Source organism: Nuphar pumila, chromosome 16, assembly GCF_984573655.1.
Source record: "Nuphar pumila chromosome 16, dmNupPumi1.hap1.1, whole genome shotgun sequence".
NCBI lineage: Eukaryota > Viridiplantae > Streptophyta > Magnoliopsida > Nymphaeales > Nymphaeaceae > Nuphar > Nuphar pumila.
The window spans coordinates 23,321,358-23,393,446 of NC_143264.1; the positions used below are offsets into that span (position 1 = coordinate 23,321,358).

Here is a 72,089-nt window from a genome sequence, read left to right on the forward strand (position 1 = left end):
TGCGCCACGTTCCCTCGAAGGCTAGTTCTTTCAGATTCAACAGTAAGCAGCAAAAGACAGTCATCCAATGCCGAGCTCTGATCGAGAAGCTGCATCAGGAGGAGATCACCTGGGATTTCTTTGACAGAAGAGAGACTGTTCCTCGATACACTTATGCTCGTGACAAGCACTACAAGTTGATGGGCCCTTTCTTTTGTGTTGATTATCAGCCGGAACGATGTCTGAGGCAGTTTTCACAGCGGCAAGTTCGTGCCAACACCCGTTTCCTGACAGGCAACGTGCCAGAATTCAATCTGCAATCGGATCAGTGGTCTGGGGCATATCATGTCGCCAAATATACCTGGGATTCCTTTATTTCTCTGTCTATATTTCCTGGGCCAAATGTATCATCTGAATATCGAGAGTGGTGGCAAACTGTCTGCCCACCCTCTCTTTGTCTTTGAAAGTTAAAAATATCAATAAAAATTTACTTTTTCGGCCAAAAACGTTGTTTTCTGTATTTTTTATAGCACAAATAAAAGTCGCAAATTTTGGGTGACGACCTAATCCTGGGTAAAAGGGATATTCCTTCCACATTTCTTTCAATATATTTTATCATGGTTGACGACCTCGCCTAGGTAACAAGGCATATCTCTCTGTTATCATCAAAATGGTAACACAATTATCACGAATCATGTGATGACCCAATCCCGGGTAATGGGATAATCTTTTGAAATTGTCTACCAAATCCCTTCATTTCTTGCTTTTTCTCAAAGAAATTGTGATTTTTCAAAAATTTCTCCATACTCTAACCATTCCCATATTCTACAGGAAAGCTTAGGCATCTGAAAATGGTTCAGACAAGGGCTGCTCAACAACACAGTGACAGCGAGTCAGAGGAGATAAATTCTCCTAGATTTTTCAAGAAGAATGAATCCGGGGATGAAAGCGACGTTGATCCGGCCATGTACCGGATCTTTCAAAAAATGATGACCAAGATGATGGCCGAACAGACCAAAGCTGCTCCCGAGAAGGCAGCTTCTAAGACCAAGGCTAAGAAGAAGCCCATAAAGAAGCCAGTCAAGATCAACAAGCAGAAGAAACAGCGTGACAGTACTTCTGAGGATTCCGGGTCAGCAGGAGAAGTCTCTGAAGAAGAAGAGCAGTTGATCTACATTCCGAAGCACCTGCGGCAGTCCAAGAGGCCAGTAGAAGAGTCAGTGTCAGTAAACAAGCCCAAGTATGGGCCCCCCGCAGAGGATTCAATTCAGGCCTTGACCAAGATAGTAAAGGACCTGCAAATCCGTGACAAAGGAAAGAGGTCATACACCAGGCAGGATTTCTATCTCGGTTTAGAAGGGGACAAGGATCTGGAGAACCTCCCCCAGAAGTTCATCAAGTTTGATGGAACCGGCGACCCGAAAGCACATTTGGCAATGTTCTTCGTAGAATGCGCCCAGTTCAGTGAAGATAACCGTGCCCTTTTTCTCTATTTTCCCCGCAGCTTGGACGGGATAGCAGCCAAGTGGTACGCTGAACATGTCAATCCCATCGAATTGAGGGATTTTGATAAAGTTGTTAATATGTTTGTTGAACGTTTCCTGTTCAACACGGAAGCCCTACCTACCCTAAACCACTTGTGCAACCTCAAGCAAGAGCCCAATGAGAAGGCCAGGGATTTCATCCATAAGTGGAGAAGCATTTGCAATAAGATGAGGAATCCCATTTCTGAGGAGCATGCCCTCCAGGTCATCCTAAACAATTTCTGTCAACCCCTGAAAAGCCTCCTCTTCCCATATCCCTCCAAGTCCTTCATCGAACTAACAGAGCGAGCCGAATGACTCGAAATGGGCGTAGAGAATGGGATGTACGAAGGTGTCTCTTCGACAAAGAACATCTTGGACCCAAAGAAAAAGGCTCATTTTACCTACTCAGCTGATATCCCCGAAGACCATCCGGGCAGTAGCAACAGGAATGACAGTGGCAGCGGGTCGAAACCTGAGCAGAACAGGGGAAGAAAGGGCAAATTCTTCAAGAGCAATGACAAATCTCTCCCAACTGGTCCTCAACAAAAAGGGGACTTTCAAGAAAAACCAAAACACATCAATTGGAGCAAGGATAGAAAATTCACTCCTTTAGACCAGCCTCTGAAAAAAGTGCTGGAATATCTGCTGTCCCACGGGATGGTGAAATTGCCCAAAATTGCAGATCCTCCAGTATTCATGGGGAAGTACAGAGAGCAGTACTGCAAATTTCATAGAGCCATGGGGCATGATACAGAGCACTGCTTCGTCTTGAAGCATTTGGTCTAGGACTGTATTGATAAAAGCATCCTCGTAGAAGATGAAGAGGAGGGCAAAATGGAAATTTTATCTGCTCCATTTCCAAAGCATTCAGCATCAACCATCTCCGAACACTCTTTCCTTCCACAGAGTCATATCCACCCATGCTCTAGTGAAGAGCTAAAACTCCAGCATCAGGTAATGGTCCTACACCAGGATCAGCCTAGGCCTCAGAAAATGGATATCTTCTCACTTCTTGACCAAGTAAGTGTACCAGTCAAGAATGAAAAAATTCAAATTTTCCCAAGAAGTTTCCTCAAAAAGAGGCCTGCACAAAGAAGGCAGAAACCTCTAAAGCAGCAGAGGAACAGGCTGATGATTTTCAGAAACCAATTACAGCACTCTCCAACATCTCCATTTTTGAATTAACTCATGATTTTCCCAAGCATCGGGAAAAGTTGGATGATCTGTTAAGAAAAATCAAAGTGAAGCCGGGCACCACGCCCGAAGACATGGCACAAATAGTAAATCAGGCAATGACAAATGCGCCTATTACTTTCTCTGATGAGGACCTGCCAAAGCCTCATTCATTCCACAACAACGCGCTGTACATCGTGGTCAGGACCAGGGGCATGACTGTCCCGCACGTACTTGTTGATGGGGGCAGCAGTCTAAACATTTGCCCAGAAATGACAACAAAAGCCTTGGGATTGAAGGAAGAAGAGTACGTGCCTGATCCCATCACCATCTACGGTTTTGACAATCACGGACAAACTGCCAAGGGCAAGATCTTCCTGGAAATTTTTATCAACTACTCAGTGCACACGGTATTATTCCATGTTGTCAATGTGCCGCCAACTTACAATCTTCTGTTGGGACGAACATGGATCCACAATGCAATGCCGTTCCATCAACTCTCCACCAGTGCATCAAGTGGTCCAAGGGCGGTATGATTACTACTATCTTGGGCGAAGACGCTGAAGAAAGGCTGCCACAACCCATGATTCCTCGTCCAACATTCACAACTGATATTCCAAGCATCCGAGAAGCGGATGAGATCAACCTCAGTGACAGTCTAGAGATGCTGAAACTGAAAGATGTCATGGAAGAGGAAAATGTTGCAGCTACGGTCCAATGGCAGGGACCTTGTTTCTTCAAGTTAGGAGGACGCATTGATTACGCCTCCTTCAAAGATCACCCTTTATTCCCTCAATTCTCCAAAGCCAGAAAGGGATTTGATCTGCTGATAAAACATGGATATCTGTCATTCCGAGGCATGGGGAAAGATGAAGACGGCATGATAGAGCCCATCATTCCAGTTCGGCATGCGGACAGTTCAGGGTTGGGGTTCACTGGCCAGGATTCCAGCAACAAGATAGTTTTTTTCAGAGGAAGCCAATGAAGAGATGATGCCCTAGTTTTCATGCTTTCTTTTCTTCTCTTTTTGTAGGGACAATACAGTCCCATCTTTCGTTAAAGTCCTATAAATACTTTACTTCAATCAATGAAAGATCAAATCTTCTCTTCAAGCATCTGTCATTTCCTTCTTATGCTTTGCCTGCGTCATTGTTCTTTGCTTTATACAATTTTTTTTTTGATTTGGCTCATATTTTCTCTAAAAAACAACCTTTTTTTGGCATTTTCAGGACCTTTAACTCCTGAATCAATGACAAGATTTGTTATCAATCCCAAATATCTGAAATTGGCAAGGTTTCCTGAGATGAAAGACAGAGCAGAAGTCAGTCAGGCAGCAGAACAGACTGAAGAGCCAACCGAATTTGATTCAACCATTCAGGATTTGCCAGAATTTGCCCACATTCAGAAGCAGGATGAACCCTCATCTTTGGTTCAAGATCCAACTGAGGATATCAACATTGGGTCGAAAAATGATCCGAAAATTCTCAAAATCGGGTCAAGTCTAAGCGAAATTGAAAAAGCTAGACTCATCCAATTCCTCAAAAGGCATCAGGAAGTATTCGCCTGGACTTATGAAGATATGCCAGGATTGGATATCAAGCTGGTTGAGCATCGACTCAAGTTGAAACCAGAAGCCAGACCAATCAAACAGAAACTGAGGAAGTTAGACCCTCGAATTGAGCAGCAAGTCAAAGAAGGGCTTGAAGATTTATTAAAAGCAGGCTTCATCCGGGCCATTGATTATCCAGATTGGCTAGCAAATATCGTGGCAGTCCCTAAAAAGAACGGAAAAGTTCGGATCTGCATTGATTTCAGGGATCTCAATAAGGCCACCCCGAAAGATGATTATCCACTTCCCAATATTGACTTGTTGATCGATAGCACAACAGGTCATGCCATGTTTTCTTTCATGGACGGATATTCAGGTTATAATCAGATCAAGCTGGCCGTTCGTGATCAGTCCAAGACTTCGTTTACTACCCCATGGGGAACCTTCTGCTATACAGTAATGCCATTTGGGCTCAAAAATGCCGGGGCAACCTATCAAAGGGCGATGGCCGTTATTTTCCACGATCAAATGCACAAGAATATGGATGCATATGTGGATGACATTTTGGTTAAGTCTAAAGAAGAAGAGGATCACCTCGATGCTCTTAGTCGAGTTTTTGAAAGAATTATTCTTTACAAATTGAGACTTAACCCTCATAAATGTGTTTTTGGAGTAGAGTCCGGCAAACTGCTCGGCTTCATTATCAGCAAGAAAGGGGTCGAGGTGGATCCGGCCAAGGCAAAAGCTATTATTGACATGTCGCCTCCAACTAATCTCAGGGAACTGCGAAGCCTTCAAGGGCGTATTCAGTCTATTCGCAGGTTCATCTCCAATTTGGCTATGAGATGTGAGCCTTTTAACCATTTGCTAAGAAAAGGAGTTAAATTCGAATGGGGATCAGAATGCCAACTCTCGTTTGAGCGCATCAAGCAGTATCTCCTTAATCCACCCGTTTTGAAGCCGCCAAAGCTGGGAAAACCTCTCCTACTATACATTTCTGTCAATAAGAACGCTTGTGGTGGATTCCTCGCGCAGTATGAAGAGGGCAGCCTGATAGAGCACGTCATCTACTATGTGAGCAAAACATTCATTGATTATGAAAAGAAGTATTCTCAGATGGAGAAAACTTGTCTAGCTCTGGTTTGGATGTGCCAGAAATTAAGACATTATTTGTTGGCTTCTGAAATCAAGTTTCTATCAAAACTTAATCCTCTTAGATATATTTTGGAGCAACCGTTTCTCACTGGACGGATTGCGAAGTGGCAAGTCCTTCTGATGCAATATGATTTAGAGTATGTCTCTCAAAAGTCGATTAAAGGCCAAGCGATCGCAGATCAGTTGGCAGATTTTCCCCTGACATAAGAGATTAAAGCAGAGGATGATTTTCCTGATGAGCATATCTGTAATATCCAACAGCCCCCAGTTTGGAATATGTTTTTCGATGGCTCTAAAAATATGTCTGGCATCGGGATTGGTCTTGTTAATCACTCCAGAAAAAGAAATGATCCCTTATTCTCTCAAACTTGGTTTTCAATGCACTCATAACATGGCCGAGTATGAAGCTTTAATACAAGGCCTCAAAATCTTGCAAAGTTTCAATGTCAAGAGGGTGCATGCCTTTGGCGACTCTCTACTTGTTGTCAGTCAAGTTAACACTGAATGGCAAGTAAAAGATCCCAAATTAATTCCCTATCAGAAGATCGTCCTAACTCTTGTGAACAGCTTTGAAGAATTTCAGCTCAGTCACATCAGAAGAGAGCATAATCAGATAGCCGACGGTTTAGCCAGTCTGGGCTCCATTTTATCCTTCAAAGGCAGTGAATCATGTCGTTCTTTCGAAGTTGGCAGACTTGAGCAACCTGATTTCGATTCAACTATGCAAATAAACCAGGTTAATCAGAAGGAGAAACCTTGGTATCAAAATATCAAAGATTTCATCGAGACTGGTGAATTTCCACCAAAAATGTTGAAAAGAGAGCAACGCACGATTCAGCGTATGTCTACCCGTTATTTTATTCTTGCCAATGTCCTCTACCGCCGTGGTTTCAGTTCTGAGTATGCAAGATGCTTAGACAAAGAAGAAGCTATGGAAGTTATCCAAGAGGCACATGAAGAGATTTGTGGTGGCCATGTCAGTTATCAGACTCTCGTCAAGCAGATTATTCGAGCAGGGTACTATTGGAATACCATGCAGTAGGACTGTCATAGATTTGTGAAGAAGTGCGTCAAATGCCAATTACACGCACCTTATATTCATGCTCCAGCCGCATATCTACAATCAGTTGTTTCTCCTTGGCCATTTTCTATGTGGGCTTTTGACGTCGTCGGCCCAATTACCCCTTCTGCTTCCAACAGCCACAAATACTTTCTGGCTGCGACAGAGTATTTCACAAAATGGGTTGAAGCTGTTACTCTACGCACAGTAGAAGGCCGCCATGCGGTTTCTTTTATTCACAAGAACATTCTTTGCCGCTTCGGCATACCACATGATATTGTCTCAGACAATGGAACCCATTTCAAAAATGAGAGAATGAAAACCTTCTGTTCTAAATTCAGAATTTCCATCATTTCTCAGCTCCTTATTATCCTCAAGGGAATGGCCAAGCAGAGGCCACCAATAAAATTTTGATCCGTATTTTGGAAAGGACTGTGAGGACAGGTCGAGACTGGCACGAGAAAATTCATGATGCACTTTGGGCATATCGGACCACCATTCGGACTCCGACTAATGCCACTCCTTCAGAACTTGTTTACGGAACTGAAGTAGTATTGCCTCTCCATGTCCAAAAGCCCGCTCTCAAATTCGCTTCTCTCATAGAATTGCCACTCGATCAGTATCAGCAGCAGAGACTGGTGCAGCTGGATCTGCTAGATGAAAAGAAGCTCAAAGCAGCAGAGCACGCTCAAGCTTATCGGCAAAGGATAGCTCGACACTATGCCAAATCTGTCATTGAGAGAAAATTTCGAGTCAATGATTTGGTGCTCAGATCGACAGCTCATCTCAAGCATCGACCACGGGGCAAGTGGTCACCCAATTGGGAAGGCTCTTATGTGGTTAAGGAAGCTTTGCCTCGCAATTCGTATCGTCTAATCAATGCAGACGGAGTGGAAATGTCAGATCCCATCAATGCTCTGCATCTGAAAAAGTTTTACACCTGAGATGTTCATTCTAAAGCCTTTTTGTACTCTTCAAAAGAGTCATTTCAATAAAATAACGATCTTCTATTCTTACATTTTCCTCCATGATACTGGGGCATTTTATTTTGATCTATAATCATCTTCTTTCATCATATGCAGGCAGGATTAGACGAAAGCTCTTTTCCTCAAATTATGTTAATTCTCAATTGATCTTGTGGTCTTTTCATTTCATTTAGTTTACTTTTTGTTTGACCGAATTTTCATCAAGCTATTGCTCATCTCTGTCAAGTTTTAAACAAATTTTCGTCAAAATTTTCATCTACCTTTATCTTTAAAATGTACCCATTCAGGTTAAGGGATAAACCTGATGCCTCCTGTCAATGAGGTATTCTTTTTATTATTTCTCCCCGTTCAGAACAAGGGGACAAAATCATGAAAATCGACCACATGCAATTAAACTATGATGGTCCATTAATTTTTACCAAAGAAACTTTATTCTCTGAAAAATTCACTTTATTTAGCTCATCTTTTACAAACCAGTCCTCGCACTAGGGTATTTCACAAAATCTTCAATCATATATTGAGCTCATTTGGAGGATCCGATCCTCACACCAATAACTTTCTACATTCAATCTTTTGATCAAAATTCTTTCTTCTATAAAATTCAAGTTCTGATTTAAAATCTCCCAAAAGCTGATGTATTTCAAACGTCCCAGCTCTACTGGCCAGGTATTTCAAATATCCCAGCTTCTGCTGGTCAGGTATTTTAAAAGATCCAACACTCGTTGGGCATGCATTTCAAATGTTCCAGCTTCTTGCTGGTCAGGTATTTCAAACGTTCCAGCTTTTTGCTGGTCAGATCCAACACTCGTTGGTTATATATTTCAAACGTTTCAGCCTCTCGCTGGTCAGGTATTTCAAACGTCCCAGCTTTTTCTGGTCAGGTATTTCAAAAGATCCAACACTCGTTGGGCATGTATTTCAAACGTTCCAGCTTCTTGCTGGTCAGGTATTTCAAACGTTCCAGCTTTTTGCTGGTCAGATCCAACACCCGTTGGTTATATATTTCAAACGTTCCAGCCTCTCGCTGGTCAGGTATTTCAAACGTCCCAGCTTTTTCTGGTCAGGTATTTCAAAAGATCCAACACTCGTTGGGCATGTATTCCAAACGTTCCAGCATTTCGCTGGTCATGTATTTCGAACGTTCCAGCTTTCGCTGGTCAGGTATTTCCAAGAAAAGATCCAACACTCGTTGGTCATGTATTCCAAACGTTCCAGCTTTTCGCTGGTCACGCATTTCAAACGTTCCAGCTTTGCTGGTCATGCATTCCCAAAAAGGACTCAGCTTTTGGTCGTATATTTCAAAAAAATCTCAGCTCAAATTGTCAAGCTCCCAAATCAACCTATTTCCATAGATCAAACCTTCAGTGTGCGATTTCTCCATTCTCTCATTACAAAACCCGTAGTTTCAATCTCTTAAAATCGATCATTTCCAAACCTTCATATCTCCAAATCTCTCAAGATTATCAATTCTCCAACCTCTAGGTACAATATTTTCAAAAATTCACCATTTTCTCAACTCTCGGGTTATAATCTCCCAATTTCGATCATTCTCAATCTTTTATTAAAACCTAATTTTTTCATAACCATTCGCGTATTTCCCAAAAGACCCAACACTCGTTGGTCATGTATTTCCAAAATGTTCCAGCATTATTGTTGGTCATGTATTTTAAACGTTTCAGTTTTACTGATCAAGTATTTCAAAAGGTTCCAGCTTCTCGCTGGTCACGTATTTCAAAGGTTCCAGCTTTCGCTGGACAGGTATTCCAAAAAATCTCAACGTCTATTTGTCATGTATTCCAAAAGGTCCCAACTTTCGCTGGTCATGTATTTCAAACGTTCCAGCTTTTTGTTGGTCATGTATTTCAAACGTTCCAGCTTTCGCTGGTCGGGTATTTCAAAGGTTCCAGCTTTTGCTGGTCATGTATTTCCAAAATCGAAGATTACAACTCAAGTTCTCATCAAAATCTATATTGAGTGATTATTTCACAAAGAATTCATGAAAACTTTGCCAATTTGCTAAAAGCATTTGTTGATTCTAAATATTCTTACTCCACGAAAAGAATTTTCTCAGATTACCTCCTGTATTTCCTTCCAAAAGGTGAAACCTTTTGCGAAAAAGAGGTAAAATTCAAATCTTTTCCTGTTGATCAACCAAAAGGATGTAAGAAATGTCCTCGATATGATCAATGAAAGAAATCTTCAATGATGTTGAAAAGCCAGAAGCAAATTGATATTGATCTTGGCTATGGCGCATGTTTTAAAATGACTTTTTGGCAATCAGGCAGTGGAAATATCCTGAGCTACAAAGGAATCCACTCAACCCATATCTTCTTATTTTTGTTTAAGAGTTGAAATCAAATATCCGCAAAAGGGATCTCTCAATTGTCGTCAAGATGAAGGCGAATTAAGCGAGTAAACCCTCGGGGCCAAAGAAGATTTGAAACATCTCCAAGATGACGGAGTTTGTGATGGATCCTTCCAGGGAAAGTTCAGATCACCGTCAAGATGAAGGCGAGTGGGATGAGCCTACCGACAAACCCTAAAAGATATTTGATTTCAGCTATCATCTAAAGACCTTTTGAGCCAATATCATCAATAGAATCCTTGAGATAAAAGAAGGATCAAAACATCTCCAAGATGAAGGAGTTTGTGACGTACCCTTCCCTGAAAAAGAGAGAAAAGTCAGGACCCATCCAAATGAAGGATGATGTAAAAAGCCCAAATGACTCAAAAAGAGTGCAAAAGATCATCGTAGGGAAAACACCCAGATATCAAACTGCCAAAGTTGCCAGAAGTCATCTTCTCTCATGCGAAATTCTTTTATCAATATCTCTTCATTTCTTGCTTTTATGAAATTAAGAATATTTCTTCTATTCTCATATCAGGGGAATGGATAGCTTCCTTGAAGAAAATCATCAGCGCTAAAAATGTGAATCTGACTCTTAGAACTGAAGAGTTAACCTCATTTGGGGGAAATACTCTAGGTAAAAGAGGGAATATCTTTTGCACATACGTGCACATTTCTAAGCGTTGGAATCTACTACGGTTTTAGCTTATTGGCAAAACTTTCTAGTCATTCCAAGAATGAAATAAACATATGATATCTATTCTGATGCAACCTAGTGTTGTCTATATCTTCCAGAAGAGTTGTCTCATCCAGTTGAAGTATCTCTTCCTGTCCCATCGCGGTTTCTTCAGTCAAGGATTCCGTATGGTGTTCCCACTCAGGATAAGGGTCAAACCTGAACCATTTGCGAAAGATCATTTAATTTCAAAAGCTATTTCAGTCTCAGCAATGAGACGCCCAATTTCTTCCCCTTTTCAAAGCTTTAAGGGACTCTATATTTCCTTCTTTCGCAAAAACCCCTCTCGGATTTGTTCGTCCAAATTCCGAAGGTCCCATCGTGCTTTCTCCATTTTGAGAAACCCGTATGGTAGATTTCCTATCCAGATTAAGAGTCAACCCGGAACCTCGCTTCACGAGGTATCTTCCTTGCAAGTTTGGGTTAAACCTGAGTCACATTCCAATGAGATTCCTCATTTTGACGAGATGTTTCTTCCAATCCCATCATAGTTCTACCCATCAAAGAACCCATACTTCATACATTCATCCAAAGAAAGAATCATACTCGGGCTTCATTTCACAAGGCATTTTCCAAAATGTCCCATCAAGGTCCCCGTGTATCCCTTTCCTCAGTTCAAATTCATCTTGATGTATTTTCGTCCCATCCAGGTTAAGGGCTAAAACCTGAACCATTCCAAAAAGAGTATCTTGTCTCACCCATGAGACCTGATCAAAATTTCCATTTCCCACCATTTCAGAATTTCCATCTAAAAGTCCCATCACGATTTCTTCATTTTCTACTCAATCATATCATCTTCGAGGATTTCGTCTCCTCAAAACCATTCAGGATAAGGTTTCAAAGCCTGAAAAACCATATTTTTCAAAATAATTCCACACCCAGTTCAGACCTGCTGACTGGAGCATTTTCAAAATTTGGAGTGTTATCTTTGCCACTAAGCTCGGCTCTCAACCGGCTTAGTAGCAAAGAGGGGCATCTATGAACACCCCAAATTTTTCAAAGTCTTGTAAAAATGACCATTTTGCCCTAACCCCGTTTTCTGAAAAAATCAAGTTATTTCTTCAGATTTCTGGATTAGATTCCACATTGACATATTCAAATTCAACTCCGGGTCTGAACTCAGTATTTTAAATCCAAATCTGAGCCCCGTTGTCCGATTTCCAAAATAAAAGCACAAAATACCAAAAAAATGATTTTGAAAGGCTCGGGCGGCTCGGGCGGCTCATCCGGCACTCTGTTGGATCCTCGACCCTATATTTCTCAAATCGAGGTTGTAAACCTCGAATATTTCTCAAAAATTCGAACATAAACCCATTTCTGAAGAAATTTTCTCAAAATAGTTTCTAAAATTCTCAGAAAAACTCCCTTTGTAAATATTTTACAAAAACATCAAAAAAAAATTAGTTTCAATCTTTGATTTCTTGTAAAGCTTTAGGATTTTATTCTAAAAATACAAAAAATAGAAAAATAACATGAAAAACCAAAAAAATTGAAAAAAATTACAAGAAAAACGAAGGATTTTAAGCCTTGTGAAGCCATTTTGTTGAAAGCCTCATTTCCAAACCATTTTTACAAAAAATTCCAAAAGGGAGTCCTCTTATTGGAAAATGAAAAAATCTACAATGGAATCCTCCCACGCATGCTCTCTCCTAATTTATCACTGTCGATCTTCAAGACCACCATGGTTCTTCACCTTCCATCCGCAGCGCACTTCTTCTGGAACTCTCCATTCTCTCTTTAAAAGGAGGAGTCGAGTCCATCTCAGGGATCATCAATCATCTTCCTGGAGATCGACTTTTCCTTCTTTCAGATCCATCACCTTACCAATCATCGAATTCCATCGGCTGCAATCGATCAATTTCATCTACGATCGCCATTCACCCTTTTGCTAACGAGCATCGGTTAGCTCCTGTCTTCTGAGGACCCCGGTTTTCTTTTTGGACATCCATCTTGCAATCCATCTCCTTCACTTCGTCACTTTCCAGCAACTCTCAAAGGGGGGGGAGAAGCAAGACCCACCACCATTGTCGATCATCTAATCGACATCTCTCCTGAAGAAGATACCCATCGCCCACCTCCATTGGCCTTCTGCTGGAGCATCCATCCACCCAAGATCAAAATACATCTCCCAACCGGACTCCCTTTTTCTCAAAACCCCCGCAAACCAGGTAAGGATCTTTCTCTTTTATCATCTCTAAATCTGTTTTTTTTTTTTATTTTTTGTGAAATATTAATGCTGGTTTAGAATTCGATCCCTTCTATTTATTCTATAGTTCTACATTTTCCGATGTTTGTCTCTGTCCTGGATCTATGGAGACTTCCAATTTTTTTTTTTTCACTTTGACGTTTTTCCTTTCACACTGATAATCGACGATGCCTCACAATGGCATCGTCGGCTCATCTGAATTTTGAACTTTAGTTTTATCTTCGCCTTTTGCTTATGATTTTTCTTGATATTTCAACGCTATGATCATGTTTTCAAAGCCTCTTTGGTGATGTCAAAACTGCTTATGGCAATGTTGATCCACCAATGTGCTACAGTGACTGGAATGTTTCATTCCAACATGGTTCCCCTCTCAATTTTCTTCTGTTTCCTGCATTTTGTTCTTTTTTTTTTCTTTTCATTTTTTTGCAGTGGCTTGTGTTTTTAAATCCCTTTAACATCTCGATTTTCCTAATTATTCTGTTGAATAGGTATATCCTGATTCTATCTTTAGTTCATATGCTTTTAGTGTTTTCTTATTTTTTATTCACCCCAACATCCATCCGATCTGGTTGGTTTTATAGTGTCACGTTATACTAATCCCAGCATATTTTTCCTATCACCTTTTTTTTTTTTTTTTGATTCACCCGCATCATCTGCTTGATGAATCTGAACCTGTTAAGACTGCTTGTATCTTATATTACCCTGCAACATTCGCACCAGCACATCTTCATCCCACACGGTATTCCCATCTTGTTCCCCACTAATCCACTTTTATTTTATTTTTATCACTTTGTTTCCAGTAGTACGATTACTTCATCTCATTATAGGTTTTATTTGGATGTAATCATCAATATAAAAGTCAATAAGGAAGGAATCCTCAATGTTGCTGTATGTGTTTTTGGCCAAAAAATCACTCTGGAATAGGCATATCCAAAGGAAATGACACTGTGAATATCAATATCAAAACTCTGAACCCTGCATAGAGTAGGATCACAGTTATATCTGCTCTTGTCCATCCCGATACACTTGGATCAACTGCATCAAATTGCAGCTATGACTGCAACCGATGGATTAACTAGAAAAGAGAGAAACACTTGGATGAGGGCTCAAAAGGGGCTCACTGCGTGGTGTTACATAGTCTGGGTTGCTTGTTCTTTCACAGGCAATGGGGAAAACCTTTTGAAATTACAAATTTGGCAGCTGAAAGATGCCATTGAGAAACCTTTTCTTTTCTTTCAGCTTGCTAGTTTCACATAGATAGCAGTAAAGGTTTCCATTCCGGCAGTCAGAGTTTTCCTACTTTCTTCCATTTAGCATGACTCTCTATGGTTTGTCTTAGATAATTTCTCATTTAGAACTAAGACTGATGCTGAACATTGTGTTTTAGAATTACCATTTATTAAGTGGCTGGAAATATTGAAGGTATCCATTCAATTACATGCAGTGTCACCATATATACTGGATATTATAGCATTCATGGAGCAATCATTTTTTTTTAGTTAGAAGAGAGATATAGGTATATATATATATATGTAAATATATATATATATATATATATCAAACCATCCATCCCTAAACAGAGGTACCCAGTTACCCCTGTCCAGGACTGGTGTTGCTAGATCCTTGCCTCTGCGATGTTAGGTTGGAGGTATGTTCTCAATCTTGTTCTATATTCACCAACCTCCCTTGACCTTAGTATATTTTCTTTTTGCTTATGTTGGGTTTTAGTCTCCATTTTTTTTTTCGTTTTGAGAAATATGTAGCTGAAAGTGGGCAGTTTCACACGATTACCTGGTTATAGACCTATATGAAATGCTAGCCGCCCCTTCAGATTTCACATAAAAACTCTGGCTCCAGCAACATGATCTCAGGCAGGGTATTGACTTTGGAGATGCTCTATCAAAGACTTTAGGTGAAGTCAATCATAGTCAGGGGGGGGGAGGACACAGGTGATATTCACGCCGCCACAAAGCAGATGGTTAAGGGAATATAGCCCTGAAAGCTGTAATAGCCATTGCTTTTGCAGCTGTCATGAGTCATATCTGTCGCATGCTTGCTCTCCCTTCTGCAAAATACACTGTTCACCGGTATGTCTATCCTACACTGCACAGTTGTTCCATGCACTCCTTTTACTGGCCAAACACGCCTCCACTCATCATCTGTGCCTCACTCATAACATAGCACTCACTACATGTGCTGGTCATCTGTGCATAACAACCCTTTGCTTTAGCCATCACTTACAATATCTATTGAACCCTTGGCATTGCACATCATTCCTTCCCAAGCATCTCACTGCACGAATTAATGCACGTTCATTTGTTCATCTCATTGCCACCAACGCATGTTCCAGTGAATGACAGTTTTGATTGTGAATCAAAGTGTCCATTTGTTTATTATGTTCATGATGTGAGTAGCCAATACAGAATTCAGTTATGAACTAGAATTGCTCGCTATGTTCGGCAGTAATTAATCCCTGTTTTCTTGGTCTGGTATTGGAATCCCTCTCAATTACACTCGCTATACCTATGACCATCACAAAATCAGGTTGATATGCTTCATTTGGCATCAGTACACATCATCACTACTGCTATTAGCATATTTGTCACACAGCCACCCTGTGGCTATGTCCCTGCAATCTCATCACCCCCCCCCATTGGTGATAACCTGTCACATATTTACAGCAGTGCCCATGCACTGCTATGATTCATGCATCTATCATCAAGGCCCAGGCCCCTTTCCTAATGTTTGCACATCTACTGAATTTTCATATTTGCTGGATCACTGTGTGTGTATGTGATATACCATACACTACACAGTAAACAAAGCTGTGTAAAGAGACATTCTTTCATTTACTTCAAAGGCAAAATTCTGAATCCTTTTTACATGTGACTTCTCATGTGATATTCTATATTCATGTACAAACGTATATATGTGTTCTTATTCATATGTATATGTGTATATACATGTATATATATATATATGTATATACATATATCTCCATGTATACCTCTATGTATTTTCTAAATTATTAATATATATATATATATATCTACCTATACGTATATGCACCCGTGTATATATGTATGTATGTATTTACATATATGTGCCATTTTCCATCCTTTTTATCATACATATATTTTCATCATTTGATTTCCATATATATAGGATTTTCCTTCTCTTTTCATTACTAACCTAGTTGTTTTGCAGGAAATATGAAAAAGATATCATTGCTTGAAGTTGTAAATTTGATTTTATGAAGTTGTAATAGCTAGATCTGAATGAAAATTTACATTTCCTGCTTTAGGTAGAATGAATGAGCATTGTAAATGTCATGAATTACTTGTTTTTCATGCATTTTTGCCTTTATTCCTCAAATTCTCACAATGGTGAAACACGAATGGCACGTGCACCTTTTCATAAGAGGTAAGTTAATTCTAAGTTGATGATTTACACCAACGACCATAGTCGGGGTGTAAACAAAACTTAGTATTTTTATCTTTTATGAAATAACACTGGATCCATTTTCAAAATTCATCATATTTTCTTAAATACTTTCTTCTTTTATCAGAATTTAACTTAAAATTAATTCAAAATATATACCAATGGCCATAGTCAGGGTATATTGAGGGTTAATTTCATTTTAAATTCTATAAAAGCACCAAAAGGGTATTTTATCCTTCACTTGAATTTAGATATGACTATTATATAATACATTCAATGACCATAGTCAGGAGTGTATTATATCATTAGTCTTATTTAAATTCATTTGAAGAATGAAATATGATTTTTAAATCCAATTTCAAACTTATTCAAATTCATTCATCATATAGGATAAAATTGCATCATATTTTCAAAATTTCCTTTTCAAAATTCCAAGGGATTCTTCTTCACTTCTCAGATCAAATCTTATTCAAATCCAATTCTATCTCATTTCAAGATTCAAATTTGAAAGTCCAATTTGACTTTGAAATTCCAAAATCATTTTATATTCAAACTTCAAATTTCCAACTCAAATCAAAATTTAAATTCAAAGTTCAATTCAACTTTGAAGTCTCTGATTCATCTTCAAATTCAAAAATCAAGTTTTCTTATCTTCAAAATTCAAAAATTACAAGTTTGAGATTGATTTTGAATCTTGACTCTTCTTAAATTTTAAATTCAATCTGGGTTTTCAAAACCCAGATCCATCTTCAAAAGTCCCATTTGGACTTTCAAAACCCAAATCCAAAGTTAGATCAACTTGGATCCAGTTTTCTAAATACAATTCTACTTTTGGATCTTAGACTTCAGATCCAAATTGCATCATGAATTCCAGACCTTAGATCCAAATCCATCTTAGGATCCAGGATTCAATATTCATATCAGATCTCAGACTTCAGATCCAATTCCGCTTAGGATCTAGATCCCCATTCTACATCGGATCTTAGACTTCGGATCCAAATACATTCTAGGTTCCAAAACCCAATTCTATATTGGATTTCAGATTCAGATCCAAATTCCAATTCTTAGGATCCAGAATCCAAATCTACCTTTGGATCTCGGATTACAGATCCAAATTCCACTCTAAGATCCGGATCCTCATTCTACTTTGGATCTCAGATCACAGATCCAATTCCATTAAGGTCCAAAATCCGGACTTCTACTTTGGATCTCAGACTTCAGATCCAAATCCATTCTAGAACCCAGAACCCATTTCTACTTTGGATCTCAGACTTCATATCCAAATTCCATTTTAGGATCTAGAATCCAATTCTACTTTGGATCTCAGACTTCAGATCCAATTCCATCTTAGGATCCAGAGTCCAACCCTATCTCGGATCTCAGATTTCAGATCCAAATACCATCTTGGATTCCAAATCTTGAATCCAATTCCATTCAAAATTCTAAATCCAAATTCCACTTTAATTTCAATCCTTAAAAACCAATTCCATTTCATTCTAGATTTCAAATCAAGTTCTCATCCTAAATTCAAACTTCAACTTTGAATTATATTCAGAATCCAGATCTTGGATTCGGATTTCATCTTGAAATTCCAACTTTTAAATCAATTTCATTTCTCAATTCCTTTAGATTTCCCACATTTTCTTCTAATTTCAAAACTTCAAAGTTAGAATTCAATTCCATTCCAAATATTCATCCAAATTCAAATTTCCAAATTCAAAATCCATTTATGACTTCGAATTTTTTTTCTTCTTCTTTTATCTCAAAACTTCAAAATCAATTTTCAAATTCCAGATTTATTTTCCCAAGCTCTTGATTATTCTAAAAACTTAGAACTTTAATCTTAAGTTCTAAGTTAGAAATCATTTCTTCACTTTATCAGATTCATCTCAGAAACACTTGGAAATCCTTCAAAATATTTTAAAAAAGAGCATACATCTTTGCATATTGCACAAGCATGATTCATTGTGCATTTAGACTTAGGATAAATTCTTAGATAAATTCTTAGCAAAGCAAAAGGCATTAATTCGACCCTTGGTTCGATTACCCCTGGTAAAGGCGTCAGGAACGGTCGAACGTCGTACCGACGAGCGAATCCCGTCTCCCAGTTTTCCCGCAAATATTTCAAAAACGGAGGCGAGTTATTTCAAAATTCTTCAAAATTAAGGTCAAGTGAGACCCGCAAAAGAGTTCCTCTTCTCTTCTCTTCTCTCTTCTCTCTTTCTTTCCGTCTTTTATCTTCCTCCCTTCAAAAAGGAGGAAAATGAGAGGTTGGAAAGGAAAAGAAAAGGAAGAGAGAGAATATTACGAGAGGAAAAATTTTGCGATGATCACACTAATCTCTATTCGTTTATGTCACCAAGCTTAGGGACCATGACTTTATAAGCTTGTCAAGTTCAATGGGGGTAAGGTTTATCCCTAAGATGAAGGTTCTTTGAATGTAGACAACAAATAGGTCTCCTAGAGGCTTCGTAATTCATGTTTAAAATATTCATGTACGCGAAGGGTATCTCATGAACACAGACAAGACCACTTAGATGTTTATTATGTCATGTATATTAGTCTTTTTTTAGTGACTGACTGAGTCAGAACCTACTGGGAGTAGTATACGGTGGAGAGAAACTCCTTCAGTAGTAGCAAACAAGACCAATCCTAACACTTTTGCAGAAGATATAGACATACCACCTAAGATAAATATTGGTAGTCTAGACTTTCTATCACCTGTGGACTAGAGACCAAGTAGGCCGCAATACAACAATACTCTCACCAAACATATTACTTGGTCACACATGGGTTGTACAACCTACTCTCTCCAAGGTAAGCTTGAGACTTTCAATAACATATACCCTTATGAGGTATACTTCGAATATCTCAAATTAGGTTATCTTTATTAAGGTCATAGGTCAATGCAGCTTATTCACATGGATAACCCATTTCATTCAATATATTATTGGTTCCTTCTTTGAACCGTTGTTCAACCGTACTTATGAGCATACATATGGTTTTCACAGTTTCATGCACAACCACAACACATGACATACTTGTATTTGGCTTTGAAATCACATGTCAACATGCATTCATTTGTGTACACATGGTACCACATTGTTTCATTGAACCACAAATTCATTCATCAACATGTGCATGCATGCATGTATTTTTATGTCTTACAACACAACAATCATAGGCATTTGCAATATATCAAATTCATGCTCCCATATCACTAAACTGGTTGCTTGAACTATAAGTTTATTCATGAGCATTCACATATGCAAACATGCTTTTCATGTCTCATAACACATAACTACATCATATTCTATTAAGATGTATACCATGACATTATATTGTATATCATAACCACATGATATATATCATATCATCATGTTATATATCATATCATCAATCAAGCATATTAACAAAGCATGTAATTCATTTTATAAAAAAAAATACATCATATGAAACAACAAAGGTTTAGAATTAAAGGCATAACCTTATAGCCTCATTAGGTCTACGCACTGCACCCTAATAAGGTGTGTGTCCCACTAGTCCATCTCTAGGCACCAATCATGTTTAACTGATCAACTTTATGAACCATAACATGTATGCAAACAAGAGTTTCAAACTCTAAACTGTATAAACCAAATTTATCAGTCATTGTAAATTCTACCACGGTCAGTGTACTATGAATTTAAATCTAGGATTTTCACTTTAGATGCACATAAGCATTAGCTATGTACAAGCAAAAACCTAGTCTCAAACTCATTTTGGATCAGAGAATAACAATTCTCTAACTGAAACTGGTTTTCTGTTCACAGAACAAACCTGTCTGGTTCAGCTTTACCGAAGAACCATCAACCAATGAATTTACAGAATGAAATAAATTCTGTAATTTTTACTATAGTTAGCTAAGTGTGTCTGACACAAGCTCAAAAAAAAAATCAGGTCAAAACTCCATACCATTTGAGAATTAAAATTTACTTATTATAGTATGTTTCTATTCTTAGACAAACTATGTTTCAAAAATTTTAGATTCTAGAACAAATTTCTATGATTTTTAATTCCTAAACTGTGATGAATCAATGCACAAGATTTTTATCATGTATTTTTCATTATAAAAATTAACACATAAAAATATTGACCTTAAATCTTAAATAGTTTGAGAGAAGTAAAATTAACAAAAATATGTGGTCAACATAAAAATTCTTTGCTGACTTGCAGAGGTTGTATCTCCCAATCGAGATCTCAAATGAACCTAATTTTTTTTGGAATTGGTTCTACATGTCTAGAACATCTCTCTAAAGTTTGAGAATTTTTGGATTCACTATTTTGAAGAACCGTAAATTTTTTCCAAACTTGTCAGAATAGAAATAACAGCACAACATACATTTTCATTAAGCACATAATTTTTTTTTCATGATTTTGATCAAATATAAATACATCATATATATGCATATATGCATTCAAACATGTTGGAGTTACAAAAATCTAATTCATTACATAAACCATAAGAATCCAACATATTTATATAAGAATAATACATTTTTCTCTACAAGCATCAGTTTCTCATAAATAATCATATTATTGAATTTTTAAATCAGACATAAACAACTAATATCATATCTAACATAAACATAATCTAATACATGTTCATACATAAATGTCATGCTAAACAATAAATCAAAATAGCATAAATGGATTTTTCTCCAAAAGAAGGCATCCAAGAACTTCAAAATTGATTTTTACCCTTTTAAATATAAATTCAATCATTTAACATGAATCAAATTTAATACATACAGTTTATACTTAAAATAAACAAACACATAATATAAACCCAGCATACCCAAAACATTTTTCTAGAAAGATAGATTAGTTTCTCCAAAACTGATTTTTCCCAAAATCATTTTTGGAGCTTTAATATCTCCAAGATCATTATACTATCAACCTCTTCATTATGCTTGGATGACATACATATATTGATGCGCATATGTGAATCATACCACAGTCTGCCAAATTAATTTTAAATCAAAATTCAATTAAATCTAAATTCAAATTAATACCAAATTCAAATTCACGTTAGATTCAAATCCAAATTCAAATAAATACCAAATTCAAATTCATGTTAGATTCAAATCCAAATTCAAATTAGAATTAAATCCCAAATGAATTTCACTCTAAATTGAAACTAAATTTCAAACAAATTGAAATTAAATCTTAAATGAAATTCAACAACAAATTAAAATTAATTTCAAATAAAATTTAAATCAAATTGAGATCCAAAATAACTTAAGATTCAAACTCCAAATTTAAATTATAATTCAACCAAAAATTTGAATTAAATTCAACCCACAATTGAGATATAAAATTTATCTTTATTAAATAATTATAAAAAATTTGTAGGTATTACATTAGATACGTATTTCGGTTCAGCGTAAACACTTTTGGGAGGGTTTGACCAACCAACCCAGGTGATCGCTGTTGTGCCAGGGACGTCTTTGTCTTGTGTGTGGGAGCCCCGCGTCTACTCGATCGTGTGCGCACTCACCGCAACCGGTATAATGACTCTATTTCGTATCTACATTCTATGCAGTAAGGGCCCACACCCTTTTTTATTTTGCAAATTTGAAAATCTACAACATGACAAGGTCTTAAGAGTTGGTAGGGAAACTATGTACTGCGTTTGAGGTCCAGTATGTTAAAATAGATGACCAAATCACTAACTTAAGTAAGAACGTGAGTGCTCTTAGAGAAACTGTGGTAGCGCTCAATAGAAAAGTGGATGAGCGTTACCAACAGTTCCTTACTATTGTTGACGATATCCAGAACCAGTTGGGCGGATGACACGATTGACACAGAGAATCCAATTCGGGCGGCCAGTCCTCAGGTTCCTCAAATGGACCCTATCAGGCTCGGTAACCTAGGCTAGAGTCTCCTAAGTTTGTCCGTAGTGACCCTACGAGTTAGCTATTTTGGGCTAAGCAATATTTTCAGATTGCCAGGACGCCCAATGAGGACCAGGTGACCATTGCATCATTTTACCTCGAGGAAGATGTCATCTGCTGGTATCACTAGTTGATGTTCTAACTGTGGATGCCTACTTTGGAGGGCTTTTCTAGATCCCTAGTGATACAGTTTGACCTGTCTGCCTACGCCAATCATTATGTCTCGTTGTCTAAGATCTGCCAACTAGACAACGTTATCGACTATCAGCTAGAGTTTGAGAGGTTGAGTAATCTCGTCTTCAGGTGATCCCAAGAGTTGTTGACTAAGACCTTTATCATGGGCCTCAAATTGAACCTACTGATCGAGGTTCAAGCAACGAGACCTATATCCCTAATGGAAGCTTTCAAAATGACATGAGTGGTTGAGGAAAAACTGTCATGGATAAACTTGCATTGGACCTGGCATGGTGGGACATCTAGTTAGAGGAACACATCCCAAGGGAGCACAACCTCCAGTAGAACCATGTCCCGCGCCCCACAGGAAGCCCCCCAAGGTCCACCCAGTGGGCCATAGATCGCTCCCAATCGCCTAGTTGAGCATTCAAACCATGACCCAAGATGCCAGTGAAATGACTCTTAGGTGAACACATGGAGAAGCACCATAAGAATGGCCTATGTTATCACTGCGATGAGGTATGGACCTCGAATCACAAGTATAAGCTCTTGCACATGTACCTTATCAATAGTGAGGCTGAAGACGATGATCTCAATGATCTTGAGTTGACCGATACATATGATGACGCTTTGAAAGAGGTTCCAGAGATATCGTACCATGCACCAGTCGGTGTGAAGGTGCCCTAGATGTTGAGGTTACCTGGTAGAATAGGTCAGTTGGTGATATCAATGTTGATAGTTACTGGTTCAATGCACAACTTTGTGTGTGCTCAAATGGCTAAGAGGGCCAAGTGTGTGACTTCTTCTCAACAACCTTTTGAGGTAGTGGTCAGGAACAACAACAAGCTTAGATGCACCATCCTTTGCCCTGGGGTTATGCTGGAGATCCAGGGGACCATCCTGACCACATACATGTTTGTACTACCGATTAAGGGTGCAAACATGGTTTTAGGAATGCAGTGGCGCTAGTCCTTAGATTATGTCCAGTGGAACTTCAAGGACAAGATTATAGAGTTCGACTACGGAGGCCATCAAGTATCGATCCAAGCCCCTTTATGGACACCTGCTTATCTGGTTGAGTCTAAACAACTCACCAAGGTGGTTCGAGCAAGTATGTTGCAGATATTTATGATGATAGCAATGGGTAGGGTGCCACAACCCCATAAGAGATACAAAACGATTTTGAGGCCTTTTTCCAGGAGTTTGGCATGCTGTTTGATAAGCCTACGACCAAGCTGACTAATGTTCGGCCCTACAGATATGCACATGTGTAGAAGTTGAAGATTGAGTAGACAGTGAAAGGGATGCTCTTGACACATGGGAAAACTGTGTGCCTAGTGTTTGACCCTAGAGGTGACAAGGATCGGTTGCTGCAACAATTTTTCAAGAACTCTTTCCTTGAGGACAAGGTGTGTTTGAGATGGATGAATTGTTATAGAACCACACACGACCAACTGTATCTGCCCTATAGGACCTGCCCAACTGGGACTGTAGAGAGAGAGAGAGAGAGAGAGAGAGAGAGAGAATCTTTGTTTCTTTTAGAATTCTCTAAGAGACCCACCCAGCCTATAGTCCTGCCCAAGCTAGGACCCTGGTGGGACACCCCCTTGGAATCCCATCCAGGGTGAGACTGTCGATGTGTATATTATTACTCTTTTATTCCTTTTTTGTTATATAAATAGGCATGTATAATTCATTATTTTTCTTAATGAGATTTATTGAGTTCAACCTATGAGTTTCATTCTTGTGCTTGTGTGTGAGTGCTCCCTGAGAAAAATATTCTACTACCTCAATCGTCCGTCCATCTCCATCCATCACTGATTAGTCAGGAATAAATTTTAACCTTCCAATCGCACCTTCGCTTTTACCTCGATCCTCATGCTCATTAGGTGAGATCCTCATTTCTTCTTGTGTTTTCTCCTTTGTCCGTGACCCTACCTTGAGACACACCCAAGCCTTCTTTCCCCCCATGCGGTTTTCCTATGTCCCCCCATGCGGTTTTCCTATGGCCGTGTCCTACACGGAAACACGCCTGCTGAGTGTGTCTGACTTAGACATGAACACACCGCAACCTTCTGCATTACAGTTGTTGCTGATGCACCCTCGCCTTCGCTGCTGCACCCCTTGCTACTGCTACAGCTATCCTGTGACAGCCTTGTCTTAGTTGCATAGGCCCTGCTCCTTGGATCTGTGCTCCACTAGGATTTGGGTTTTATCAACTACATGCCATCCATGTGCCCGAGTTGAATGTTTGCGACATCAATATCATTCATTGTTTAGGACAATTAGATGATTTTCAAAGGATTGAACTCAATAAATGCACATTCTCTACTTTTTTTTAGCTTTGCGAGCAATTAAGTAAACATCACTACGAAATAACATCGATTTCACATCATCATCGTCCAACACATCCATTCATATATGTTGGCTATTTAGGTTCAAAGAAAAACTGTATCAGAAGATCATTGACGCTTTCACATATTCAGTTTTGCGAGACATCAAAGCCATAAATTCTTTATACCAACTATTTTTAAAGACAATTATAGATTTCAAAGTAGGGTGATCAATGCTACAGTAGTGTACTCTAATCATTTTAGAGTGCATCATTAACTACGTACATCAATCACATAACAATTCATTTATCTAATGGAAATAATATGTGAGAAAAGACCATTTTTATACACTTCATACATTCAATTAACATAACTACCTACAACAACCACTATGAAAGCCAATTACTCACAATAACCCCTATCCTTTATTCAATGATTATGCACACTAAAGCCTAACCTTATTATACCAACACAAAAACATCAAAGCAAATAAACATAAATCAGCTACAACACAAACAAATATATATATCTATAAAAAATCCTAAACAGTAAATCTGATGGTAAATATTAAATAAATTACAGAAAAATATGCAAAAACATCCACAACAACAACCAAATACAAATACGCATAGAGCTATGAAATGCTCATATCTACAAAAAAAAAAAGAAAAAAATCAGAATGAAATATAACTATATATATTGTTTGTATAAAATTCATCTTTCAACCTAACTGAGAAAGTTGATGAGAATGACAATACCACAACTTTATCAAAATGCAGGAAAAATTTCACGAGACTCGCCACAATGAGAGGAAAAATGCTTAGGATTCTAGAGAGAAGAGTTATGGTTCTTTCAAGAAACAAATGTAAAAGAAAAACAAAAATGAACAAAAATGACTTTATATATGATTCAACAAAGCATGCACAGGGTTTTTTTTTCCAATAGGCAAGCTGGGTTAGGCAGATCCCCACCGGTTAATACAACTGCACCATTGGGTTTTGAACTTGCAACGTCCCAATACAAGGTGACATGCACTAACAGCTCCTAACAAACAAGTGGAGTTTCTGAGTACGCCCACTTCCCGGGAAGATGGGATAACTTAGATCATTTTGCATGACACGTGAAGGAGGCGAGTTTATGTGATAATCAATCAGGTTGCCTTGTCTTGTGTGTTGCACCAACCCTCTTAGAGGTTGAGGCATGAGAAATGAGCAAGAACTAGTCAAGCAGGTTTTCTAAACGCAGATCAAGTAGAACATGCGTCCAGTGAAATCCTTCCACATCAGGAACTAAAAAGTTCAGGCTTGCTAGAGCAGAAATTGGAAGCTAGAAAGATGGCGCTTCCTCAGATGGGTTTAAGTGATTCTAGCAACTCAAAACACTGAAATGGCGATCCATAGGATGGTGGCATTTGGGAGTAGACCATTGAGGAGCCCCCCAAAAAGTGAAACACCCTAACACTAGCAAAAATCATCTCGTTAAGCAAAACCAACCAGAACTGAACAAGAAATAAAGGCAATTTATTGCTGCTTAACAAGATATGCTGAATATAGGTAAACAAGCTATGCACATGGAGATGACAAACCTGAAGTGAAATGCATGTTAGAGACTTAATTACGCAAACCATTCTTTTGGTCATCCAAGTAGTTAAAAAGAGTAACCAAAAAATGGATGTCAATTTCCACAATAAACTAACAATCATTATTAAATCTTTGAACCCGCACAACACGTTGTAAGTTGGACAAATTTCTTTTTAAGGATAAGCACTTCGACAGTACCATGTTCTAACAAAGTAATCTCACTGAAGCCCACAAGCCACCGTCATATTTAAGCAATAATATACCATGCCCTCATCCAGGACTTATGCCTGGTACGAACTTTGTCATGTAGCACCAGAACCAGAAGGTCACAGTGCAACTGCGTTTCACAATGTAATTTAACACATTTGAATGGGCACAGACAGCCAACCATGTTAATTGGCACCAAAATTACCAATGCCTCATCCATACGAGTGTTCAAATAAAACATCGAAGCCTAAACTGACAGTTTGTTAGCAGAGAACGAAATTGTTAAACAGCTAGCATGAAAGAAGTGGCCGGAGAAACTTCTCTCTCAATGCAATCTCTGGGTTTTTGCAGATGCCTGACAGACCATTCACCATCAAGATCTATAAAAGAATCATTGATTTTCAGGATTCAGTCCTATTACGTGGATAATCATTTTCTAAATCAACAATGCCAAACATAAGACGGTAGAAGAAATAAGAGCCTTTGACTACATTGAAATAATGGCATGCCTCATTTACCATGAAGCTTAATATCGAACATATAGAGCCTCCTTGTATCTCTGAAGCAAGCTCCCTGTCATGAAAAAAGTGGGTGCGTGTGCACTCACTCATGTTCGATGCCTTCAGCCATATGGCAGTATGCATGGCTGAACCACTGACAAGCTAACATCATTTACCATTTCCAGAACACCAGACTATACTTTCATATGTTCGGCAAAAATATGATTTTCATAAAGGGAAGCTAATGAAAGAGAGACGACATATAAACAACAAAAGCAGACTAATGTGAAAAAGGGGGAAGCAAAGCTCATGGAAAGCCAACTATAACAACATTTTCACATAGATTACAATACATATGTACTAGCCCTTATACATATCATGGTTCCTGCTTCAGCGAGACTACTCGAGATTGCCGATTATGCTTTGCCACCTTGACAAAGACAACTGATAGGCAGGATGGGGCCCACCATGGGCGACGAACATGCTCCTCTCCTTTGAGCAATGCAACTGCAGGTTTACGGTCATAAGTGGGGGAGCAATGGTCCTCTTTGTGATATCAAGAGAAAAATAGCTATTACCTTTAATGCGTCTAAGTTCCTTGCACAGAGTGATGAAGTCCCCCCATTTCATATGGCACCGCCTGATAAATCGCAGGATCTGTTCAGTGGTAAATGTAGACAAGCTATCCAGATACTCACCGTTGACACCATTCTCCTTGAATATTTGTCTGTATCCACCCAAATTTATTTCTTCCAGCCATAATCCTACATCCTAAAATGAATGCAGAGTCACTGGATGAACAGATCACAAAATGAAGCAATGTTAACTTCACAAAACTTCCTAGAAGCACGTGTCCCATGGTGAAAGATATTTTCCAAAATCCTTTTGCAGTATTTGGGAGGAATAAAGGAATTCAAGCTTATGCATTTCCTGTAACAGAAAGGCAATAGCTCCCTCTGGAGATTTGCAGAAACAAAAGAAAAAGGAAGAAACAAAAGAAAAAGGATGGGAACTTCTAGACCAGATGGGCCGATTATTTGTAGGGTTTGTCCAAGCCACATCAATCTTTTTCGTTTCCTTCTGCTTCCGTGCACCAAAAAATAATTAAATGTTCAATTTAAAAGTCTAATAATATTTGTTCTATTATCTTATTCTTTTACATATTTAGTGACATGGCTTTTTATGTAGAATAACAACCCCAAATTGGGTTTAGTTGTTTTGCTATAGGGGATCTGCATGTGTAACACAGTTAATCATTCATGTCTCATTTAGCCATACAACCCTTCTTTCTCCTTCAAACTGAAATTCCTATAGAACAGAATGAGAGAGAAATACACAGGTATGGTGCAACGTGGGAATGGACAGTAGAACAAAAAACATGTTCCCACATGATAAAGCCAAGGTGTGCCAAACATTTTAAAACTCAGTGACTTCAATTCACACACACACACACACACACACACACACACACACACACACACACACACACACACACACACGCGCGCGCGCTATGTCACAGGGATTCGGCTAGCAGGGTGCCGCACCGGCGTCGACGCAACTCGACGCAGGTGCGGCACCGACCCTGGGTGCGTTGACCGCACCCAGGGTCATTTTGGTCCATTTTTTGGATTTTTTTTTAAATTTTGCCCTATGAAATGGGCTGCGGAATTTTAAAAAAAATCTTTGGGGGGGGGGGGGGGGGGGGGGGGGGGGGGGAGGGGACGCTGGCCCCCTATAACCCCCCCCCCCCGCCAGGGGCGCCCCCCTGACCCCCGCCGAGAGAACCCCTGGACCCCCCTTATATATGTATTTTACATTTTTGCCCCTGCCGCACCCTTGCACCCGGGTTTTTTGGAAGTGCCGAATCCCCGCACCTGCACCCATGTGACATAGCATATACGGAAGGGCGTAACAGTGGACGCCCTTCTGTCAAACGAGGGTCGGACGTGCGAGGCGCATCCAATTCCCTTTTTTTGTGATTTCCAGGCACTAGTGGAGGTCTCAACTGCCGCTAAATCCCTGGGTGGAAAACTGAGCTTTAGCAGCAGTCAAGAACTGCTGCTAAAACTGGATTTTTTGTATATTCAAAACCCAGTGCTGATCCCGCACACGATCAGCGGTGGGTGCACATCCATTAACATTGGACTACTTATGTCGTCCACTGTTACACCCTCTCTCTCTCTCTCTCTCTCTCTCTCTCTCTATATATATATATATATATATATATATATATATATATATATATATATATATATATATATATATATATATATATATATATATATATATATATATATATATATATATATATATATATATATATATATATATAAACTGGGCAAATCTGTAAACCCTTGTGAACCCATAGGAACCGTCAGTTCCTGTGCAAACTCCCTTTCCCCTTTTCTTCTTTCCCCTACCACCACCTCCACCACCGGCAGCGGGGAGGCCGTTTGGCGGGGTGGCCATCCAACGACGTTGTGTGTGTGTGTGTGTGTGTGTGTGTGTGAGAGAGAGAGAGAGAGGTCGTCGGGCGGGGAGGCAGGGGTGGAGGTCGAGGAAGAGGTGGTGGTGGAGGTGGAGGAAGGGTCGGTGGAGGAGAAAGAAGGGAAAGAAGAGAAGGGGAAAAGGGATTTGCATAGGAACTGTCAATCTGAAGATCAGACAGTTCCTATGGGTTCACAAGGGTTTACAAATTTGCCCATTTTACATATTCTAATTACTATATATATAGGGTTGACTTTTGGTCAGGTTGCCATTACGTACAAATAACTTTCTATTTTTTGTATTTTTCATTTTTTTAATTGTTGTTCATGAAACTAACCTTGCAGATGTAATCTACATGGTTTGATTAGTCGTAATTTAGGTAAAGTGAGTTTCTTGTCTTGGAAGGAAGCCTGAAAACACTTTTTAAAAGAGAAAATTCAATCACTTTCAGAAAATGAGAAGGTGAACTTTAATAGTATGAAATTGCAAGATCAAAGTGACTTCTCCCTCTTCGTTACGATGTCTAGGATCGTAACACATGCTCATGGAGACCCTTACCAATTCCAGAGGGTGTGGATAGTTAGATCCATGTATTTCTGGCAGATCTAGATTAGAATTTATTTGGCTAACCCCTTTTTCGTCCAAAATTTACATGTAAAAGAGTGAATATTTCATATTTGCCGAATCAGATGGAGCTTCAGGCCGAGTATGAGCAAATAAACAAGGATTTTCTATAACAAAAGATTGCGTCCTAGTGAACCAACACAATGGCTAAAGGGTCGTAATCATGCCAGAGAAGGTGGTAGCCGTCATAGCCACCAGTATCATTCTTGACAATTCCTTGCTGAGGGTTTTTCTTAGATGTAAAAGTCAACAGCTGACAATACTTTGTATTGTAAAATTGCGAGCCGTCCATTTTTCATGTTTCAAAAAACATGTCTAGACATTATAAAATCTTCATGTAAATCATTTTTTTATTAAATACATTATGAAGAACAAATAGATAAGGTCCAATCGATGAAACGCTTGAACACCGAAGGAGAGCCGTCTGATCATCATTGGTTATAGATGTTGCACCTTTGTTTGGTAGTTCAGTCTCCCTACATCCTTATATATATATAGGAAAAATAAGGTAATGGGGATATTAAGACATGGCGCCTCTGCATAAATACCAAAGAATTTTCTATGGATTTTCCATGACAGGTGAGGAGTAGTTGCTCTGAAAGGGATGGCGAGATGCGATGGCATTGCCAAAAACCAAACTTTCTTTTAAGATCTCGGGGACTTGACTTAGTTTTTAACTAGGTCATTAAGACTGTTTATTTTTAATTGATGATGTATTATAACTGATACATTTCAATTTGGAACTAGACAATATGTTTGATTAAATGATTGGTTTGAATTATGGATTGTGGACCATATGATATCTTGTATCGGTTTCAGATTCTTTTAGTTGGAGCAAAATTATGAGTGGACATGAACCCTAAATCCAAACGGGGTTAGGATTGTTAAAAAGTGTATATACATACATGTATAATTATATATAATATATTTATATATAATTTATATTTTCTTTTTCTTTTCCTTTATTTATTTATTTTTGTCCTTTTACGCTGTCTAGTTCATTTTGAACTAGACTCAAACTAGTAAACTTTTTGACTAGTTTGAATAGCCGTTGGACTAGCTCCAACAACTCTTTTGAAGCCTTCTAAAGGCTCCACTCCTCTCTTATGTATAAGAATAGGGGTAACTCCCCTCTCATTGTATCTATGCTTCTTAAGCATTTTATATTTTCTCATTTGTGCCCTTTGTGGGATATGATTAAGGTGTCTTTAATAGACACTTGTTGCAAGCATTTGTGCTTTCGTGGAAGATCTTCATTTATTTACATGGTATTAGAGCTTGGAAGCTTCTAAAACTTGAAAAGTTGCTGCTTTGTTTTCTGTGCCATTTTAACAAGAAGTTGATTTGTCTCCTTGTTCGTGATTCAAGTACTCTTGTGCCTACATAGTTGAATAAGGAAGTGGTTCAAAAGATCGTGGAGTCGTGCTTGTGCTCTTGCTCCTTCTTTCTCGCACACTTTCTTTTTCTTCTCATCTCCTTTCTCTCTTCTTCACCCTTGTAAGAATGGATGGCAATGATAAATTTACCACCATCCCGTAAAACTAAATGATACCAATTATGTGATGTGGGCTTCAAATACGAAGCACCACATTTATGAGAAGGGGTTGTGAGGGTTAGTAGATGGTTCTGATTCTAAACAAAAACTAATTCTCACAAAAATTAAAAATGAGAAAGAAGTACCTCTCAAGAAAGGAGAGAAAACTAAGGTATTAGCTATGTATGAGAAAAAATGAAAAGAATGGAGGATGGGGCATACCAAGATCATGTCTTGGCTAATTAATAGCGTAAATATCAAAAAATGCTCTAGTCTTGCAAAATTTGAATATGACATTAAGGCTTAAAAATATCTTAGAAATATGTATTCCCTTAAAGACATTGCACATGTGTGCAATTTACAAGACAATGTGCGAACTATGACCTAAAGGAACAAAAGTATTAGAGAATATTATAATGAATTGTCCGAACTTTGGGAAGAGTTGGCTCTTCTTGAGCCAAAGTGACATTGTCTCAAAGATATTGAGCTTCGCCAAAAACAACTCGATATGAAACAATTTTACCAATTTATAAATGGTTTGAGGTCGAAATTTGAAACAAACAAATCAACCCCTCTACATAGAGGAAAAGTTCTTTTAGTGTTGACACTATTGAGGAATTAACTATGGAGGAAAATAGGCTAAAAAAAATACTCCAAAGAACGAAAAGGATTCCATTCTATCCATAACTAGACCGGAGAACTACATGTGCACTTATAGGCTACCACATTTCGGTAGACAAGGCAATGATTATGACAAAAGGAAAATTATTTGTCATCATTGTCATGAAGCGGGACATTATAGGCCTCAATGTCCTAAATTAAAGAGAAGAGATGAAAAAAAAATTACAGCGGTTTATCACAAGAATCAAAACACCAAGACAATCAAGATGCACCCGTATCTATGGCACAACTAATAAAAATTCCTCAACCTCTTCTCAAAGGAGCATATTCCTCAACTGAAGCCTCAACCAGAGCAGTTATTTCATCATTTTCCGATCCCGGTAACTCTCCTTGGCTTTTGACTCTGGTGCTTTTTTTCATATGACCCCAAATAATAATAGCTTGTCCGAATATCATAATAACTCTAGTGTGTCAAATGTTTTCACAGTTGATGGCGCATCTCTTGAAATAAAAGGAATAAAAAAATTTAAAATTTTTCAAAACTTAAAAAAATTCTTTGTCCCAAAAGTTAGATATATTTCCAAATTAAATTTAAATATTTTGCCTGTTTCTTTAATATCTGATTATGGGTGTAACATCTTCTTCTCTTCTCATGGTTGTTGGGTACAAGATCGCCAATCAGGGAAGCTGATTGAGGAAGACCATAGAGAAGGAGTACTCTACTATATGGATTTTTTGAAATTACCCAAGATTTTTTTTGTTATAATGTTCAAAAATTGGATTTGGATCTATGACACAAAAGACTTGTTATCCTCATATATCGAAAATCCAACACTTTTCAAGTTTAGAAAAATTTTGTAATTTTGAAAATTTTGCTTGTAAAGATTGTATTTTTTGCTAAAATGAAGAGATTACAATTTCATGATAGAACTTTTGTTTTATCTAGGCCACTTGAGTTAATACATTCGGATGTTTGGGGTCCCACACCAGTCCTATTATAAGGCGGATACACATATTATATAATTTTTGTTGATGATTTTTCTAGGAATACTTGGATCTACTTAAACATAAATCACAAATATTTTTGTATTTTCAAACATTTTACAAAATGGCTAAAAATAAATTTCAAAATAATATTTTCATGTTTCGCACCGACTCAGGGCAAGAATTTTTGTCAAAAGAATTTAAAGATTATCTCAATTTACATGACATCATACATCAAAAATCTTGCCCTTACACACCACAACAAAACGGTTTGGCCGAACGAAAACACAGACACATTATGAAAACTACTAAGACCTTATTGATAGCAAATTAAATACTAAAACAGTTTTGGGCTGAAGCAGCCCTAACTACTACCTATCTCATTAACTGAATGTCATCTTCTTCTTTGAAAAATATAACCCCAATTGAAAAACTTATTAAATCATTTCCTGATTAATCTAGATTAAGAGTTTTTAGATGCAAATGTTTTGTCTTCACTAACAAGAATGATAAACTATCTCTCGTGCCATTCCTTGTGTTTTCTTAAGTTACGCAGATAACCAAAAAAGCTATAGGTGTTTTGATATTAAAAATGAAAAATTGTATGTATCAAGAAATGTATCTTTCTTGAAAAAACAAAGTTTTTTTTATTTTGAAAAGGCCAAGAAAGTAACCGAATATTCCTTTTTGATAGATTCGACTTCGAAGTATGATAGATGTGACTATGAATGTGACCTTGACGATGGTCAAGATATTATAGATACAGAACATAATGTAATTAGTGAAGAGCAAACCCATAGGGACACCAATTGTTTACAATACTCAAGACGTAGGGAATCCAATCTTCCATGTGCATTGAAAAAATATTCAGAAGTACAAACCAGAAGGTCATCCAGAATCTCTATACCTCCCGATAAATTTATGTCCTACGAATCTTTTTTTCTTACATATAAGGCATTAATTACATTAATACACTCATATATAAAACCTTCATACTATACTCAAGCCAAAGAACATATAGAATGAGTAGAAGTCATGAAAGCAGAATTAGAAGCCTTAGAAAAAGCTAACACTTGGACTATTCAAGATATTCCACAAAAAAAAAACCTATAGGTTGTAGTTGAGTTTATAAGATTAAAACCAAGAGTAATGAAACTCTTAAAATATATAAGGCCAGATTAATGGCTAAGGGGTATCCCCAATAGTATAACATAGATTACGAAGAAACTTTTGCTCTAGTTACTAGGATGACCACATTTAGGACCTTAATAGCCTTAGCCTCTTTTAGAAAATGACCTATATTTCAAATGGATGTCAAAAATGCTTTTCTTAATAGAAACTTAGTTGAAGAAGTATATACGGAGACACCACCTAGTATAAGTATTCCTAAGGGTACACTAAAAGCCTGGTATGACAGGTTTAGTCATATTATGCTCGACATTGGATTCAGAACTTGCCTAACTCACACTACTTTGTTTGTTAAGATTTCGGCTGCAAGGATTATTATTCTTTTCTTTATGTGGATAACATGATCATCACCAGAGGAGACAAACATGGAGTTGAAAACATTAAAAAGCTTCTTAAAAATCATTTTGAAATAACTGATTTGAGTTTATTGAGATATTTTTTAGGAATTAAAGTTGTTTATTCCCCTCAAGGTTATTTATTATCTCAATCTAAGTTTGCTTTTGATATTGTTTTCAATAACAGAATCACACGTGATAAGAAAGTGGATACTCCAAAAGTTGTCAACACCAAAATGAAAATTGATGATGAAGAACCTCTTGAAGATCCCATTCCTTATCGATAGTTTATTGGAACACTTTTTTATCTCTCCATTACTAGATCTGATATAGCACACGTTGTACACACAGTTAGTCAATTTCAATATACTCCCACTTCTGTTCACATGGGAGCAATTTTGTGTATTATTAGATACATTAAGTCTTTCCTTTCACGAGGCCTCTTCTTGCCTGCTTCATTTTCATTAGAATTAATTACTTATACTAATGCTGACTGGGGAGGTGATCCCAATAACAAGCACTCAACCACTGGTTTTTGTGTTTTCTTAAGTGAATCCTTAATTTTGTGGCGGTGCAAGAAGCAACATAAGGTCTCTCTTTCGTCAACCGAAGTTGAATACCGAGCCATGACCATTACAACAATGGAGGTAGTCTAGCTCAGAAGATTGTTGACTAACATGGGAGTTGAAGTGACAAAAGCCTCACGCATCTGTTGTGACAACAAGAGTGCGATTACATTGCCAACAACCGAATATTTCATGAACACACCAAATATATCGAAATGGACTATGACTATGTCAGAGAAGAGTATCTATGTAGAACCATTGATCTCTTTATGTTACATCAGAATACCAATTGGCAGATTTGTTCATTAAAGTTCTTGTTGCTCGTAGATTTCATTTCCTCTTAAACAAACTCTCGCTCATTGTACCGTAAGTTTGAGGGGAGTGTTAAAAAGTGTATATACATACATGTATAATTATATATAATTTATATTTTCTTTTCTTTGCCTTTATTTATTCATTTCTGTCCTTTTAGGCTGTTTAGTTTATTTTGAACTAGACTCAAACTAGTCAACTTTTTGACTAGTTTGAATAGCCGTTGGAGCTAGTGCTCCAACGGCTACAAATAGAGTCGTTGGTGTAAAACCCAAGTTCTCGGACCCGGGTTGGGTCCGAACCCAACCGGGTACCCCTCCCCTCTCCTATGTCTTTTTATCCCCTCTCCTCTACTCTCTCTCTCTCAATCTCCCTCACTCAGATACGGCCGGTAGGAGGGTGCTGCCTTCCTGCCACCATTGTTTTCGGCTGGCAGGGGGCTGACGCCCCCTGCTCCTTTTTTAGTCTTTGGATAGGGCAGGGAGGGACCAACACCCACTGTTCTTTTTTTTTCAATCATCGGACAGGGGGCCGACGCCCCTGCCCTTTTTCCTATCATCGGACAGTGGGGTTGACGCCCCCTGCTTTCTTTTCCGATCATCGGACAAGGGGTAGACGCCCCCTGTTTTTGCTTGTTCGGTCGGTGGGCGGGGGCAATGCCCATGCCGCCTCCCTCACGCGACTGTCAAGAATGCGGGCCCCTGCCGCCTTTTCTCCCTTGTTCTGGCCAACAGGCATCGCCCCTGCCTGATCCCCCTTTTCGGGGAGCACCTATTGGGCTCCGCAAGCCTGGCAGGAGCGGTAGGTGCTCGACACCTTGTAGTGGGACATTGTTGTTTCAAATCCCAATGGTATTGTTGTATATCTGGCGGGGATCTGCCCGATCCCCCTTTTCGGAGAAACCAAGGGGCCTCTGCGTGTCTTGCACGAGCAACTACTACGTGACACCTTGTCTTGTGCACAAACCGGCAAGTTTAGGGTTATCTAAACGAAAAAGTTGAGTTGATTGAGAACAACGAAGCAGTCTTCGATTAGATGAGTTTAAAGGCATGTTAGAGATACTTCAGAAAATCGCCCCTGAGTTGTATCGTGTGCACTAATTGTGTCACTTGAATAGTCTTCATCATAAGGATTATAGTAATTCTCTGAATAATCTTCATCATTATTTTGATTTCAAACACTCCGACAACGCCTGATTGAGCTGTCCCTCACCATCGGCATCCCTGTGTTTTTCCCTTCGTGTTTTTCATCAAAGGTACGAGTTCTTCTATGTGAAATGGTTGAGGGATCGGGTAGAGATGGATTTTCATGCATGCGCTTGATGGAAATCCATGGTGGAACAGTGGATTTTCGAATCCACTGTGTTATATAGATATTTTTCAGTGTTTTTCACCTGTTTCAAAAAAAAGGTTTTATTAGTATACAAATGTATACATGTAAATCCAAATCTTATTTTTGTTGTAATTGCAAATTGTGTATGCTCATGTGAGTTGGATTGGTTTGGTTAGCCGGCCAATAGGCCATTCGGTCCAGGGTTGACACACCCGGCCAATAGCTCAATCTTATGATGAATTGCTTGGTTAGGTAGGTGGAATGCAAACTCACTATATGCAAATTTTAATTTGACAGGAGCAGTGTTATGATTATGCAATAAATCATGCAAAATATGTTATCATGCAAATGCTAGATGGTTGATGCTTCATTTAACATGAACATGCATAATGGATGGGTTCATTCACTTGCACACACACTCAAGGGAGTATGTTTGGCTCGAATACATGTATGTTAATGCATGATTCCACATAGTAAAGACGCATATACTTTTAGAAAGCGCAAGATTATGAATAGTCTATTTGCATACTCAATAAAGCATTGCATGTGTGTATGTGCATATGTGATATGAGACTCTTTGTTACTGCTTTGGTTTTGGCCTGTGATGCATCGATGGCCTAAATGGACCATCATCGGCCTGGAGAGTCGTGAGCTTGGTTGTTTTTCATATATATTTAATTGCACCATTTAAACCACACAGGTTGGTATTGCACACTACTACACTGTTCTTATTGTCCCCACGGGCTGAAGTCCCGTAAGAATCCTCGCAGGGGTGGAATGCGAGCTTTTACTTTTACTTTTGCATATGGTGTTGCAAAACTTAAGGAATTGACTTTTAATAAAAAAATAATAATTAAAAACAATGTAATATATGTACTGGGATCTCCCATCTAGAGAATGGGGATCTTAGAGATCCGGTCTTGGGGAGACTGTGAGGATACAAAAAAACTCCGTGTGTTTTATTTTTGTCTCCTGAACCCGATATTGAGGTTCCTTCTCCTGACCATGGTTTTAGGAAGAGTCCGTCACTTGACCTGGGGGTGGTGTGTTCGACACTGCTGTTGTTCTGGTATCAAGAAAGTGACACATGTGGGCGTAGGGTGTCCCTTGTGTCCCCGACATTAGATGTGGAGGCCTAATGTTTCGAAGGTGATTCGGTCGAGGGTTAAGTTTGGAACTCAGTAATAAATTACAAATTGTGTGTTAAGCTACCCTAGGAACCTAACTGGACCTCGGGGATTGTACCCGTTTGGTGTATCCGCATGCAATGATAATTAAAAATAGGAACTTAGAGTTGTATGCATTTAATAAGACATGCATATGGAAAAATAAAAACTTAAATAAAAGAGAACAAAAGGATTCATGCATTTTTCTGTTATTCATTAGATCATGCATATTTTAATTGTTTTCACAATCATTACATGATGGTGAGTGTGTAATGTTTACTTCTTATTGCATGTTGAAGTTTTGTTACTTACTACTGCTTTAATGTTTCTACATACTTAGCACTTATAATTGTTGCATAAAAAATTTCTTAAATGCTATAAAATGTCATGTTGCATTTCCCTCAGATCTTATCTTAACCCCTTTGTTTCACCTGTTTCACTAAAAAGTAGTTGTGCTCAGGATTTCGATTATGACACCCTACTTTATTGGTTTTTCACAGAAACAGATGATCAGTGAAGTCGGCAGGTACTAGGAGGGAACAAGGGTCACACTTGGTTCTTGACAGTTTCACTAGTGGACAGAGTGGCTCTCCCCTTTTGTCTTTTAGTTTTACTGTTCTTTTCAGTTCTTTTGTTTCAGTCAGTTGTTTCGTTACTTTTTGTGAGCAAAATATTATCTCTGAAATTGATTATTGATTCATAAATAAAGAGGTTATTTTGGTTCTTATGGATGATGATTGTAAGTTCCTTTGTGGTGATTGGCCATCCAGTTGGAATTGGAACTGTGAGGACCCCGGGTCTCTAGGAAGTTTTCCTCACTGGTTTTAAAAAAAAACGCATTTTCAAGGAGTATGAGTTGGGGTCGTTACAGTTGGACTAACTCCAACGACTCTTTTGGAGCCTTCTAAAGGCTCTTCTCTCCCTCTCTCTTATGTATATAAATAGGGGTAACTCCCCTCTCATTGTATCTATGCTTCTTAAGCATTTTATGTGAATGAAATAAGTTTATTATTTTCCTTTTTGAGTTCTCTCATTTGTGCCCTTTTGTGGGCTATGAATAAGGTGTCTTTAATAGACACTTGTTGCAAGTATTTATACTTTCGTGGAAGATCTTCATTTCTTTACAACGATTCAGTCCAATGTTATGTTCAATTACCTGTAACCTACTCAAGATTTTTAACCAAACACCAGAATGAATATTTCTATTGTATTCTGGTTACTGATGGAAAAGTGTTGGTCTTTGGTCACCTTTTTCTCAAACTTGGTTTTATTGGGCTACTAAATGCTAGTGCTTGCGCACAAGCTGACCCTCTAGGGCTTAGTTCGATTAGAGCAATACCATAGATAGGTTTTTGACTTGGGTTGTCTTTTTCTTGAACTAAGTTCTATGAGGCTATTAAGCGCTAGCGCTTGCGGACAAGCTGACACTTTAGAGCTTAGTCCAGTAGAGCAATGCCATAAATAGGATTTGTCCTTGGTTGTCTTTTTCACGAACTTGGTTTTAGGGGGGCTAGTAAACACTAGCGCTTACGCACAAGCTGACTCTCTAGAGCTTAGTTCGGCTAGAGCAATGCCATAGATAAGGCCCCACATTAAATGCTTTAAAAAAATGGCTAAGTTTTCAAGTTAAAATTTTGGGGCATTACACTAAAATTCATAGGCGCAAGTTTTTTTGATCCAATCAGACCTCATATATGTGTTCAACATATTCCAAATAGTAGGAACCGACTTTTGAATCATGTTTTTTTTTATGAAAAAACACTACTTTTATGACCCGATAAAGTATCACACATTGTAGGCCATTGATTTTTGAAGCCTTATAAAAACACGCCTATGTCGTAATCGGATGATTCAAGTGTCAATTCCCAGTAAGCAAAACATGTAGATTACATCTGTAAGATTAGTTTCATGAAAAATAACCCAAAAAAAAAAGCATTTGATAACTAACAGGCCAACTAGAATAGACATCAACAGTTATATGTCAGAATGGCACTTGAATCCACCAATCAAGGAGGAGACTTTACCAGATTGAATCAGCATTTACTACAACTGCTCAAATGTGAAGAGAAACTAACAGGTATATCAAAAAGAGGTAGAGTGGCATGTCTGATGCAAGAGCAAGTCCACAAAGTAATTTAAAGATAACAGAGGTTTGTCCCCTCACAAACAGTTGAACTGTAGTGTTAACAATGTCAATGCTTTTTCCACTAAGAGCAAGAGAGTTTCTCATTCTAAAAAATCTTTAGCAGCAATTGCATCGTATCTAGTTATATACATCATATCCAATGCAGGAAAAAAGAGAAAAGTAGGCTGACTTTGTTGTGAGGAAGACATTGCCACATAAAACACAATAAAATACGAGCCAAGGGAATTGATTCAGGTTCATTCAACTATGAGCTGAACAAAATTCTGAGCTATTACATTCCAGTTGTTAGAAGCATCGGATACAAGAAACATTACACTCAGGTGCAGTGTTGTGAAAAGCGTTGAGGCGTAGCGAGGCGTTCCACCAAAATCTGAGGCGAGGCGTAAGCCTCAAGGCGCAAAGCGTAAGCCTCAAAAAAAAATTTTTTTAACTTAAAAAAAACTATAAAAATTATCTAAAATTATAAATAAATAAGAAATGCTTTATTGATGAAGCACCAACCAACACGAAATAAAAAATCTCAAATAAATACGGAAAAAATATGAGATTAACATGTAATAAATCATACCCGACTCATTTAATAATCAATAATCAGACTTCATGAATCGGACCTAGATAGTTAATCAGACCCTCTTCTTTATAACCAAACTCTGACCCTATAGGACCTGGTACAGTTGGGTCGAGTCATACTTAATCCATTGGCACCTTTAATTTAGATGCCATCTATGTCACACGGACTCGGCTAAGGAGGTGCCGCACCTGAGTCGACACGCCCCGACACGAGTGCGGCTTCGGACTCGGCCCGGACTCGGTCAACGAGTCCAGGCCGAGTCCATCCACATTTTGGACTCGGTCAACTTTGACCGAGTAAAAAAATGTCCATTTCGACTTTTAAATTACATTTTGGATCTAGGTCGGGTCGGGTCTGGACCCGACCCAGATCCAATTTTTTTTTGCAGCCGAACCCTAAAAGGGGTTTATCGACAGGGGAAGGGGCTTACCCTCTCGATTTTGCTTCTCCCCTTCAGCCCCTGCAGCTTTATCCTCCACCCACGCCGGCGATCCAGACTCCGGCGACGGTACGCACAGGCAGCCACCGTCTCCCCTTCCGTCAACACTCAATAGGTACGTCGATTAACCCTCCCTCTGCTCGCAGCCTCCCTTGCATCGTCTGCTCGCAGAAGAGGGGCTCGGCCCCTCTCTGTGCCTCCTATTCACAGAGGAGGGGCTTGGCCCCTCCTCGTTTCGCTTATGACAGGCAGGCCCCTCCCCCCCGTACCCTCTGCTCGCAGAAGAGGGGCTTGCCCCCCCTCCCTTCACCCTTTGCTCGCAGAAGAGGGGCTCGCCCCTCCTCCCTGCACCCTCTGCTCGCAGAAGAGGGGCTCGGCCCCTCCTCGTTTCCCCTGTTGTTCGGCGTGGCAAGGCTCGGCCTGTCAGTCGAGCCCCCTCCTTCCCCCACTCCTACTTCGGAGGCAGGACCCCACCCATCCCCCCTCCCTGCACCCTCTGCTCGCAAAAGAGGGGCTCGGCCCCTCCCTTTGCCTTCGATTCACAGAAGAGGGGCTTGACCCCTCATTTCCCTTCTGTCCAGCATGGCAAGGCTTGGCCTGTCAGCCGAACCCACTCCTTACCCCTGCCGAACAAAAGGAAAACGAGGAGGGGCTCGGCCCCTCCTCGTTTCCCCTGCTGCCTTTGACTTTTTGGCAAGGGCGAAGCCCCGACACGGATAAGGTTTAGCAGGGGCTTGCCCTGCCCCTCCTTTTTTGCGTTAGATAGGGGGTAGCTCCTATTACTATTATTTTGAAGTGTTTATTAACTTTATTTTATTTACTTATTTTCTTTTCAGTTTTCACTTTTCAGATATAATGGCGAGTTCTAGCGGTAGTGTCAATACATTTGGTTCAAGTTCTAACCCTGAATTAGAAGTTTCTCAACCACTTTGGAGGCTTGTGACAAAAGGGGTAAAAGCTAGTAGTGGTGGTGGTGGGAACGTGCAGTTTCATTGTAATCCATGTAAGACTGTTTTCACAGGTTCTTATACGCGTGTGAAAGCACATCTTTTGCATATTCGTGGTCAAGGAATTAGAGCATGTTCTGGGGTTGACAAAGACATGTTAAAGCAATTAAAAAAAGAACAAGAGGAAACTGAAAAGAAGAAAATTGCAGAGATAGGAAGCGATTCGATTAATTTGTCTTTTCCTACTGCTAGGGATATACAAGAAGAGCTTTTAAAGAAAAGAAAGATGGAAAGCAATAAAACAATACAAGCGTCATTAAAAAACATGGCAAGAGCAGAAATTGATAAAAAGATTAGTTGATTCTTTTACTGAAGCTCAATTCCTTTTAATGTAGCTAGAAGTCCATACTGGAAAGATATTATTACATCCTTGGCTAATTGCAATTTGAGTGGTTATGTGCCTCCTAGTTCAGAAAAACTAAGAACAATCATTCTTGCAGAGGAAAAAAATAGAATTGAAGACTTGTTAGAGACTCAAAAATTTGCATGGAAACGACATGGAGTGTCGATTGTTTCTGATGGGTGGACTGATATACAAAGGCGACCACTGATAAACTTCATTACTTACTCACTTAATGGGCCAATCTTTTTTAAGACTGTTGATGCATCTGGAGAGTATAAAAATGTTGAATATTTAAAGAGATTATTTGTCGAAGTGATAAAAGAAGTGGGTGAAGAAAGTGTGGTGCAAATCATTACTGACAATGCTCCAGTTTGCAGTCGTGCAGGAATGAATTTGGCAAGTGAAGATACATATTCACATATTTTTTGGACTCCTTGTGCAGCACACAGTTTAAATTTGGCACTTAAGAGTATATGCAATCCATCAAAAGATGATGTACATGCACATGAAATGTGCTTATGGATTGAAGAAATAGAACATGATGTTCGAAATATTAGAAATTTTGTTGTAAACCATCATCATGCCCTTTCTATATTTAATATGCATTCTGATCTCAAGTTACTGAAAGTTGCTGAAACTCGTTTTGCTTCTCTCATTGTTATGATAAAAAGAATTAAGCAACTCAAGAATGCATTGATGGTGATGGTGGCTGATCAAGATTGGGATTTTTATCGTACTGAAGATGATGTCAAGGCTCAAGCTATCAAAAAATGCATCTGTGATGATTTTTGGTGGGATAAAATTACATATTTTGTTGAATTTACAGAGCCTATTTGAGAAATGTTGAGAGAAGTTGACAGAGATGTACCCATGCTTCATAGAATTTATGAAATGTGGGATAATATGATTGAAAAAGTTCAAAGTATTATTTTTAAACATGAGAAGAAAGATATTGCACTTGATGATTCAGAATTTTACAATCATGTACATTCAGTTTTAGTGAGAAGATGGGATAAAAGTAATACACTTTTGCATTGCATGACACACTCTCTCAATCCAAAATACTACGCAAAAAAATGGTTGACTGCAGGTGTTGGTCGTGTTTCTCCAAATAAAGATCCTGAGATATCAAGAAATAGAATGATATATTTGGGAAGACTATTTAATGATCCTCACATGTTTAAGGTTATAAATAGTGAGTTTGGCAAGTTTTCTACTGGGAGATTTGATTCTTTATCAGCACTTGTGGCAAGGGACGAGGAAGATCCCCTTAATTGGTGGGCAACATATGGATCAGAGACACTAAATCTGCAACGTCTTGCAATGAAGTTGTTATCCCAACCTGCTACATCATCTTGTTGTGAAAGAAATTGGAGTACATATGCTCAAATTCACAACATTAAAAGAAACAAACTCACTAGTAAAAGAGCAGAGGATTTGGTTTATGTTCACTCAAATCTACGATTAATTTCTCGCCGCACCAAAGAAGAGTATAGGTACTTTTTTTTTGTATTCAAAGTTTGTATTTAAATATTTGCATTCAAAGTTTTAAGTTAGATACTAATACAGTCATTTTTTGATGCAGTTGTGGACCATCCAAGAATTGGGATGTAAATCCAGAAGATTTTGACTTGGAGGGAGAACATAATTTACATACTCTCAACATGGACTACCTCGATCCTGTTCTTCCCTCTAATTCAGACGATGAGGCAGATTTATGATAAGTTTTGTTGTTTATCACACTCACAAGCTTCTTTATGTGTTATATTTTAGTAAGTTTGTGTTGTTAAGAATTACTTTTTTATTTTTGCTTTAAAATTTACAATCTTTATGTGTTAATTTATTATTATATATAATTATATATATTTATAATATATATTTTTTAATATATATATAGCCGAGTCCCCGTGTCCAAATTTTTTGGAATTGCGTCGCACCCGTGTCGCACTCGCACCCGCACCCGCACCCGCACTCGCACCCATGTGACATAGGATGCCATTCATCTTGAGATCAACGGCATCCAAAGGAGCTCTGACGGTATTCCCATCTCGATAGGAGTAGGTTAGGGGAATATGAACGGTTAGGATAAAGTTGCTTGAACGGCCAGGATCCACGTATGATGGGCATATATCAGCAGAGGATGTGATCCTTTAGCGCTGCCTTGATTGTGCCGCACCCAGTTGACGCTATTTTGATTCGGATCCAGTTCCTACATAATTCCCACACCCAACTTTATCCATTTTTACACGTAATGCTTAGTCCCACGTGGACAGTGACAGAGATGGTTTTGGATTTAGTTACGGATCTCCATATCCAAGTCGATAACCAACCGGACTTCTTTTTCTACTACTTTTAAATGTCAAAATAGGCAACCCACAACCAAAAGTCGGAACGACCCTAGTTTGCCATTCTCCGTTTTGAACCGTCCATCCATAGCTGAATTAGGCACGAGGTTCGTTCATCGGGAGAGAGAGGGAACGTTGTCGTTCGACAGTCATTACTTAATCTTTATAAGGATATTTTTGTCACTTTTAGGGAAGAGGACTACAATATAGAATATCACTCAAGCGTAAATCACCATATTACCCTTTTCTATCACCCCAATCGCGTTGGCTATGAAAGCTAAACTAGGGCATTTTCCTAATTTCATCATAATAAAAATATGAACCTACTTTTACTTTCTATGTAAATTACAAGGCAGATGGTAAGAATGAGCGTTAATACCAAGGGAAGTCGAGGATACAGCGGGAAATTTCTGAGAACCGAAGACGAAAAGAAGAAAACAAGAACGAAAAACTATAAAATGAAAATTTCCGGAAATAAGACCGGATTTAAAACAGAGAGAGAGGGTTAAAGGGAGGAGGGTGATGAGAAATGATGGGGACGTGGGAGGTCGGATGGAAGGGTCGATGGGGGACGTGGGAGGAGTTGGTGTTGGCGTGCTCCGTAAAGCGGCACGGGACCAAGAGATGGGATTTCATCGCCATGGAGGTCCAGACGCGGACATCATCGTTCCTCTCCCAATTCCTCTCGGCCGATGACTGCAGATTGAAATACAGAGACCTCCAGAGGAGATTCAGAAAGAACGAAGGGAGGAAGGGGGAAGAGGAAGAAGATGATGATGAGGAGAGCCAGAGGAAGATGCCGTGGTTGGAGGAGTTGAGGAAGATCAGAGTCGACGAACTCAGGCGAGAAGTAGAGCGTTACGATGCCTCTATGCATTTGCGCTTCAAGCCTGCGCCTCAAGGCACAAAGGCCCTCGCCTTGAGGCGAGGCGCGCTTTTTGCGCCTTGAGGCACGTTTTTAATAACACTGCTCAGGTGGAATCATTATGGAAATAAATTTGAAATATATTCCTTGATTATTCAGTGGATGAATGCTATAAAAACATCCAAGAAAGAAAGTTGTATACACTTGCTTACAGATGGTAAAAGAAATTAATGGATATCCTACTGACAGATGTGAGCCTACTTATTACACAAATATTTTCTTGCTCAATTAGTCAAAAATAATAGATTCCCTCAAGAAATACTCATACTTGTAGCCCTTAAACCAATCATCATTAGCCTGCCTAATTACTCTGCTGATGGGCCTCATATCTCATGTAACTCTTAATGGCCTAACATGCCAGCACAATGGCCAACAGATGATCAATCATGACATGATCTCAGAATTATTCACCCAACAGCAATATTCTCATAATTTAGTTGGGTGATACGGGTGCATTGACTGTTTCATCAGGATATACAAGAAATCTTTCTCATATGATAATTAATAATTTGCCAGTAGGAGCAGCCCATTATGTTGACAGTTGACACTGATAAAAACCACAAGAGCTCTGTTTTATCAATAGTAAGTCAGATAGAATGTAAAGAACAAGAGTAAATGGTACACTGTTGACAAGTCTGAGCCAGAACAAAGAAAAATTTTGAAAAACGAGCAAAAATGATCAATTTTCTAAAGTTATTATGACAAGATGCTGATGTTCCTTGATGACTGTAATGAAGGATTAAATGCCCGGATTGTCAGTCCAGAAAAATAAGCTGAGGTAAGAAAGGAGAGGGGTTGAATGGGAATGAAAAGGAGAGAGAGAGAGAGAGAGACTATGTGGTGGGAGTTTGGGGAGTGGAGATAAAGAAATAAATAAAGAGGGCTTATCTTGGACAAAAAGATTAGAAAGGCAAGATAAAATAGTTGTGATTGGCTCTAGACTGGGCTTTGGTCACTTTAAATTTCATGTTTCTTCCCACACAGTGGGACTTTTATATATAAGTAAAAAAGCAAAGAATAAATAATAATGTGATAAGAAACCCTTCAAATGATCTAAATCAACATGAATCAATGATTGAATAAATTAATAATTAATAATTAATAATTTTGTATTATATATAAGAATTAAATGAGAATCTAAATAGAACACAAATAAAAACTAAAATAAAAGTGACTATTCTTAAATTTCATGATTTTTCACTGTAAAAAATAAATTTTTAACAAAATCTAAAAATGATGATTGCCAATTTAGAGAAAGCACATGGAAGTGAATGAGAAGCGTGAGAGGAAACACATAAAAAACATGAAAAGTAGAGTGAGAAAACATATAAGAAGAATAGATGAAGCGTGTGAAAAACATAAGAGAAGCGTGGGAGGATTGAGATTCCCATCAAGATTCAAAAGCGAGGAGTATCGCGCTTCCAAAGCGAGTTTCCCGGAAGCGGGCTTCCCACTTATCTAAGAAACTTCCGGTAACTCTGGAATAGAGTACACTTTTTTTCATATGATTTGCCAGATGGGGATCACCATTTTCCCCATTGATTCACTATTACTAAGCTCTAAGAGAAGCTAATAACAATTATTGAACCTTCAAATATTTGAATGATTATTCTTTGATTGATTTAATAATACTCTATTTCAATTGCATTATATTTATTTATTATGTGTGTGAGGGGGGGGGGGGAGATTATAGTTGGTACAATCCATTGTCCCACACTCCCCGCTCCCTATCTGTTAATCTGACCCCAAAGACGTGCCAAGGTGGCTTCTTTATTAGGGTCACACATTAGATTGGGCGGTTTTAACATAAAAGCATGGTATTTTCAATCATGGCATTTTGGTGCAATGTGGACTGTTGATTTTTGTAGTTCTTAAAAAACTGCTTACTTAACATCAAATGATTCAAAACATGTCTTTTACTAAATAAATCATCTAGACCATATATCTAGGGCTTTATCCAAAAAAAAATCAAGAAAATATTATAAAACAAGTGGTTTCTACTATATATATACGTTATTGAAGGCACAAACTGATATAGAACTATTGAGCGGCAAATCATAGGTTCAAGCTTTATCAATTCAATCTGACCACATAGATATGTTGAGGATGCTTTGTTTGCTAAATATTAACCATGGAACATATTATTTCAATCCAAAATTATGATTTTTTGAGTCATGAAATTTTAGTGCATTGTGGACCGCTAATTTTTTAATCCCTTAGAAAACCTGCTTATCTGTCACAATCATATGATTCAAAACTCATTTCCCACTAAACAAACCTTGTAGATCACATCCATAAGATTTAATCTACAAAAAAAGATCTAAAACTCATGATTTCCAGCGCAATAGTTCCATATAGTTTTGTGCCATCAATAGCACTAAATATTAACCCATATATATGGGGGAATATATTGGCCACCCTCAAGTGTATTGTACCCTTGAGTAGAAACAACCCATTCCTTCACATTTTCTTGGTTTATATATATATATATATATATATATATATATATATATATATATATGGGGGGAATATAGTGGCTACCCTCGAGTGTATTGTACCCTCTAGCAGAAACCACCCATTCCTTCGCATTTTCTTGGTTTTTTTGTGAATCAAGCATTATAGATAAGATCTATATGGTTTGCTTAGTCAAAAACATGTTTTAGATTGTCCAATTGTGTTGTATAACCAGATTTTACAAAATTCAATGGTTTACAATGCTTAATAATTTCAATATTAAGTAAATCGTATTTTTTGTCAAAATCACCCAATCCAAAGTGCATTTCCTGGTAAATGGACTATATTGTACTCATTTGTGGGGTCCAATTGGCCAACAAAACATGCACCTATGAGGTTCAACTAGAGAGTACAATACCCTAGAGTGTAGACAATATTTTCCATGTGTGTAGCGTGATTGATTCCTCATACTCAGGTATGAGGGAATGGACAGTTTTGATTTCTTAATTGTTTCGTGTTTTTTTTTCTAATCTGACTTATGGATGTGATCTACATGGTTTGTTTAGTAGGAATCAACTTTTGGGTCATCCGAGTATGACATGTGAGCAGGTTTTTATAAGTTTCAAAAATCAATTACACAAAATTTTCATAAATTTCAAAGCTCATAAAATCATACTTCTTTTATCAGAAAAAGATAATCCAACAGTTGATTCAAGGAACTAATATATATATATATATAACAATCAATTTATATCAAGGGTGGGGATATATAATCATGGACTGGTTGCTACAAAGGTTGAGGAACCAATGGCAATTAACCCACCCAAGCGCAAGATCCCATTAGGGCGACGAACGAGGACAGGCAACAATTCATTGATTAATTAAATTATTAAATAGATGTTAGGGTCGGGGGGAGGGGGCTGCTTCTTGAGTTCCTCTATCTGCGCAAAGTAGAGCTGAAGTGATCTAGAGTGTTTAAGCTTCTTCCCTACGGTTAGTCATTTGTGCCCCCTCAGCGCAAGAGTGCTAACAAGGTTGCTGGAGGAAGTCCATCATGCCTGCCTTCCCTACTGGTCAATCAGTCATTCATTTCTTTCCTTAACGCTCTTGACTCCTACAAGAAGCCTTAGCCAAAGCAAGAGAAGTGAGAGAGCGATAGCAACCGATCAAGTAAGGGAACAAAGCGACCGAGAGAGTAAGGGAACAAAGTAACCGAGCAGTACATATTATACCCCTAATTAAGGGAGCGATAGCGACCAATAGAGGAAGAAAAGCGACCGAGTAGTACAGATTAAACTTAAAGCATTCCTTCCTCCTCGACAAATAATAGATTGCATGGAGTTAGCCGAAGGCACATTCCATGGTTTTATTATGGAGATGAGGAGTTAAGATCCTATACACAAGCAAGCATTCCTCGAGCCCCTTAGGGCGAGAGAAAAAGGATGCGTTAACATAAACATCCCCCTAGAGCCTGTTAGGGTGAGAGACTGAGGATCAGACAAGGGGTAGAGATATTGTAGGGGAAGTCACCCCTAGGTATCTCACTATTCAATACATGTTCTCTAAGGGCTTGAGAGCTTAAATATAACTATACCAGCTCCCTCAGGGATATAAACAGCATTGTTATAATAGGAATAGCCCTCTAGTTCGCCATCCCTAGTTTATATCTATCTATCTATCCTCCCCGTCCTTAACACAAACCTAGTCTTGACATCATAGGACGAGGGTCTCACTCCCTCTATTCCTCCTCCCCTGTATGTATGGAGGTTTTAGGTTTTTTCTTCATTTCAGGAGGAGGAACAAAGTAGTCCTTTCACAGTAGCGAGCACATATGTCCTTTCCTCGTTAGGCACACAGGGGGATCCTTTATCAACACACCAAGGCAAGGCAAAGATCTGATCCGAGAGAGGGCCAATCCCCAGTTAGAGAGAGAAAATCCTCATCTCATTTTCGAGCACCAAATATAAAATAAAGAACCCCTAAAACTCAACGCCGGTCGTTTCAGCATGCATATTAGGTTTTCCCACCATCGAGACTCATGCGAGGAAGTTGGGTATTCTAGAAGTGAGGTCTTACAGCCCTTGATCTGTCCTTCTTCCCCAATCATTGTCGTCTTGTCTTCACCCCTTGATGAGAACAATTTGCGCCCCGTAGGAATCTCTCCCTCTAGGTGGTTTTACGCGTCACACTGCATCAACGTGTCCCGCAAGCTAGTCTCAAGCCTTGTTGGCTCCTTAGCACAAGTGTTATCTCATCTCGAATGAGAAAGTTCAGTCAATATTGTTTGCTCTTCTTTAGTACCATACTCTCTTGTAGAAACCACTCATTTGTTATGTATGGAGTAACAAAAACGTAAGCAAGAAAGAACCAAGCCCCCCTAACCATTTATTTGGTTATTATGCTCATATATGTTGCTTCCAAAGTACTTTTTACAAGCAGCAGATCTTAAGTATAAAACCCATGAGCTAGTGCAACCTTGTATTTTGCTCAACAACCCCCAAATTTTTTAATGGAGAAACCATGACATTTTGGTGTTTATGACAGAAAAGTAAAAAATTAAGTGTTCACACCTTAAAGAAAAAAGTATAAAAAGTTTACGTTAGATTCTAGATGTAACTATACAATGATTACATACAAAAATTTTCAAGGCACAAAAGACGGTGCATGACTGGTGCAACATGACTTTATTCCTAGCAGAACCTCGGAATTTAATTGAGAGACTTGTTCCTATTTGTTTGTATCCGCCATGGATGTGGTAATAACAATACAAGATGAGGTTGCATCATGCACACTGCTTCCAGATAATATACTACCAGTAAGTCATACTAGAGAGACACATCAGAATTCAGAGTTATGAAGGGGATACCTAGAGGGTTACAAACAAATGAACATTGAGTACATGATAGCGCAACTTTAATAAGTATAGATTACAAAGGAGATTATGGCTAAAACAGGATATCTGATAGTTTTGTAGTGCAGTAAATTTTAGTGCTCAGGATCCACTATATGATAAGATAGCAGATCTAGGAAGATTACCAGCAGGAAATGTTCAAGACAGAAAAACAAAGATAAGTGACCCTGCAACTTTAAATAGTCAAACTCGTCATTAATTCACCAAGGCAACCCATTCTAACCTTGACACCACTAAAATCTATTCCAAACCTTGGTTTGAATTTCCCTTAGATGCCAAAGCGGGAATGAGAATATGGAAGCAGTACATGAAATAGAATCTGAAAGTGATTATTTAAAAATTTTAGAGGTTTCAAGAGCAGGAACCAATAAGGAAAGAGTACGGGGCATCATGTAGAAAATGATATGTGAAATCATACGAACAAAGGAATTGAGATTCCTGAGGAAGCTAGGCTTCCTAGATGAAATAATCTGGATTTCTCGATCATGAGAATCAGGAATCCCATGCAGGACAATCGAGACTCCCATGTCAAGGGAATCGGGGTTTTTAACAAAAGAACCAGTATTCCTGCTCATCGGAATCAGGATTCCCATGTCATGGGAATCGGGAATCCTATAACATGGGAATTGTGATTCTCATATGTAGGAATGGGGATTCCTAAGCAAGGGAATCACAACTCTCAACTGCATCCACTTCATTCCAAGCACTTCCGTTAATTATGGAATTCCCACTCTCAGGATAGTCCAGCTTCTCAGGGTTATACATAGTACCTACAACTTGGGACAAAAACTTGCTCCAAAGAAGGTTCTCAAAATAATGTATCACACCAAGCATGCCAAGGACAGAGAAGGCACAAAGAAAAAGGCCACAATTACCAGTGAAAGCTTCAAAATATGTGGCAAAGTATGAACCAAAACAGTGTTAAGAACAAACTAGAAGTGGAGTTGAGTATTTCTAGAAAATATTGCTTCGGAAAATTTTGGATTACTTTACACGTATTTGCCGCAACAAGTGCCAACAATATTGTTTACAAAATGATTTCCTTTAGCCACTAGAGGGCACCTGAATTTGATCTAGCTGGGATCACGTTCTCCATTACTCTTCTTCATTCCTTTCTTTCTCTTTCTTTTAACAAATTGGAAAACGGGGCAAGCTTTTGCAATACATACATGCTAAAATTTCCCATGACATCAATAACCCACATACCAGAATAGTTGAATTATTGCATACATTGGGAAAAAAGAAATAAATCACCTAAAATAGTTAACAACCGAAAAGCACAGGACAAAACAGAACAGAGATCACAAAAAAATCATAATCCACTTGTTTCTTTGCAAACAACCCTAAATACCATTGAACACAAAAGGAATAAACAAAAAAACAAAAAACAAAAAATCAGCAGCTATAAAAGATAGTAACCCGGGATGCACACTCATGCTTCACGCTCTCGATCATGCACGGCGAATACCAATTTAACAAATATTGACAGTCGATCCAAATTCAGGGAAACACCAATTCCCATTCACTTAACCAATATAAACAGGAAGAACAAAGCGAAAATTTGCCAGATCATACAAAATCAATGTACCTCGGCCGTCCAGATAAAGAAATCCAACGGTTCGGGTGCCCTTTCCTTACTCATCCGGACTGATGTACCGTCTCTTGAAAACCTAAATTTGCGCCTCCTCCAAAACCTTTAAGGGAAAATTACAAACCAATAAGAAGAAGAATCCTAGCTGAAACCACCAATCATATTTCAGAAAGCAAAACACAAGGACTAAAAATTTACCCTCCAGAGACCCAAAAACCGAAATCACAAGAACGACAGAGACAATTCAATCTCAGATATGAATCGTAATCATCGACAAGAAGGGAAAAAAGGGGGAACAAGAAGAAGGAAAGAATAAAATGAAGAAGGTCCTGCCGAAATCCTCAACTTCGTCCGAGTTGATGATTCACGGGAAAGAAGGGTAACCAAATCCGGCAATTGGGGAACGTGGGGAATTGGGGAGAAGGTCTCTCACCGGTTCCTATACGATGGGGAATCGCCGGAAAACAATCAGAAGAAGAAGAGAGCACCCCTTCGTCGTCGTCGTCGCCGTCGTCGTCGTCGTCTCAACGAGAATGCGCCTCTCTCTCTCTCTCTCTCTCTCTCTCTCTCTATATATATATATATATATATATATATAGTAAAAGGGTAAAGAGCTTTGAGAAATGATGGCAAACGTCATCACTCGTTAGTTCCTTCGTGGTCCCAGCCCACTCTCTCTCTCTCTCTTGATGACGGATGGGAGACAGACTGCCACACCCTCCGGCCCACCAGCATGAATGTGTGCGAGTAGGCCCAGTGTGACATATATCGCGATATTTTCCATGAAAATATCGCCAAGTTTTTTGTCAGCCATTTAAAACGTTCAAAATATTGTGATATGTGAAGATATCAGGGTATTTTTAGGTTATTAACTTTTTTCTAAAAAACGTTATATGAATTTATCATTCTCGAGAAAAAAAACTTTTTTGGTAAAATAGCATTCGTTTTTATGTTATTTATTTTTCTTTGTTTTTTAAATTTCCAAGATTTTGCTGGTAAAATCAAGAAGTTTAAAATTTTCACAAGAATTTAACTGCATACATTTTTTTATTTTTGTGATTGTGTGCAGTGAGGACTGAGGAAGCAGCATTAGCGTGTATCTATGCTTGCAAGTACTTGCACCTACGTGGGTAGTTTTGGTATCTTGTGCATTTGGATATCTCGTTTTTGTGGGCCTTCTATTTGCATATGGATCGGATCATAATGGCAGTAGATCTGACCCGCCACTGATTTAGTTTGATGGTTAAAAACCTTTCCATTTGACTATCAGCTCTCAATCAAGTGAGAGATCTCACATATGCTTATAGATGAGGATTTCCTAATTCTAACAACACAAATTACCAATGCTGATAACCTTCTAAATACATCAAACTATCCTAAAGATATAAATTAGGCACAATGATCCAGTAACCAAATACAAAATATCCAAATAACAAAATAATCTAAAATATAAAAATAGATCTAAATACACTCTACTAGGCCTGGTTCGCACTACTCCAATCTTGCATCATTATCTATTGAACCAGGTATATTGACCTTGACCTGGTGGAGGCTAAATGATCTGCCAGTTGGGTTGTGTTGACTCGGGTAGGTACAGGTCTAAGTGTTATGATCCATGCTAGCCGGCTTCAAAAAACCTGACTGGCCCATATGGGTCGCATTCGATTGGATCCTACATTTCTTAGCAATTTTCAGTACCATTTTACAGGGAATATGGGTCAGGTTTGACTCAAATATGGAAAAAACTGTTACATGCTTGACCTGAACGATGATTCATTCTATTTGTAGGCCTCAATCCAACTAATTTTCCACCATGTTGTATCGGCATGTTTAGAAGCAAGAAAAATTCTCATAAAAAAAGAAAAATTTACCTATGACAAGGTTTGATATGATAACTTTTTCAAATGATATTTTTTTGTTTGTTTGTGTAACATGAGAAAAACAGAGTGAAAAAATGTGAAAGAGTGGTAGAGAGAGAAATCTAAAAATGGTGGTGAAGATGAAAATGGAGTAAGCTCTTCCTGTGACAACCAACAGAATGAGATGTGTTGTGGGTGAATGGTGGACCTAATGCAAAAAGAAATTTTGACAGAAAAAAAAACTCCACCCCTCCCCCTCCTTCCTCTAGGTGAGAGAAATTTTCCTATCGAACACCAAACTTTTTAGAAAACCTTTTCTTTAAAAAAAATTCTCATTTGAATAGGTTGAAAAAGTTATAATTTTTTCTTTCTTACTTTCACTTTTCTTACTATTTTTTCATGTCCAAATGTGCTCATAAGAACATGGGAGGTGCAAACTACAGCCAAATTGAAAGTCTAACCCTTTTCCCATGACTCCCAAACAGAAGCTCAGCATGGGATACTGTGAGCCTATAAGTTTGTTTTTTCTTTCGTTGTTTTTATGAGGAATCCTCACCGAGAATTGGGATCACTTAATGAGCCTTCTCCTTCAAGGTAAACTTCGAGTAGGGTCACTGACACCGATCCCACTTACTGAGCTCACCAGTTAAAGCCTATAAGTTGATAGAATGGAAAAAGTTTCATTTTAACCAAGGGGCTCCGCGTGGTTGGTAGAAGCTGTCGGTGCACGTCTCCCTATGGTCTAAAGTTGCAGGTTCAAAACCCGTTGAATAATGACTGGTGGGGTCTGCCTAACCCGATCTTGTCTTAAAAAAAAACTCACTTTCTTAGCAACTTAACGCTGTAGGAATCATCCAACCCTTTGCCAGGCAATTTGCTATAACTTGATTGATTTAATCATCTGCTTATTTTGTTTTTAGATATATATTAGGCAAGGAGCGTGATTGCTTGGTGCAATCGTAAAGAGCTTGGGCTGTCAACCACATATATGATAAGCTTAAGAGTTATGACCGACCTTAGTACACCTCTCCTCAACACCCACTATGGTGCAAAAAAGGATCCAGTCCTTTGACATAGAATAAGTTTCATCTTATGTCGATCCTAGCCGTCGAGTTTGAAGCATTTGTATGGTTAGAATTAGTGTACATTTAGGTGAAAATGTCAACCAATCCTAACTGTTGATTGGACAATTAGGATTGAATCCATCCTATGTCCAAGGACTGGATTCGTACACCTATGGTGCAAGACCACATTGGTTGCATCTCTTTGCTGGACCCATTCGTACACCTATGGTTATAAGACTTTTCCCTTCTTTGTCCAAGTATTTATCAGTCTTTCAGCTTCTTAATCTTTTCAATATATATTAAGGGTGCGTTTGGTTTCATCTCATGTGATTTTGAATTGCATGAGATTTAAAAAATGAATCTCATTTAAACAATACTTCAAAAGCAATCAAACATAAAACTTTTTTTTTGGCACATAATCTCAAGAATTTCAAAAGCAAGATTTAAAATTTTATGAAATTTTGAAAGTGTCTCTTTTAAACAATATTTTTACTTTTCAAAAACACAACCAGTACCCTAAATCACAAACTTGGATAAGAAAAATGTGACATTGTGATTTAGCTTTTAAGCCTCAAACAAGCATCAAAGTTCTTGTTGCCACTTTTGAAGGAAGATTAATTTTTTCCAACACAAAATTTTTGTATAGTGTCAACATGACCAAGCAGATTTTTTTTTTTTGATATTTACACGGACAGAGCCGGACCTGTAAAGAGGCCAATGAGGCTTGGGCCTCAGGTCCCCTAAGCCCAAAAAAAAAATTTAGGGGCCCATTGTTTAGGTAGTTTATATAAATATTTTATATATTTTTATTTAATATAATATAAATATTTGAAATATTATATTTGTTTAATGTGAATGCAAATTTTATTGTTATTTTGATTCTTTAAAAAAAACTAGGAGGCGCTGCCCCAAATTCCTACTATTAATAGGGGGGCATTTTTCCCCCCGCCTCAGGCCCATAAAACACAGGTACGGCTCTGACACGGAGAAACCACCCCAAGGACCTAGCCACAGCACTGGTTGATAATGTAAAACTCTGGAAGCTTAACCCCTGCCCCCAAGGAATTGCCATACTTGGGCTTGTGCAAAGGGTGACTGACACCCATGAGATTTGAACCTAGACTGCTTGCCTAGCGGCCATCCCACTACGCCAAACCCCTTTTGGGCTTACCAGGTGGACTTGATTTTTGTATCTTCGTTATGTGTAATGTATTACTACCCAGTTCTTGAAGCTTCTACAACTCATGCTGAAACAATGTGGGTAGATTCTGATCGAATCAGCCCAATGATGATTAAAAAGGGGCCGATTCACAATCGATTCAATTCATTTTTTAATATTTTTTAAAGAATTAAAATTTGTTTAATATTTTTTATTGTTTAATGTGATTGTTAAAAAGTTGCCAATTCACAAACGATTCGATTTGAAATCCAAGCACGTAGGTTGGTTGGTAGAACCCTCTACTGGTGGTAGAACTCTCTAGAGAGAGGCTCCTAGATACTTGCGCCTTCTCTCTTATCCTCAAGTCTATTTTTAATTAGTCATGGGATAGCTTGGGGCCCAAGTACCCCAAGCCTATATAAACCCCATTTTATCTCTCATTTGAGCATCCATCAATATAGTAAAGATCTTTTGAGAGAGTAAGTATGTGAGTGGTGCTTAACATGTGAGATTTCCTTCTTGACCTCTCTATCTTTTATATGTGAGTATATATGAGTGCTTCCTTGTGAGTGTTTGCCTAGTGAGCCATACTTGTGAGTGTTGAGTACATGTGAGTGACATGTCGGTCCCTTGTTGAGTGGGCTTTTTCGCATCCCATCTCATCCTCCCTAGTGCCTTAAAATTTATTTGACTCTTGTTGGTCATCCTACACATTCGTGGCGCCAAGGACCCAATTTTGTTAAAAAAATGTGACGTTGAGCTCCGGTGACTCCAACTTCAGTTTTTCTCAAAATCAAGTGTTTGTGTTTGATTAGGGTTGGCAATCGGGCAACCCTGCTCGACCCAATAAGGGTCCGAAAGGCTTGACCCACATTGTGGCTCGAGCCCGACCTAAGAAAGTTATAATCATGCTTGGCCCGGGCGACCTAGTTAATGAGTTGGGTCTATCAGGCCCCATGCATTTTACACATGGGTCCAACCCGATTGGGCTAGATGGATGCTTCAAAATCTTTCCCCAAATTATGAATGCTTTAAAATCAAAGCATGCAACATCTTGAAAAAAAAATTTAATGGTTTGGAAAAGATCATCTCTATCAAGCTTAAATTTCTTGGGAGAGCTTGATATACCGGCGTCAATGGAAAACGGTGAATCCATATAATTTTTTTTCTCTGGAGTTGCTGGAGGCATTAATCAAATCAGGAGCGAGGGAGAAAAAAAATACAAGGTAAAAGTTTTTCGCAAAAATTCTACGGAGCTTGCTATCCAATTCTGATTACATAGTCGCAGCGATAGAAAAATTGAAATATTATCTTCATCGTCACTACATGAAATTGATGGGTTCTCTGGAAGTGCATGAGGAAATAATCTCTAGATTTGAATTACAAAATCCAGAGCATGCACTCTAGTACTAGTCAAAGATGAATACAAAAGATGAAAAAGAAAGCTCTAGTATAGGTCAAAAAATATAGTTAGGAAAAGGCAGAATTCAAAGAGGAAGAGGAGGAGAAAGAAGAGATGTCAGTCAACAAAGTGTTAAAATTCAATCACATTGGTTCGTGTGTAAGAAACCCTATCATGAATCCCAAGGACTATTGACTCAAATGCACCAAGGGCAAAATACTGAGCCACTCACAAAGAAAATGTTAGTTGGAAGAGAAAAATGAAGCAAACTTTTAAAAAAAATACGCAAAAAAAAAAAAGAGATGAATCTGGAGGTCAGATATTCTTCACCTTTTTTTTAAGAAACCGATTCCACCTAGTGAACAGATTTTAACAACATCGTCATATAAATAATTTAAGCTATGTATATTCCACAGTTTTTCCTTTGTTGGAATAATTTAAAACATTTTATTGACCTTTTCAGAGAAATAATCTTTTTTTTTTATGCTGTTTTTTTCTTACCATTATAGGCATCCACCTTAACGAACGTGAACTCTATCATTAACTCTAACAAGCTACTTAGAGAGCCATCCATCTTAAATATTATAAGAATACCCTTGTTTAGGCAAACAACGAGAGCCATCCATCTTAGAGATTGATGGTTGATTGTTTTCTTGTCAAATCCCCATCAGAAGGTTATTTTAATGATTATAATAGTACTTAGAAACCACTTGTAGGAGCAGTGTCGTAATAAAAGCAGTCAAAGTAGTGGGGCAAACCGATTGGATATAGTTGGATCATGGATTATCCAAATAAGAATCCAAATTTTATTGCAATAAGTCCGATTTTGAAACCTAGGTCTGAACTAGATCCGATGAGTCAAAGTTGATTCACATCCAAATTCTATATGTGATACTGGATCCAGTAGATATGGCTGGAAGCAAGTATTTTACATGCTAACCTGGATCTGGATATCGGTCCAGATCACCTGATCCGAGGTTCTACAGAATCCAATATAGTAGCAATTGCAGAGCTAAGTCAAGGAGCTCCTTCATTCAGTCATCTGGTCAAAGAAGTGGTTGAAGCATTGTACGTCCTCGGATGTATGATATCTTCCATGATTAGGTTCGTGCTAGGCATCACGTGAAGCACATTACAAAATTTACTCCTCCTTTGGAAAACAAATCCCACGAACAATGGAGTAAGGCTGGGAAACCAGATGACCCGTCTATGACTTAGCTTGTGTTCAGCTCATAAGGAGCTTGTTCAAACTCATAACATATGCTCGGCAAGCCAAACAGGAACAACGGGTGTTCGGCTACACTCCACTTGTATACCTCATTAACTAGTAACAAATATATTTACATACATTTTGTGAAAAAATAACCGTACTGGACGGATGATTTGACTAATTCCTTAAAAAATCCTATAATTTTTTATATTCTCTCGATGTCCAAAACCACAAATACACGACATCATTAAGATCCTTTTACCCTTTGAAGCTGTGAATTTAGGCCTTATTGCGATAAAATTGTACAACCCATTGGCTAGGTCCTACTTTTACTTAAATCCAGATTTGTAGGTTTTTTTTATACGAACCTCACAAACTGTCATAAATTTATTTGCGAAGTTTCGATAAATCTGAAACCACTAAAATCACAAATACATCAATATTTCGCATAAACAAATTTATGAAACACCTCTCGCAAATATCCTACTTTTTTGCATGTACTTTCCAAAATCACATAAATTTATGTGCGAAACTTCACTAAAAGGAAAACAACAAAATCACAAATCTCCTACTTAAATATTTATGAAATTTTTATTATATGTGATTTTCTTAATATTTGCAATTTTGTCGAATCATATATATACTTATTTTTTATTAAAAATTATTCTTCTCGTTTGTGTCTACAAAGAACTTTGTAGAACCCTTGCGGCAATTCCTGCATTCTGAGAGGTTGCAGTATCATTCTTGTGATTGACTTCCTCGTCTACAGGTTCAAAATGTGAGTTTCATACAACATATACATGCATATTCCCATGCATATTTTTGTTTAATATAATAACCTACAATCAAGTGTGTGAACGGATCCAGCTCACGATCATTGAATATCTTCATGCGTATTTGTGTTTGATTGCTGCTATGATTTTTTTTTATATTTCTTTGTGTTGTCATTGACTTTTTCAGCCATCGAATTTACTATTTAGGGTTTACTATATTTACGATTTTTTCATAAAAATATATATTTTTGTAAATAATTTACGATTGTTTGCTTGTCCTTTAATTAATATTTGTTATTCTTGTGTTGGTGTAATGGGGCTAGAGTTCAGTGTGCACAATTATTGAAATGGCTAAAATACACTATAATGGTTGTTATAGGCAGGCAATGATGGTATCTGAAAGGGTTAAAATACATTACCGTAGGTCTAATTACACTAATTGCAAATCTATAGCGATTCCAAAAATATTACCTTTAAAGAATTTACGATTTTTATGTATCATAAAATCGGATATACATCAGACTTATTGAGCCTTCGGTATAGTTATTCTCTAAACTTAAACAAGCAAGAAATGTGGATAAATGTTGAGAATGATGATGATGATGTAAAATCAATGTTATTTAGTGGCGATGTTTACTTGAAAGTATGCAAAGTTAATGAAGAAGCAGTTAAACAAGGAGTAGTTGATCAATGGAATAATGCGGATCCCGTAAAAAATGTGCATGTATCTCAAGCACCATCTATTGAGTTATGTCCTTTGCCAATTATTCAACTGCCTCAAGCAGTGGATGATAGTGATGTTGTATATGATCAATAGATTACTGTAAAGGTTATGTAATCACATGCATTTTGTAGTGAAGAAAGATCATGTAATCAATAATAACTATAAAGCAAAATTCTTAAAGAGCTGCAATAACAGAATCACTATCGAATTACGAGAAAGAACACTCATATGATGATTAATTGTACATGAAAGATCCATTGCATAAAGGTACATGAAGAAGGTTTCTTTCGTGAAGAGGTATGATAGCGAGCACCCCAAAGTCGAAAGAGTATGAGTTTGACAAAGAAACTGTCTTGGCAAGTGACGTAAATGTTAGTTTTACATATTCTTTTGTTACGTTTGCATATCATTTTGTTTGTTTTTTTGTTACCACACTAGATTTACTATAGAGCATATAGCAAGATTCATAAAAAGACTTCAACTGGCTCATAATGAAGATAAAAAAAGAGATAACTTGTCGAAGACCCTTTACCTTACCCTGTATTTCTCTATGAGTTCGAAAAGCGATGTTTATATTGTTTTACTACCGATTAATACAAACTAATTGGTACACATCAAATGATCGCAACTAAAGGGCAGCGAGGTGGGGGCAACTGACTGCTTAGAGAGCAACGACTTGTCATATCATTTCCTTAATGTTGACAAGGAGTGTTTTTATACAAGTTTGCATACTTACAAATAAATTTTTATGTGCACAATGATGTTACACTAGATTTATGTTGCAACTCTTAATTTCTTTCAAATGGGGCAACAAACACTAAGTTATTTGAGAAATGGACATGAAGGAAAATGACTTTGAACTGTATAATTTCACGTTGAACACATATTTAACAGATAAAAACCTTAAACAAATAGTACGATAACATAACTTAATAATGCACACTTTTTTATTTATGTATGTTATCTTATTTTTGTATATGTTTGTTATCTCTTTTTTGTGTATATGCATTGCAAGTTTATTTTTTTAGCGTAATTTGGGTTTGACTGTTACAAAGATTGGACAATGAAGACCATAGAGAGCATTCCTCAACAAGAGAACAAATAATTACTTTGCGTTTGTTTATTAACTCATTTCACACATGTATATGTTTTTTACTTGATATTTTATGGTTTTACAGGTATGACTGTGGTATATTTGTCATACAGTATATGCAATACTTGGACAAAAACTAAAGGTTGAACTTTACATAGGTATGTATTTATATGTCAGTTGTTCACTAATTCTAGATCTTCACTATAGTTAGTTATTGCTAATAAAAGATTATTTTCAACAAGATATCACAGATATAAGAAATTATATGATCAAGTTATACAAGAACATGAAGAAAAGAGCTTTTAAAGGTGCAAAAGACAATGAAAAGGCAGAGACATCAGTTAGAGGTGACAGGAGAGTCTACCAGCTAGTTGAGTTGTAGACAATTATGCACCTTTGTGATTGATCAAGTTAAATTCACATTTGTAATTTGATAGATCAAGTTAAACTTCAAGTTAAACTTTGATTATAACTTTGTAATAAAACCTATGTATTGAATGTAACTTTGTAATTGTTAAATTTCAAGTTATCTGATTTCTTACAAACTAACTGTATTTAATTTTATGTTAATCATATTGAATTCTCTATACATGGAGAAATAATTTTACAAAACTATCAAATTTTTGTCGATCGATAGTATTTTAGCAAATATACTTCATAAGATTCCTGATCATATATGCAAAAAAGTATGATATAGGCAAAAGAATTGAAAATAGTTACCAAAATTAGTTGTTGAAAGAGAAGCAAATTGGGAACCACTAGTTGGGGACAAAAGGCAAAAAAGCCCTACATTATGTGAAAATAAGCAAATTGGGACCACAACAAGTTTATATATGATTCAAAAAATTCATAAAAAATAAAAAAATATCGCATATTTTTCATAATTTCATAAATATTTAAGTACGATATTTGTGATATAAGGAGATTCACAAATAACTTTATGTGAGATCATACAATATATGCAAATAGGTAAGATATTTATGAATTTAGTGGTAAGCAGTTTCACACATAAATTTACGTGATTTCAAAAAGTATATGCAAAAAAGTAGGATATTTGTGAGAGGTGTTTCACAAATATATTTATGCAAAACATTGACGTATATGCAAAAGAGTAGAATATTTATAATTTTGGTAGTTTCATTTTTACCAAAACTTCAAAAATAAATTTACGCGAGTTCGTGAGATCCACATAAAAAAAACCTGCGATTTTGGATTTAAGTGAAAGTTAAACCTAGCTAACGGGCGGTGCAATTCTATCATAATAAAGACTAAATTCACAATTATGAAGGGTAAAAAGGTCTTAACAATGTCGAGTATTTACGATTTTGAACATCGAAAGAATATAAAAAATTATAGGGTTTTTAGGAGATCAGATCAAATTATCCGTACAGTACAATCATTTTCCATACATTTTGTATTACAGAGTATAGTTGGTTGAAGTGCTTGGCTTGTAAGAAATAAGTTCAAAATTCAATTCCTATTGCTTACAACTTTGAAACAATGTATTTATTTTGTAAATGAGTTAGTTTGCGCTTGGCTTAATAAGTTTATTGTCTAAATCATATTTGTTTTCAATTTGTATTTTTTGTAAATGAGCAAGCTTGAACTGAACTCATTTAACTCGGGCCCGACTTGACTTGCCTTCATTCAGTTTGTTTACCAGCCCTACAACTGAGATTAAAGACTTTGACACCGGCATGCTTTCTCAAATAAAACTCAACTCGGTCATAATATGATATGATTAGATTCAATTGAGCACACAGATCATGAATGAACTTAGGTTAACTCATATTGGTTCGAGTTGTGTTGGATCTTGATTTCGGATCTAGTGGCCATAGGGTCTAACACCAAAACCCTAAGAGCAACAAAGAATGGTGAACTCATTAAGATAATTCAATAAGTTTTATAGATTGCACGTAGTCTATATTATATGAGTTATGAAGGGGTTATTGAGTTTAATGGAGCATTATTTTTATGTTAATGGTGAAATTAAGCTCAATCCTTTATGGATGTCTATATATAATCCATGACCATAACAACATGCATGGTAAAGCGAAGTAGGTTATATGTGCACCCCCCGAACAGGCAGGTGCGTGTTCGCGGGTCCGAATGAGCACCACGTATGTAAGCGCGTGCAACACGTATCCCCATGTTTGTCAACATCATTTAGCGTCGGAGTCTGGTGCGATTGCAATGACTTAAGTACCCTTTCCACCATTGGTGCCATAAAACGATGATTCTAGAAAAGGAGCGGTTGCAAAGACTTAAGTACCCCAGAGTTGGTTATTTAAGACCCAGTCCCTGCACTGCAGGATTATCTGAGAAAGGAATCCCCCCTGAAGAAGGCCATGAATATCAACCTTCTCTCTCTCTCTCCCTTCTCTTTCTGCCTCTGTGCACATCCAACAGACGATCCTACACTGCCCCATCAAGCACCGACTGACATGCATACTGACTGTAGCATGGTTCAACTTGATGAGTTGTGGAGCCCGATTCAGAGTTTTTGCCCTTAAGGGGGGGGGGGGGTCTGGGGGATCCCCCCGATGCGGGTCCCGCTGCGCGTTCAGCAGGCAGGGGTCTCTAGGGGGCAGCGCCCCCCAGAAGAAATTTTTTCTTGAGCCTTGTATAAATTCTTTCTTTTCTTTCCCTCTTGTAACTGTCGAAAAAGAGCAATAAAGTTTTTTTGTTGGGCGGCCATGGTTTTTTACTCCCTCTCGGATTTGAGGGAAGGTTTTTCCATGTAAATCTGTGTCGTTGTGTTTTGTTTGATCATTCTTGTTTATTGTTTCCTTCAGTTGTTTCTTGTTTGCAGTTTTCGTAACACCCATTCCTGCCATTGGTGTCATGAAACGATGACTCTAGAAAAGGACAAAATTTTTTCTTTTTTTTTGCTACGTGATTTACAGAAATTGCATTGCAATTTGCCTTTTTTTTTTGCAATGCGATTTAGCGATTTACGAACATCGCATAGCGATTTGCATTTTTTTTGCTACGCGATTTTCATAAATCACTACTCGATTTAGCGATTTCCTGTTTTTTTTTTTTCGCTACGCGATTTTTGTAAATTGCTACTCGATTCAGCAATTTTTTGTTTTTTTTTTTGCTACACGATTTTCGTAAATTGCTACTCGATATAGCGATTTATGAAAATTTTGTAGCAATTTGTCATTTTTTTTCGCTACGCGATTTTCGTAAATCGCTACTCGATATAGTAATTTATGAAAATTGCGTAGCGATTTACGAAAATCGCGTAACGATTTGCCATTTATTATTTTTTTGCTACACAATTTTCGTAAATCGCTACTCAATTTAGCGATTTGCCATTTTATTTTCGCTACGTGATTTTTGTAAATCGCTACTCGATAGCGATTTGCAATTTTCGTAAATCGTTATTGTGTGTAAATCGTAAATCATGATGCTGAACTCCTCCCCCTTGAGCATGATCTTCATCGTGATCAGGCTATAGTCGCTAGCCGTCCCGATGGCAGTGTTGAGGTCCGTGATGGAGAAGCCGGAGAGTAATGTGCCATTCCCGATGTTGGCGGGGAGGTGGGTCCTGTTAGAGAGCACGACGCCGGAGGTCGAGATGAGGACCTCGTGGTGCCAGAACTTGATGAATGCCTGCCAGGACTTGAGGGTGCGAACGCCCGTGTTGAGCAGCGTCAGGGTGGCCTGAAAGGCATAGCCCTGATCAAAAGTATTGCCGATGTAGGGGTAGATGCACCAGTTCACACACCTGGAAGCCGTACTGGAGGAAGATTTCATTATAGGTGTCTCTTGAAGACGGCAGAGGGGCCACCACAGTCAGTTGCCCACTGGACGAGGGCAGCATTCCGGCCACCGCTAGCAAAAAGAGGACGACGATCACCATCAGATCGTCGACTCTTTGTCTCTCTTAATTTCTTCTCTAGAGAGAGAGAGAGAGGGTTTTACAGTGTTTCAGGAGAAGGAAGAAGAAGAAGATGGCGACAGAAAGTTCAAATGGAAAAGAAAAAGAGAGCACTTCAGGTTCGTTTCATTGAGTCTAAACGTGTATTTTCATAAATAGCTACGGGAGGACATTTTCATCAAACTTATATCTACCTTTTTTATATGTTATTTTATTATAAAGTCATCGTGGGTAACATTGGCATATGAATTATTGCGGGTCCCAAGATATTCCTCCGTACACACTGGAACACGCAAATTTGTCTTCGAAGGAGAACACACAATACCCTCTCATGGTAAAGACATAAATTAGAATGAGCTCAAGAGAGAATTGAGGAGAAAGGGAGCTGAAATAGCTCAACCATGTGTCTTCACATAGATGGAGGTTTAAGTCCTCCTTCGCCCAATCAAATTAGGTGACCCATCTATACCAGATTAAAGAACCATCGGGTTCCAACATTATTATGAAAGCCATATAGATGGAGTGCACAAGTCTAGCCTCAATCTTTCTCTCTTCGTAGTCGAGTTCAGAGTTGCAAATCACCATTCGAAGCTGACGATAGCCAATCGCTAGAACTCACCAAAAATAGAAACAGGGAAAAATCATGCGTATATCGGTTAGTCTTTTTTATTTTTCTGTTTGAGGCAGTCGGAGGAAATCCTGCCATGTAGTAGCCAGGAATCCGGTCACCAAAAAAGTGATGGTACAATAATTAAAAAAATTTGTACCTGTTTTTCGTGCGTAACTCGGACTGTCAGGGTGATAGAATAAAAAAATTAAGAAACGAATTTGAAATGTTAAAAAAAAAAGATTCACATGACCTGGATGAAACAAATTTGAGAATCATTTACCAAGTTATCAAAGCAGGTTATATATTCCCCCCTGGAACACACAGGTGCGTGTTCTCAGGTCTGAATGAGTGTCATGCATGTAAGCACATGGGGCGCATTTCCTTGTGTATGTTGACATCACTTAGCATCGAAGTTCGGTTTGTTTGCAAAGACTTAATTACCATTTCCCGCCATTAGTGTCATGAAATGATGTTTCGAGTAAAGGACAAAAATATCCTCCGACCAGAAGAGAGAAAGGGTTAAAATCATCATCATTTTCGTCCTAAGGAGTAAACAATTCTGCTTTAGTAGGAGCTTCTCGTAATATGTCACCCTAAAAGTTCTGGATCACCCTTTGACGATGCACCATTTGCTGTAACAGGAGCTCCCTTTGACGATGCAGCCTTTGACGTCGTCTGCTACCGTCGGAGCACCCCTTTTCGTCATCTACTATCGTCAGAGTGTAGTCAGAGCACCGTTGTCACCATCGGTTGCATCTACCTTCTAGGTGTTTCTCCTCCACTGTCGGATTAGCAAAACTTGTGTCCTTTGGGTGAGTTTTGTGTAAGGTTTCATTATGTAAACAAATCAATTTTTGTTATATAAATCTGAATGCTAAATCTTACAACTGGTTATACTATTCATGCTAAATAACACCTATTTTTATACTGAAACAAATCGATCTGTACCTATCCACCTTCTGGATGTTGAAAAATAGTTAGCACGATTTGTTCTTATGAAGGCCAAATATTACAACGATATATACTTATTAGGGCTAAATTTATACAATGATTTGTAAGTTTGAATTTAACAATGATTTATACATTTAATGCAGTAACGATTTGTTTGATGAAGCAATGATTTATACGTTTCAAGTAGTAGTGATTTAGCTGATTTATGATTCATGATTTATATATTTAAAGCATCCACGATTTATACATTTAATGCAGTAGCGATTTATGATTTACAATGATATGTACTTATGAAGGGTTCGATTTCTATAACGATTTGCGGTTAAATTTATGTGTTGTGTAGGTTAGCAATGACTACAATTCGTAAGACAATAAAGCCTTCGCTGTTGGAGGGGATGACTCTTGGAGAAATCATCCGCCAATCCGATATATAAGAGTTATGTAAAGTACCAAAATATAATGAACATTGAGAATGAAAAAGACAGGAACAAATTGTTGGATATTTATTATGCGGAGCTTGATCCATCAGATATTAAAGATAAAGAAGAAGAAGAATCTCTAAGAGAAGGAAAAGCAAGGGAAGAAGGAGAATGAAAACTATGCGCACTTATGAGGCAAAAGGATTTCTTTCTGCCGACCATGTAAAATTAAATCTACATGCACATCATTCTTTATGTTATCTGTCATGATCGTCAGTTGCATCACACTATACTATGCATCGAGTTGTTATTTACTTTGCTAATAAAAGAAATGACTTATCGTATATGTGTGTTAACGATAGTGATTCATGTGACAATGATTTGATGATACCTACGACACTGTGAAGCGATTTCAATTTTAATCGCTAAACGAACAATGATTTGAATACGCAAATCGCCACCGTAATCGCGCAACAATGTAAATGCCACACACACACATTTCAATATCATAATACAAATATCTTACAAATCGACACTAGCAAACACATAATATGTTACAAATCAATATACATATTGCATAATATATTACAAATTGATACAAAAATTCAGTATAATAGCTTACAAATCGATATTAACAAACAAAACAATATCTCTTAAATCGATAGTATGTTACTACAACCGCGATTTTTGTTATACTATTCTAATATTTTCTATACAAAGGAAAATCATTGTGGCCGACATATGCGTCATTGCGTAAATCGCATAAATCGTCAACCAGAATCCAGGTCTCACAAGGCATATCGATTTTTGACAATAATAAGAAAATAATAAAAATATAGAAAAGAAACAAAAATCGGATTTTGAAAAAAAAAACTCTTTTTGAAAACAATCTTTTAATTAAAACCAATTTTCTGCAAAAACTTTTGAAAAAGAACCGACCTTTTGAAAATCTTTAAAACGGGAGGGTTTTAATGAAAAAAAAGAGAAAAAATGTGTTTTCTTTAGGGTTACGAAGGCCCTCTCATTCCTTCTTCTCCGCCCTTCACGAAGCTTCCAGCTTCCTCCCCCCATCGAAACCCTTCTCCACCACCCATCCACCCTCACCAACTCTCAAAACCCTTGATCCTCAACGATCTCGGGAAGCTTTCATGGTCACCACCCCTCGCACGCCTCCTTCAGCCGCCCGAACCCTCGATGGCCATGCTCCAAAACGTCGATCGCCAACCGATCCCTTACCACCATTCATCTTCAACTTCCTCCACTTCCAGACCCTTCCGCTCTTCTCTATAAGACAGATGCAAGGAAAAAAACCGAGGGAGGAGAAGGAAAACCCAACTGATATTCCAAGCATCCGAGAAGCGGATGAAATCAATCTCAGCGAGAGCTTAGAGATGTTGAAACTAAAAGATGTCATGGACGAAGAGAATGTTGTAGCCACATTCCAATGGCAGAGACCTTGTTTCTTCAAGTTAGGAGGCCGCATTAATTACACCTCCTTCAAAGATCATCCCTTATTTCCTCAGTTTTCCAAAGCCAGAAAGGGATTCGACCTGCTGATAAAACATGGATACCAGCCGTTCCGGGGCATAGAAAAAAATGAGGACGGCATAATAGAGCCTATCATTCCAGTTCAGCATGCGAACAACTCAGGGTTGGGGTTCACCGGCCAGGATTTCAGCAAAAAGACCATTTTTGTCAGAAGAAGCCAATGAAAAGATAATGCCTTAGTTTTTCCTGCTTTCTGTCTTTTCTTTTCTACTGAATCTTGTAGGGACGACACAGTCCCATCTTTTTGTCAATCTTGTAAATATTTCACTTCCAATTAATGAAAGATCAATTTTCTCTCCATATTTGAATATCCATCATTTCTTTCTTATATTTTGTCTATGTCATTTTTTCTTTACTTTGTACAAAAATGTGTTTTGGCTTGTACTTTCCCTTAAAAACCTCTTCTTAGGAATTGTCTGTTATGTAAGTTCACCATAGATAATAACCTCAATCTAGCAATTACAGCAATATGTAGAGATGCCATAGATAGCCTCGACTGCCTTCTTTGAGCCACCAGGACCTCCGACCCTTGTCTAGTAGTATTAGCAGGGTGATCAAGAATAACCTTTATCAATGGTATGACCATGTTCCATCAAAAATTCAAAATAACCATAAAAGACCGATTAAGTCTTTCCTTTATCTCAGTATATATACTCTGATTTGGTAGAGATGTGCTAAAAAAAAGGAAGAAGATGGAAAAGAACAATGAAAAGAAAATGATGCTGCGAACTTACAAAAAAAAATGAAAACTCGATATGACTAAATCCCAGTAGAACACATTGAAGGGATAAATGCAAAAACTCATGTTGATAACCACACATTAATAAAAAATAACAACAAAAATGAGATGTAGGAATACATTCATTCCTTCAATATCGCAATATGCAGATCGATCTTGCTATATGCAGATCGACACTACAAATCATGCCTTAAATAAAAAAAATGAAAATAAGAGAACTATGCGAAGATCGAAGGATAAAAACAAAGAAAAAGATGCTTGGAATGGTGATAGAGAAGTCGAGAGGAGAAAGGGATGATTCTTACTTGTAATTGCAGGGGATTTGATCACTTTCTACTGAGAAGGAGAGGTAATGGTGGCTATTGTATGTCACTGCAAGGTGAGATCGACTCCTGCGATTTTGCTGAAATTTTGGGATGAGAATGGATCCTTCAAAAGCAAAGTCGACTCTCGATGATGGGAAACTTGATGGGTATGATGAGCAGAGAATGGGTGTTTAGAAAAATAAGTCCTCTCCCCCTCCTGGATGGAGGCCTTCCCTTTAAAGAAACCGTGGAGGTTTCGAGAATGGGAGGGCGGTTGGAGATGGGAGGTAAAGAAGCAACCTTAGAATACATATATGCATGATTAAATCACTACAAATTTTTTTTGACAACCTTAGAACACATATATGCCTGATTGAATCACTATGATTTTTTTTTTAGAATCGTAGAACAAATATATGAATTATTAAATCACTATGATTTTTTTTAACAAACTTAGGACACATATATGCATGGTTGCATCACTATGAATTTTTTTTACAGCCTTAGAACATATATATGCATGATTGAATCACTATACATTTTTTTTACAGCCTTAGAACAAATATTTGCATGATTGAATCACTATAAAAAGATCTTGACAGCGTTAGAACACATGTATGCCCGATTGAAAAACTATGATTTTTTTTTAGAACCGTAGAACAGATATATGCATTATTGAATCACCATATTTTTTTTGACAACCTTAGGACACATATATGAAAGACTAAACCACTTTAAATTTTTTTTGACATCCTTAGAACAGATATAAGCATTTTTGAATCACTATGAATTTTTTTTACAGCGTTAGATTACATATATGCATGACTGAATCACTATAAAAGTTTTTTGACAGCCTTAGAACACATATATGCGTGATTGAATCACTAAGCATTTTTTTGACAGCCTTAGAACACATATATGGCTCATTAAATCACTACGATTTTTTTTAACAACCTCAGCAATTACATACTACAATATCTAACAAATCAACACTAAAAAGCACTTAATATTTTAAAAATCGGTACATATATCCTATAATATATTACTATACCTAACCCGATACCCTAAACCCTTAGTATCTTACTAAACCCTAATCCTAAACCCATAATATATTACTAAACCCTAAATCGTAAACCTGTGATCATCACAAAATTTTTCCTCTTGTATTCCTTCTCTTCCTTCTTTTTTCCTTTTTAACCTCTATTTCTCTTTTTGAAGGGGGAAATAAAAGACAGAAAAGAAGAAAGAGATGAACTCTTTTGCGAAGGTCTCACTTGACCTTAATTTTGAAAAGATTTAAAAGATTACTTGCCACTGTTTTGAAATATTTACGGAAAAAATGGAGATGGGGCTCGTTTGCCAGTACGAGGTTCGACCGTTCCTGACGCCTTTACCAGGGGTAATCGAACCAAGGATCGAATTTTATGCCTTTTTGCTTTGCCGTAATGTTGTCTAAGAATTTATTATAAGTCTAGAAAATGCACAAAGAATCATGCTTGTGCGATGTAAATTCAAGGATGTATGCTTTTGAGAAAATAATTCAGAAATTTTGGAGATGTTTCCAAGTGGTTTTTG

The 72,089-nt window shown here is 37.9% G+C and overlaps 1 protein-coding gene across 2 annotated transcripts; it reads right to left on the bottom strand.

Moving 5' to 3' along the window:
• Positions 1–27,094: 27,094 nt before the first annotated feature.
• LOC149813088 (uncharacterized) lies at positions 27,095–53,339 on the bottom strand. 2 transcript variants are annotated; one of them, XM_089992383.1, is made up of 4 exons: positions 53,203–53,339; positions 52,767–52,872; positions 27,467–27,659; positions 27,095–27,395 (listed from the first exon to the last, which is right to left on the bottom strand). In XM_089992383.1, the coding sequence occupies exons 2-4, from the start codon at positions 52,818–52,820 to the stop codon at positions 27,265–27,267; spliced, it is 378 nt and encodes a 125-aa protein (XP_089848509.1). In that variant the 5' UTR covers positions 52,821–52,872; positions 53,203–53,339; the 3' UTR covers positions 27,095–27,264. The 2 variants fall into 2 exon arrangements, with proteins under 2 accessions (XP_089848509.1, XP_089848510.1); XM_089992384.1 differs by lacking the exon at positions 53,203–53,339 and adding an exon at positions 52,968–52,986.
• Between the last annotated feature and the right edge of the window lie 18,750 nt (positions 53,340–72,089).

What these genes read in the sequence shown, in the direction of transcription:
- LOC149813088 (XM_089992383.1), bottom strand. Translation starts at nt 52,820, where the DNA reads ATGAGTAAGGAAAGGGCACCCGAACCGTTGGATTTCTTTATCTGGACG. An exon ending in TCTTTATCTGGACGGCCGAG is followed by an intron (nt 27,660 to 52,766) that starts GTACATTGATTT and finishes CATTCATTTTAG; the next exon opens with GATGTAGGATTATGGCTGGA. An exon ending in GGAACTTAGACGCATTAAAG is followed by an intron (nt 27,396 to 27,466) that starts GTAATAGCTATT and finishes GTAAACCTGCAG; the next exon opens with TTGCATTGCTCAAAGGAGAG.